At 31.7% G+C, this 72,089-nt stretch overlaps 3 protein-coding genes across 3 annotated transcripts; 1 reads left to right on the top strand and 2 right to left on the bottom strand.

Moving 5' to 3' along the window:
• The first annotated feature begins 9,681 nt into the window (after positions 1-9,681).
• LOC139487062 (uncharacterized) lies at positions 9,682-20,819 on the top strand. Its single transcript, XM_071272071.1, has 3 exons — positions 9,682-9,779; positions 10,367-10,873; positions 19,074-20,819. Exons 1-3 carry the CDS (start codon positions 9,737-9,739, stop codon positions 19,319-19,321), a joined length of 798 nt encoding a protein of 265 aa, XP_071128172.1. The 5' UTR covers positions 9,682-9,736; the 3' UTR covers positions 19,322-20,819.
• Positions 20,820-31,331: 10,512 nt separating this feature from the next.
• Positions 31,332-31,826, bottom strand: LOC139484237 (uncharacterized protein 5-like). The gene has a single exon (XM_071267971.1). It carries the CDS (start codon positions 31,824-31,826, stop codon positions 31,332-31,334), a length of 495 nt encoding a protein of 164 aa, XP_071124072.1.
• A 5,084-nt stretch (positions 31,827-36,910) lies between these two features.
• Positions 36,911-41,250, bottom strand: LOC139484238 (C3 and PZP-like alpha-2-macroglobulin domain-containing protein 8). The gene is made up of 3 exons (XM_071267973.1): positions 41,202-41,250; positions 40,240-40,740; positions 36,911-37,304 (listed from the first exon to the last, which is right to left on the bottom strand). The coding sequence occupies exons 1-3, from the start codon at positions 41,248-41,250 to the stop codon at positions 37,057-37,059; spliced, it is 798 nt and encodes a 265-aa protein (XP_071124074.1). The 3' UTR covers positions 36,911-37,056.
• Between the last annotated feature and the right edge of the window lie 30,839 nt (positions 41,251-72,089).

Consider the following 72,089-nt stretch of genomic DNA (forward strand, 5'->3'; position numbering starts at 1 on the left):
TGATATTAGGATTATCACCTCTCAATATGTGTATGTCCTTCAGTAATTTTCTTTTCTGAGCCAAATCCTTTTGAGTGTACTCTTATATAGTTCCAGAAACAACATAAGCACTGTGTTGCTTAATTGTTGTGGGAGGAACTGGTATTTTAGAGCCAAGAAATAATTTCTGTAGACCAGTCAGTTGTACTGATAGCTATGTGATTAAGTGCGACTTTTATGTATAGATTAACAACTGCTGTTTGACGAACGCGTTTCTTAGCGACCACATCCTTGTAAAGTTTGAACAAGGAAAGAACACTCATTGAAGCTTGCCATTTCCCCCCAGTCAGCTCCTCTTTGCTGCTCTGCACTTAAATCCCATTATATTAGGCTAATGCACATAGGAGATATTTGTCTGGGTTCTATGAAAAATATCAGTCCACATCTGTTCCATGTAGATGATCATAATGTTTGATACAACACAATATTTTTTCTAATAAAATGCAGCATATGCACCATTGTGATTAATGTAATTTGTGATATTATCATTTATAACAGGTTTTGTGGAAGCTTATATTGATTTAAACATGTTAAACTTACTTTTTTACTAAACTGGGAAAACGAAATTGAGTTACGTCACTGAACTCATGTATTATGTATTAAATCATGAATATTAAAAATAACATTAAGTTTGAAAATTTATGAATAGTTAATTAAAATTTTACATTCACACGAGTATATTTGAAAAGGATGCATATAGTAAATGAAAGCATTCTATAGACAAGATTTTAACTTTTTCAATAATGAAAGAATATATACATATTTGTTTTTCGTTCTTTTTTTTACATAAATTATGCTATTAGTTTTCTCGTTTGAACTGTTTTACATTTCTCAATTTGGGACTTTTTATAGCTTACTACATGTTTATGGTATGAGATTTGTTCATTGCGGAAGGCAGTATGGTGACCTTTAGTTGTTAATTTCTGTGTCATTTGGTCATTTGTGAAGCGGTGTCTCATTGGCAATCACACCACATCTCCTTTTTTATATATAATATGTTAATGTTAAATAATTGCTGTCAAACAGCTAAAACAACGTTCACAAAATGACTAAAGAATTCTAAAAACTCTATGAGTAACAAGAATGCAAAAACAAAAATATTGTAATTTTACATAATTTAACAAAGACTTCAACAAAACCTTTTTTTATTGATAGTGAATTGATAAAGACACTGATAAAGGTCATACCGTATATGAAATACACCTCTCGCTTAAGTACAAATCATGTAAAAGATAAATATAATGTAGGCAACTTAAGTACCATTGAATAGAAACTCATCCTATATTCAACCATTTAGCAGCAAATCATATCTATCGCACATAAACCGGTGGATTTTGGATCAATTTCTATAAAACTTTGTCATTATAATGTTGGTACTGATATGACACTGGTGGTCACATTCGATGTTAATGTGTAGAATTGAGGAATGCAAATAAGTAATTTGATTTAGGATATAACGCGTCTTCAGATTGGCCGACAGTTTTTCGTCTATCAGCTCATAGACAAAATTGTGTCAGGTGACCGTAATCGACGGTTGTCATGCTTAAAGAATTTATAATAAAATTAAAAACCAATTGTTCAGAGAACAATTGAAGGTCTTTCCATCAAAACAATGTATTTTGATATGAAAAGTTGTGAAACTAAGTTTAAAATGTCATTTCAATCGTCAAATGATAACTCCTAGTAAGCTGATTCCAAAAATATATTGTTTCCATACATTTTTTTAAATAAGGGAGATAATTTGTTACTTCCGGTTTGAAAAATGTTACTTCCGATTATATTTGAATATTTACTTGACACTGATTCCAAAAATATCTGGTTCTATATACTTTTATATTAATAAAGTACAAAAAAATAGCTATTTCCGGTTTACAAAAGGTCACTTCCGGTTGTTTTTTACAAGGTTAAATGGTTTGATACCTTTTTCATAGGTCTTTATTATATTTAGTTAATGAGTTATATCACCAAACGCGTATTTTTAAATACAAGAGGGGAGAAAACTCCCTTTTACATTCAACGTACGCTTGCAATCAAAATTTACATCTTACGACATGTCGCAACTAACAATTTAGTAAAAATAATTTGTTGATATCTTATACAGTCTTTGGATATATGTGAAAATAAGCCAAATTCAAATATTAGAATATGACCTTGACCTTTGACCTTGACCTAATTTTCATTTTTTGGGACCAAGGACCTCAAATCAAAAGATCCTAGGTCTCTATCACTTATGATTTATAAGATAGAAATTCATATCACTTATATCAGATGCATAAGGGGAAATAACTCTCATATGGAGCGGTCATATCGCTTCGGTCAAAATAGGACAAATTATGCGAAGGATATAACGAGCAATTTTGTAAAATAAATTTGTCATAATCTTTTACGGTTGCGAAGGAGATGCGCTAACAAGGAAAACAGTGTTTGGGGAGATAACTCCTACAAAGAAAAGTATTCGTTTACGCAGGGTAAATTTCAAAAGCGCATAAACTGTTCGATATCATATACCAAATATCTAAGCGACATATTGCGAAACAAATGTTTATCGCAAGAACAAAATTAGGCGGAAGAAAAAAAAAATAATCAGAAGAAAAACAATAGGTCTTTCCACAGAAAAGTGGAAAGACCTAATTATGAGAATTGTAAGATTTTTTTTTGTATTTTCGAAATAATAAAAAAAATGGTTCACATTTTAAAATAACCAGCTATTCGGATTATTTAATGTCCACCACATTTAAAGGAGAAACATAATAGAACAGTTATTTCTTAAGGTAACACGATACAAAGATTTCATACCTCTAATTCCACAATTTTAAAATGCTATAACTTTCTTTATATTTATTGCTTGAAGATTTGTAACAGTGTTTATTATTGATAGCTAACAGATTACTCTTTTCTAATAATTGCAATGTTAGTGATATACAACAATTATGTAATCAATTATAATGTTAACTGTGTCTATAAAATTTTACAAGAAATTTACACTTTCAATTAAAATTAACTTCTACATCGATACCCCGAGGGGGTTGATTTTATGATATGTTCTTCCTAGAGCCATTATCTACAAAGGGATTTCGTATAGAATGTAAAGATCAAATTTTACATCTAATCAACCAGTATCTACTTTTCTGCGTTAAGGATATTTACACTAATTACAGAGTAATGGGAGAATGGAATACGATAGCGATAATTTGAGACACCCTTTTGTACCTACTGCTGTGTTGATTAAGATTTCCTGTATATTCATATAGATGATAGAGCTAAAGTCATTCAAGTGACCAAGATTTTGCCATTAATTATATGATAATTGATTACATAATCATTGTTTAACAAACATATTGCATTCATTTAAAAAAAATGATATTTTATCTATCTATATATACCTCTTTTATGCAGTCTTAAGGAATTAACAGCATTTTAAAGGCTAGGGATCGGAAGTAACATATCGATGTATTGTGCTACCTTAACTTGTATCTGAAACCAAATTATCTATTTTTTTTATGTTCTTTTTTTTTAAAGAAGGCACTCCGACTTATATGAAAAATTGCCCATGGGCCCATGTTTACTCCCAAACAGATATGTTGACCACGAGAAACTCTAGCACACTCCTCGCGTATTCTTTGACATAGCATGTTTCACACACTCAAAAATAATAAGATATTCTGCACTTAATGGATGAATGCATTATAAACTATCTATTCAGCAACGGTTTTTATATTTTTCATGTAGTATGGAGGTTAAAGGGGGAAAGCGAATTTTGACGTCAGTTGAACCAAAATAGTAAATGACATGCATGCTAAAAAATGAATTAACGATTCAAATATAGTGCTTTTTTTCAGCTCTTGGGTACTTTTGTGTACACACTGAAACCCGGGGTACAATGAAACTAGCCAATACGACTTTCGCGACGGAATATACTTGTCTCGACTGATGTCATGGAATCCATAACTGCACGGGATTCAATTTTAATGTTCATTCAAGGGTCTGTGAATTGATCTGGACTGGAGAGAAAATGCTTACAACCACGGGCTTAGGTTGGACATTTGGTACAAAATGTTTTCAGTGGAAATGTTTTGCTTGTATATAGTACCAAACTAATGACGTATTTCGTTATTCAAAATTTACTATTGTAATTGAAAAATAACTTTTATGATGTAAAATTGTAATACATTCTTTTTCTTGGATAATGGATTTATCAGGTAAAAACAAATTTTTCTTCACACGTTTGCAAATTATAAATTTTCTAGTTTCTGATAAAGGTATTTAATGCAGCATACATGTCGTATTATTATATGCAATATTGATATCATACAGCATATTTCAAACTATAATTGTTAAAAACAACCATGACACGAAGAGACTATTTAATAAACTCAATGGTATTGCCATCAAAAAATAATCGCATAGCAGAAAATATATAAATAGCCCGCATAAATTTTATCATGCACTTTAAGCTATTAAAACAAATATTGAAAATTGTTAAAAAAAGAATTTAGAAAAAAAAATGATCTGAATAGTAGTAACATAATATGCCATCATTAATCTCTCTTATCACGAAGATGGAATACCTTTCTGAGACTATTAAAGAATTTCAGCACACAGAAAATGCTTTTTCAATCAAGACATTACTGTTGTTTCGTCCTGTGATCTGATTTAACTGGTTTTGTATAAACCGAATCATAAAAAATTACGAAGCTGTTATTTGAATGCATTAACATTAATTATATGTGATCTAAATCACAGTGCTTCGTAAGCCTTTGAAGGCTGGCTGATTGACTTTGTATCAATGTATGTAAAATAAATGTTATATCAGGTTGCACTATAAATAAAATTATATATAAATGGTATATGATAATTTTCCATAAAAACCAAAAGGCATATAAAAGCATATTGAGCAATGACAAATACCCATAAGAAATGTCGGGTATAAAAATCACTTGGTATAGCACAAGCTTAGTATTATTTATTATTAGTATTAATGTTATTTATTGATTAGTTTTGGTTGTTTCTGTCATAATTATGTCATATTGAAATATGTTCAGCAGGGTAAAATAAAATTGCTTAATATTTTGGCATACACTGACTTTTATTCCTTTGTATTTGGTATGTTTTGGTGGAGAGTCTACGGTGACATATTAGTTATTTTCATATTTCGTCGGTCGAATTGATGTACAATTGTCAACAGCTATCATACTGAGTCTCCCGATTTTTTTTATATCAACGACATAGAACGGTTAGTAATCACAATGAATAGTTATACCTCAAAGAAATGCTAACAAGAAAACAACATTGATAGTATTGTTAGTATGGTAAGCATGTAAGTGCATGAATAAATAAATGAATTTCAATTTTCGCTTTTGAACACGTTATGTTTCTATATTTTCTCCATTTAATGCTTGCTCATAATCGATTGCCATTGTATCAACACGTTTCAATTAAAAGATCAAAGCAGTTATCATTGTTGAATAGAACGTTCAATTATACAAATTCTCACACAATAAACTCTGCTATGAAAACAAAGCATAATTCTTTTATTCAACAAACAAATAGTCATCATGCTATTTATGCTTTGTTTTAACAGATTTGTTGTTTACAGTTAATAATATTTTGTCATTTATAAACCTAGAATCAATTTACGTTTATTATCTTTTTTGAATAATTTTTTTTAAACATTTTCAATATTTGTATTTGCTTATAGATGGTAAAATTTTATGAGGGATGTTGATGTTTGTAACTCCATGGTTCACCTTTTTACGACAATACCGCAGAATTTTTCATACTGATGATTTCACGATGTTTTTGTGTATTGTAAGTGAACAGATTATAGTTTAAATACTGTGATTTTGCAGCATGGAAGCAAATTGTCTTTTTGATACAAACTGCGTTAAATACAAAAATAAGTGACCAGAAAACAATGCTAGACTTTAGAATGGTAATTTTGCAACAGTTTGGGCGATAATAATTCTAATTGTAAAATCTGTCGATGTCTTTTATAGCCGACTATAAGTAATCTGTTTTTCTCATTATTGAAGACCACAAAAAGGACTTTAATTCGTACCTACCACTTCTTGTTTACTATGGTTGATTTTTGTCTCATTGATATTCATAACAAATCTTTATGCACATACATGTACACTATTTGAATTGATGATAAAACAAACACATGACTGACAAGTCTAAACAGACATACAAGGTTAAAATGTAGGAGACTACAGTTAACGTTGTGTGATAATCATTTATCAATAATACGATTTAAAATTTAAAATTGTGTCGTATGTATAATTTCAAATCATTTAATTTCCAAAGTGTTCATGACTATTGAACAAATGATACCAATGGGTTTGCTAAATTACATCAATTAATGTCATAGTCGAGATATAAGATACATTTTGAATGATTAAGTTTAATGAGAACATTAAAGAATATCGTTCGGTATTTTTGTTGTTTGACTTATTGTGTATGCCTCATTCGATGTATTAAGATATAGTTTGAAATGATAAAGTTGAAAAACATTTTTTTCATATAAATTTGAAACCATAACTTTTGATTGAGTCTTTATTGTTCATTAGTTGATTTGCGCTCGATATATAATGGTATATTAACAGAACTTGACAACACCTTTTGGACGTTGGGTTTCGATTGTTCTTCATCTTGTACTTCATTTGGTATTTTTGACTGTTTTGATTTGAGCGTCACTGATAAGCATTTTGTAGACGAAATGAACGTCTAGAATTAAAAAGTGAAGTTCTGGTTCTCATGATAAGTCTAGTTAGATCAAGAATGAATCTGTATGTTTATATTGGTAATGCTTCTGCGATTAATTAACTGTATAAGCTAGAGACGAATATGATTAAAATTCTGTCAACGTCAAATAACCTTTTTCTTGTGTCAATAATCATTTTCAATAATTGCATGCCTCAAATAATTCATGTGTCATTTGTAAATCTGGAATCTTTGATATTTCTTTCAGAGAATGAATACTGTACGGACAATATCGATCAACATTTGACTAGATGATATAGATGGTGTTTTCATTGTGTTGATTTTTGTAGTCAGTTTTTATTGGTAGAAGAAGCCGGAGAACCACCGTCGTGTGGTACAGAACTGATCATTCTAGATAACTTGAATTTAAACTCATAAACTATTGATGACAGGCTAGTGAAACAAAAAGTTAAACTACTCATACTGCTTTGCTATCACGGTCCCAGTAGGGTATACATTATTGGGACAAAATATAAGACACATGAACAACAAATATAATTCGGAAAACTCGTCCGGTCTTCAACAATTAGCATGTAACTTTACACTAATTTTAGCTCTAATTTGCCCCACTGTATGACAAAAACTGAGGCAAAAGATACAAACGATGCAATCAACGTGAGAAAAAGCAATGACATGTCAAAGTACGTAAGACGGAACACAAGTTAAAAAATCAATGCATAACAAACAACGAGCTAAGCACACTAACATAAAATAATATTGGAAACGATACCATGTGATCCGGAATAGTAAGTGGATCTCAGATATATTCTACCAAACTTTGTTTCATTTAACATACATGCTCACCTTATTATCTTCTCTTTTAGGATGGAGAACACAAACTAATTTGTGAAAATGTTAAAAAAAAAGACCAAACAAAACGATTTTTAAATTCATATGTTTTATGACCCTTTAAATGAAAATGTTTCTTCAAAAATAGTCGCATTCTGACGGGACGCAATAGCGTATATCATCTTTCTTACAGGTTTCATTATTCATATGAGTCCGATCTATTTAAGGAATAACAGTACTGTAGTTGAAGAGTTGCCACCGTGTAGTGTAGACAGTAAAACGGAGATTTGCGACCGTCAAATCAAAATTGACGGTGGCAACTCTTCAACTACAGTACTGTTATTCCGATTCTAATGCATTTCAAAAAGAAATAATACGATAAAACTTGGAAAAATGTCTAAATTTGACAAATAAAAAAAAAATCCGCGAAACTTAATGAATGATTTTGAGTAAACGTGACGTCATACAAATAAAACTTACAAACTGGAGGTTATTACGTTACCTGAACGCTTCAAATTCGGATAAAATAACTTTAAAACAGCGAATTCGAGGTAGGAGTTGTTTTATTTTGGATTGTATATTAGTAATCGAACATTTGTTGATTCAATCATTTCAAAATGGTTGTCCCTCCTTAGTTACGCCTGGTCAACTGTGGATTTGACGGCAACTTTAAGCCAATGAAAAAATTGTTACATACAAATTGCATTAGAATATTCATTCTTCAATCATATCATCAGATGCACCAAATATAATATTGTCATCTTATAATATATTTGATAAGATGATCCCAAAGAATACATTACCTACGCTATAGAAGGCAAATTTATGACCCTCGATGCTTTTCATTTACGTTCTTTATTTTCGTCTTTAAACTGTTTTAATTCGAGCAACACTACTAAGACGTGTGTTTACGAAACGCGCATTCTGCGTACATAAGTATAACCATTTTATCCTTGATTAGAAAAATATGCACATAGATATTATAAATCTTTGACATATATTTTTCTCCAAAATTGGCATGCTTTTTTGGTTATGCAAGCATATATATTAGGAGACAATCACCATGTCGATGCCAATTGGCAATCCTCGTGTGAACCCGCTACTTTCCTTCTTTCAGGTACGGTAGTAGTCGAGGTGTGACGAATGTGTCGATGAATTCGTGTTTTCTTTTGCTTAGGTGTAACACCACCATGGTACGTCACATCCGGTTGTATACAAAACTATCCTTTGAATTTGACAGTTGTAGTTAATAAATCCTACATTTTATTGCAGTTAAACATTTCTGTGCCACATTCATATGTCTTTGATATTTCAAAGCATCATTATTTTTGAATTAGTGTTTTTTATAGAATATTTTTCAAACTTGAGTTTACATGGTTATGAAAACTTGTACACAGGTTAAATAATCGGAGATATTTGATTGCTTAACTTCAAGTGATGGTTATTTTGTTATATGCAATGAAATGTGATTTTAATTTTTTTCTACAGGACTTGACAGGATAAAACTTTACTCATGCCAAGTTTTTCTCTTTTTGAAAGAGAAATAAAGTCTGCACAATTTTGAGAAAAATGCAAATTTAACAAAGACTTATAGGGGAAATCAATGGTGGTGTTACACTTTTAGTGCATTTATTCGTTAACTTGGTTTGTAACAAAAACACTCATATTGAAATACGAAAATCGGTTAACGATTGTTGCTTAGAAATACTTTAAAATTGTTGTGATGGTATTTGATAATGAGTGTCTGAATTATTTGTAACGCTCAATTCTTAAATGGAAAAGAAACACGTATATAAGAGGGGCGAAAGATACCAGAGAAACAGTCAAACTCATAAACAGGTGATCATAATGTTTGATACAACACACTATTTTCTTTTAATAAAATATAACATATGCACCACTGTGACAAATCTAGTTTAGTTACAGCAGATATTGATTTAAACTAATTTTTAAATAACCTGATACACGAAATTGATTTGTCTCGCTGATCTCATGTATAATGAACTTAACCATTATACTACAAAAACATTAAGTTTAAAATTTTATGGAAAGGTAACTAAAAATATTCATTTACACAAGTATATTTGAAAAGGAGGCATATAGTAATTGTATACATTCAAAAAACCAGATTTGGACTATCGCAATAATGAAAGAATATATCATATTGATAATTTTTCAGTACTTTGAAGGTAAGTTGCAATTGTTTTATTAAAATGTTACAAGACAACACTTATGATGGACACATTGTATACTTATGGTTTATAAATATCATATCTTCTAATCTGTGTCGCTTATTTGGATCGAATCAATATGTGTAGATACATATGTGTTATACCAAAAAAGATTTCGTATTAAACCGACACATACCTGGTGCAATAATATATGAATCGCATGGCGTTACAAAAAATATACGCACCAGGATATTCTATCAAATTTTGACGCCAAACAAAAGCTGTTTAGATATCATACAACATTATATTTATAATATCTATCCTGTATACATTGAGCATAGATGAATACAGTTTGAAAATTTGGAATGATAAGGGGGAATAACCATATTGACCAAAGGACCATTAAGGAATTTTTTTTTTATTTCAGTTAAAAAAATATTTACCACATATTGGCGTGTATTTCAATCTTTTAATATTATTTTTGATTTAGTTGAAAAAAATAATCTAATCTGATATTTTAACTATATATTCTTCAAAAAACGTTATAAACATAACATATCAGGTTAGAACTTTATGATCAATTGATTCTTTTATTTGTTATTTAGACATCTCTACATCTACAGTGAGTGAAATATGGGTTCATACGCCGAATACAGGGAATGGTGTATACTGGGATTCCAATGCTCCTGAGCTCAGTCACCCTTTGAATCAGTATGGATTTGATGCCTCGAAAAACTATTCAATACGCTTCGAGCTGAAAGTTTGCAGTAATGCATTTGTATACTTATCCGCCTCCTCAATAATGGATAAACAGGCAGCATTGTATGAAATATGTATAGGAGGAGGTGGAGGGAAAAAGATTTTTTTGCGCCGGCAAGACGCTACATTTGAAGATGTTACGAATAACGTTCTCGGAGATGGAAGCACACAGTGTGGATCATTTCAACCATATTGGCTTTCATGGCAAAATGGAAATATTAAGATAGGTAAAGGTTTGTCTGTAGACAACGAAGTAGTGATTGATTGGAGAGATCCTAATCCCTTTATTATTCATGGTGTAGGTGTGAGGACAGGTATTGGACAATCAGGACAATGGATTATTTATATGGAAGGTAAGCATACATATACAATTCACAATAAACTATTTTGGTTGAAATTTTATGTAACGTTTAGATATCCGTAATATATTTTTTATTTTTATAATATTATGATATAATTATTCATCAGGTGTATTCACACATTCTGTATTATATACAAGTGCAATGGTATTGGGTTGCGGTAATCTGTATTGATTCGAAGCGTATCAAGTTTAGAGAATGTTACATTTTGTTCATTATTCTGATAAGGAAACAAACAACAACAGTTGACAAAATCTTATGGTATCAACTATCAGAACGAGTGAAAAACATCTTTCCTATTCCTGACAAGGTTCATACATCTGTCATATTCCTGACTAGGTTCATACATCTGTCATATTCCTGACTAGGTTCATACATCTTTAATATTCCTGACTAGGTTCATACATCCGTCAAATTCCTGACTAGGTTCATACATCTGTCATACTCCTGAATAACTTCATACATCTGTTATATTCCTGACTAGGTTCATACATCTGTTATATTCCTGACTAGGTTCAAACATCTGTCATATTCCTGACTAGGTTCATACATCTTTCATATTCCTGACTAGGTTCAAACATGTGTCATATTCCTCACTAGGTTCATTCATCGGTCATATTCCTGACGACTAGGTCCATACATCTCTCTTATTCCTGACTAGGTTATACATCTGGCATATTCCTGACGACTAGGTTCATACATCTGGCATATTCCTGACTAGGTCCATACATCTGTCATATTCCTGACGACTAAGTTCAAACGTCTGTCATATTCCCGACTAGGTTAATACATCTGGCATATTCCTGAATAGGTTAATACATCTGTCATATTCCTGACTAGGTTCATACATCTGTCATATTCCTAACTATGTTCATACATCTGTCATATTCCTGACTAGGTTCATACATCTGTTATACTCCTGAATAGGTTCATATATCTGTCATATTCATGATTAGGTTCATACATCTGTCATATTCCTCCCTAGGTTAATACATTTGTCATATTCCTGATTAGGGTTATACATTTGTCATATTCCTCCCTAGGTTAATACATCTGTCATATTTCTGATTAGGTTAATACATCTGTCATATTTCTGATTAGGTTCAAACATCTGTCATATTTCTTCCTAGGTTAATACATCTATCATATTCCTGATTAGGTTAATACATCTGTCATATTCATGACTAGGTTCATACATCTGTGATATTCCTGACTAGGTTCAAACATCTGTCATATTCCTACCTAGGTTAATACATCTGTCATATTCCTCCCTAGGTTAATACATCTGTCATATTCCTCCCTAGGTTATAACATCTGTCATATTCCTCCCTAGGTTTATACATCTGTCCTATTCCTCCCTAGGTTAATACATCTGTCATATTCCTCTCTAGGTTAATACATCTGTCATATTTCTGACTAGGTTTATACATCTGTCATATTCCTGACTAGGTTCATACATCTGTCATATTCCTGAATAGGTTTATACATCTGTCATATTCCTGACTTGGTTCATACATCTGTCATATTCCTGAATAGGTTCAAACATCTGTTATATTCTTCCCTAGGTTAATACATCTGTCATATTCCTGACTAGGTTAATACATCTGTCATATTCCTGACTAAGTTAATACATCTGTCATATTCCTCCCTAGATTAATACATCTGTCATATTCCTCCCTAGGTTTATACATCTGTCATATTTCTCCCTAGGTTAATACATCTGTCATATTCCTTCCTAGGTTAATACATCTGTCATATTCCTCCCTAGGTTAATACATCTGTTATATTCCTCCCTAGGTTAATACATCTGTCATATTCCTGATTAGGTTCATACATCTGTCATATTCCTCCCTAAGTTAATACATCTGTCATATTCCTAATTAGGTTAATACATCTGTCATATTCCTGACTAGGTTCATAGATCTGTCATATTCCTGATTAGGTTCAAACATCTGTCATATTCCTCCCTAGGTTAATACATCTGTCATATTACTGATTAGGTTAATACATCTGTCATATTCCTCCCTAGGTTAATACATCTGTCATATTCCTCCCTAGGTTTATACATCTGTCATATTCCTCCCTATGTTAATACATCTGTCGTAATCCTCTGTAGGTTAACACATTTGTCATATTCCTGATTAGGGTTATACATTTGTCATATTCCTCCCTAGGTTAATACATCTGTCATATTTCTGATTAGGTTAATACATCTGTCATATTTCTGATTAGGTTCAAACATCTGTCATATTTCTTCCTAGGTTAATACATCTATCATATTCCTGATTAGGTTAATACATCTGTCATATTCATGACTAGGTTCATACATCTGTGATATTCCTGACTAGGTTCAAACATCTGTCATATTCCTACCTAGGTTAATACATCTGTCATATTCCTCCCTAGGTTAATACATCTGTCATATTCCTCCCTAGGTTATAACATCTGTCATATTCCTCCCTAGGTTTATACATCTGTCCTATTCCTCCCTAGGTTAATACATCTGTCATATTCCTCTCTAGGTTAATACATCTGTCATATTTCTGACTAGGTTTATACATCTGTCATATTCCTGACTAGGTTCATACATCTGTCATATTCCTGAATAGGTTTATACATCTGTCATATTCCTGACTTGGTTCATACATCTGTCATATTCCTGAATAGGTTCAAACATCTGTTATATTCTTCCCTAGGTTAATACATCTGTCATATTCCTGACTAGGTTAATACATCTGTCATATTCCTGACTAAGTTAATACATCTGTCATATTCCTCCCTAGATTAATACATCTGTCATATTCCTCCCTAGGTTTATACATCTGTCATATTTCTCCCTAGGTTAATACATCTGTCATATTCCTTCCTAGGTTAATACATCTGTCATATTCCTCCCTAGGTTAATACATCTGTTATATTCCTCCCTAGGTTAATACATCTGTCATATTCCTGATTAGGTTCATACATCTGTCATATTCCTCCCTAAGTTAATACATCTGTCATATTCCTAATTAGGTTAATACATCTGTCATATTCCTGACTAGGTTCATAGATCTGTCATATTCCTGATTAGGTTCAAACATCTGTCATATTCCTCCCTAGGTTAATACATCTGTCATATTACTGATTAGGTTAATACATCTGTCATATTCCTCCCTAGGTTAATACATCTGTCATATTCCTCCCTAGGTTTATACATCTGTCATATTCCTCCCTATGTTAATACATCTGTCGTAATCCTCTGTAGGTTAATACATCTGTCATATTCCTGATTACGTTTATACATCTGTCATATTCCTGGCTAGGTTTATATATCTGTCATATTCCTGATTAGGTTCATACATCTGTCATATTCCTCCCTAGGTTTATACATCTGTCATATTCCTCCCTATGTTAATACATCTGTCGTAATCCTCCCTAGGTTAATACATCTGTCATATTCCTGACTAGGTTAATACATCTGTCATATTCTTTACTAGGTTAATACATCTGTCATATTCCTCCCTAGGTTTATACATCTGTCATATTCCTCCCAAGGTTTATACATCTGTTATATTCCTTCCTAGATTAATACATCTGTCATATTCCTGACTAGGTTAATACATCTGTCATATTCCTGATTAGGTTAATACATCTGTCATATTCCTCCCTAAGTTAATACATCTGTCATATTCCTCCCTAGGTCTATACATCTGTCATATTCCTCCCTAGGTTTATATATTTGTTATATTCCTCCCTAGGTTAATACATCTGTCATATTCCTCCCTAGGTTTATACATCTGTCATATTCCTCCCTAGGTTTATACATCTGTTATATTCCTCCCTAGGTTAATACATCTGTCATATTCCTGACTAGGTTAATACATCTGTCATATTCCTGATTAGGTAAATACATCTGTCATATTCCTCCCTAGGTTAATACATCTGTCATATTCCTGACTAGGTTCATACATCTTTCATATTCCTGACTAGGTTCAAACATATGTCATATTCCTCACTAGGTTCATTCATCGGTCATATTCCTGACGACTAGGTCCATACATCTCTCATATTCCTGACTAGGTTAATACATCTGGCATATTCCTGACGACTAGGTTCATACATCTGTCATAAATATACGCACCAGGATATTCAATCAAATTTTGACGCCAAACAAAAGCTGGTCAGATATCATACAACATTATATTTATATGCATGATATAAATATTTCAAAAGTCATCTGGCGCCAACACAAATCATTTTTATGCCCTACCTACGATAGTAGAGGGACATTTTGTTTTCTGGTCTGTGCCTCCGTCCGTCCGTGCGCCCGTTCGTCCGTCCGTGCGTCCGTTCGTCTTTCCGTCCGTCCGTTCGCTTCAGGTTAAAGTTTTTGGTCAAGGTAGTTTTTGATGAAGTTGAAGTCCAATCAACTTGAAATAGTAGTAAACATGTTTCCCATGGTATGATCTTTCTAATTTTAATGCCAAATTATACTTTTAACTCCAATTTCATTGTCCACTGATCATAGAAAATGATAGTGCAAAGTTCAGATTAAAGTTTTTGGTCAAGGTAGTTTTTGATGAAGTTAAAGTTACATCAACTTGAAACTTAGTACACATGTTCCCCATGATATGATCTTTCGAATTTTAATGCCAAATTATAGTTTTGACTCCAATTTCATGGTCCACTGAACATAGAAAATAATAGTGCGAAGTTCGTGTTAAAGTTTTTAGTCAAGGTAGTTTTTGATGAAGTTAAAGTTCCATCAACTTGAAACTTAGTACACATGTTCCCTATGATATAATCTTTCTAATTTTAATTCCAAATTAAAGTTTTGACCCCAATTTCACGGTCCACTGAACATACAAAATGAAAGTGCGAGTTTCAGGTTAAAGTTTTTGGTCAAGGTAGGTTTTGATGAAATATAGAAGTCCAATCAACTTGAAACTTAGTAAACATGTTCCCTATGGTATGATCTTTCTAATTGTAATGCCAAATAAGATTTTTTACCCAATTTCACGGTTCATTGAACATGGAAAAGGAAAGTGCGAGTGGGGCATTTGTGTACTTTGGACACATTCTTGTTTTTTGGTGGATTATTGTACCCTATCATAAAGTAACAATTAAAAGACTTTACTGTAATAAATAAAATTTATGATGAAAAAAATGTTTAATTTTTTTTCTCTGAAATTTGTGTACCCTCGAGCCGCCATAAGCCTGGGTTTGAAGCTAGCTTCCTGTTTCTCCTGTAAGAATGTTGTGTGCAGTTCCTTTATTTTGACGAAATGGGATACGCAATACAAATAGACATGATATGTTTAACCCTACTTTATTCTGTAAATATGTGCCTGTTCAAAGCCAGATCGTACTATTCAGTGGCTAGCGTTTGTTGCTGTGTTACATATTTGTTTTACGTTCTTTTTCTTACATAAATTATGCTGTTAGTTTTCTCGTTTGAATTGTTTTACATTTCTCAATTTGGGACTTTTTATAGCTTACTACATGTTTATGGTATGAGATTTGTTCATTGCGGAAGGCAGTATGGTGACCTATAGTTGTTAATTTCTGTGTCATTTGGTCATTTGTGAAGCGGTGTCTCATTGGCAATCACACCCCATCTCCTTTTTTAAATATAATATGTTAATGTTAAATTTATTGCTGTCAAACAGCTAAAATTATGTAAACATACACCAACAACGTTCACAAAATGACTAAAGAATTCTAAAAACTCTATAAGTAACAAGAAAGCTTGAGTTTGATAAACAAGGTTGTACATGATATGTAAGAATTTGCGATATAAAGATAGTATCATTCTGACATTGCTTTTCGTTTAAAAAGTTAAATTTAGCCTTAAAATGCTTTTATTCCAAAATACCGAATAAAGCCATTTTCTTACACTTACCAATGCAAATGTCGACGGAAATGCATACATGGAATCTATATATCCTTACATATACAGACACTTTACAAAAACAATTGTTATTGCATTTAAAACGACATTTTGAGAGTAAATTCAGTGTTTTATGTCCAGGTTTTTTCGAGAGCAGTCCGGGCTTTTTCGAGTGTGTCCTTTTTATATCGAGTGATTATACACATTCTTTATAGCTAAAAATTTTATGTGTTTACGTTTAAAAACTATAAAATAAAGGATCAAATTAAGCACTTTCAAGGCACATGATGTATCAACACTTGCATTTTATCATGAAACACGTATTGTTCATTTGTATATATTCTTTTTCTCACATCTTATAAATTGCATGTACAGCATATATCCGTGATGTCAACAATCTAATGTGAGTGTTCCGGTAATATAAGTATTTGGACCTCATGGGATGACTATTACTGAACAGCAAAATGTCGACTTGGAAGATAACTTCCAAAAATGTCTTAATGAACTGTTAAACAAGTGTTCAATTGTTTTAACCCGGACAATAACAAACACTGATTTATTTATTAAATACAAGGAAATTGAGCTTCTTTGTTGATCAAAACGTATATAGTATTCAATATAAGATGATCAGTAATGTTTAAAACTGTTATAATTACGAAATATCCGTTGATTGAACTTATCCCATGTTTTATCACTCGAAAAAGCCCGAACCACACTCGAAAAAAATGGACCAAATCACTCGAAAAACCACGATCCTAGCCGGACACTATACCTACCGTGAACCGGTGGATTTTGGATCAATTTCTATAAAACTTTGTCATTATAATGTTGGTACTGAAATGAAACTGGTGGTCACATTCGATGTTAATGTGTAGAATTGAGGAATGCAAATAAGTAATTTGATTTAGGATGTAACGCGTCTTCAGATTGGCCGACAGTTTTTGTCTATCAGCCCATAGACAAAATTGTGTCAGGTGACCATAATCGACGGTTGTTATGATTAAAGAATTTATAATAAAATTATGAGGATTGTAAGATTTTTTCTGTATTTTCGAAATAATAAAAACAATGGTTCACATTTTAAAATAACCAGCTATTCGGATTATTCAGTGTGCACCACATTTTTAAGGAGAAACATAATAGAACAGTTATTTCTTAAGGTAACACGATACAAAGATTTTATACCTCTAATTCCCCAATTTTAAAATGCTGTAACTTTCTTTATATTGCTTGAAGATTTGTAACAGTGGTTATTATTGATAGCTAACAGATTACTCTTTCTAATAATTGCAATGTTAGTAATATACACTAATTATGTGATTAATTATAATGTTAACTGTGTCTACAAAATTTTACAAGAAATTTACACTTTCAATTAAAATGAACTTCTACGTCGATACCCCGAGGGGGTTGATTTTATGATATGTTCTTTCCTAGATCCATTATCTACAAAGGGATTTCGTATAGAATGTAAAGATCAAATTTTACATCTAATCAAACAGTATATACTTTTATGCGGTAAGGATATTTACACTTATAACAGAGTAATAAGAGAATGGAATACGATAGCGATAATTTGAGACACCCTTTTGTACATCCTGCTGTGTTAATTAAGATTTCCTGTATATTCATATAGATGATCAAGCTAAATTCATTCAAGTGACCAAGATTTTGCCATTAATTATATGATAATTGATTACATAATCATTGTTTAACAAACATATTGCATTCATTTAAAAAAATAATATTTTATCTATCTATATATACCTCTTTTATTAATTGATATGCAGTCTTAAGGAATTAACAGCATTTTAAAGGGTAGAGATCGGAAGTAAAATATCGATGTATTGTGTGCTACCTTAACCTATATTTGAAACCAAATTATCTATCTTTTTATGTTCTTTTTTTAAAGAAGGCACTCCGACTTATATGAAAAATCGCCCATGGGCCAATGTTAACTCCCAAAAAAAAAACCCCAGATCTGTTGACTATGAGAAACTCTAGCACACTCCTCACTTATTCTTCGACATAGCATGTTTCACACACTCAAAATTAATAGGATATTCTGCACTTTAATGGATGAATGCATTATGAAGTATCTATTCACGATCGATTTTTTTTCATGTGATATGGAGGTTTAAGGGGGAAAGCGAATTTTGTCGTCAGTTGAACCAAAATAGTAAATTACATGTTTGCTAACAAATGAATTAACGACATCAATATAGTGACATTTACGATATGTTTTAACAGTTTCCAATAAAGATTATCAATAAATGAAATGTTTCAACATTTTGTTTTAAATTATGTTTTTCTTTTTTTCAGCTCTTGGGTACTTTTGTTTACACACTGAAACCCGGGGTACAATGAAACTAGCCAATACCACTTTCGCGACGGAATATACTTGTCCTTACTTATGTCATGGAAGCCATAACTGCATGGGATTCAATTTTAATGTTCATTCAAGGGTCTGTGAATTGATCTCGACTGGAGAGAAAATGCTTACAACCACGGGCTCAGGTTGGACATTTGGTACAAAATGTTTTCAGTGGAAATGTTTTGCTTGTATATAGTACCAAACTTATGACGTATTTCGTTATTCATAATTTACTATAATTGTAATTTAAAAATAACTTTTATGATGTAAAATTGTAATACATTCTTTTTCTTGGATAATACATTTATCAAGTAAAAAACAAATTTTTCTTCACACGTTTGCAAATTATATATTGAATACCCAAAATAAAACTAGTGAAAAGGAAACAAAACACACCTTGCCACAGACAGGGTATAGTTACTAGAAGTACTATAAAAAAAATGAAAAAGCTACCATTGTAACTTAGTATTTTCAAGTACATGTAAGTATACTTAAATAAATAACAACAAGAATATAAGAAAATTCTAACCCTAAAAGGAGTTTGAAAGTACAGTATAGATTGCACTGTGTAAATCACGTGTGATTTAATAGTAACGCCTCTTTGCAAGTTCAATAAAATGTAATGGACAAATTCAGTGCAATCCTGCAATATTCATAAATGGAGGCCAGTATAACTTGAAAACAACTGTATCTGTTTATTGGTATTCATTCATATATCTTTTTAAATGTACCAAAATAGTCTTTGCCCAAGGTTGAGACTGTAGTCAATAAGTAATTATAAGAATAACTAAAGATTTTATAACGGTTATTCCTCCTATCATGGTTAGGTTTCTTATTTTCCAGTTTGATATAATTTTTACAGACTGTTCAAGCTGGTTTTTTTTAAATTGACCCTATTCTTTGCAATGCCGAAAATATACATTTTGTACCCCCAGACTTTAACTGTTGTATCTGTAAAGTTAATACTTTCATAAAACTGTTGCAATACCAAAGGCTACGTCTTATAAAGATGGGTTCGATATAATATCCAAAAATGTTTAAGCGACATCTTGCGAAACAACCGTATACCGATAGGTGTCTTGAGGAAAAAGATGATATAAAATGTCGATAGAGATACTGGAACAGTAGCATTGCTTCCTAGCTGCAATCGGTAACGGTTCTTATCGAGATTTGATATTATAACTGAGGTAGACAGTATTTGTCATCAGATAAAGGTTGGTAATCTTTCACTATTCGCACATTAATGTAAGGATTGAACAGTTATATTTCATTAAGACACTGTCCATTTCGAATTTTGTCATCCGATCATTAATATAACAATTATATATTTTTTTTTTCAATTTTAAAATGAAATATAATTTGAACAAAATATACAATTAATCACCATAGTAACCTTTAAACAATGACGTGAACAGTATATAATTGTATATGAACACAGAGGAAATATCTGGTCATGAAGTACAAACAAACCCTTATATATATTGTTTTAAATATTAGTTTTACATGTCTGTTTGGGAAAAAATTGTAATGTTTACATAAGCCTCAGTACCTATAATTAAAACAGTCAAAATCTTCTAATGAAGTACGACGATGACTAGCAGTGTTGAAAAAAAAATCCGAATTATTTTGTGAAACACAGTTTGGGTCATATAGACCTAGTGTTCACCATCATTAGTATTAAAAAAATAGTAAAATGAGCATCTTCTGACAAAATGTTGTTATGTCTTTCATATTGTCTTGCATTTAAGATTTTGTAGACAAAAATTACTTTGTCAAACCTTCATATATTAAGTTATTAAACATAAACATATGTTTTAATACCACACTACCCTTGTACAATGTGAAATTTCAAGATGGTTCTTTTATGTAAGATTAGGCAAGTAATATTATGAACACATATAACATGTATAATAAATGGAATAAAATAAAAGTCACTTTATAATTTGTCGATTTATTAGAAAACAGTGCGAAACATTGAAGCGTGTAACATGACATCAGATTTTTAGACAATACATGTTATAACATGACAAAAGAACAATTAAACATATAGAAGTCAATACACATACCGCATTAAAATCGAACAGTGTGAATATTTATACAAACATATATGTATTATATATTTCGAAACAATTCTATAAACAATATATTTTATACACGATTCAAAGAAGCGAAAGGTCCATGATTGATCTTTCTGTGTTTTAAGCACGTGTATCATAAAGAAAGTCAAAAATGATGTACAAGTAGATGATGTGAACATACAAAAACAGAATTAAGAAAAAAAATGAATGATAAGTTTCTTTTGAATTTGACTCAAATATTTTTCAATCAATTATGTCATTTAGAAAAAGAAATCTATAGACGATGAAACATTTTAAAAGGTAAAAAAATCATTTCCTGTAATATTTATTATTTACAAGGATAGTTATTCAGTTTGCAGGAATCGATTAGAATACGTATTACAAGTTACATTTCTGGTATATTACATGTCATACGATGTTGATTATTAGCAAATAATTTCATTGTTTATGGATTTAGGAAGATGTGGTATGAGTGCCAATGAGACAACTCTCCATCCAAATAACAATTTATAAAAGTAAACCATTATAGGTCCAGGTACGGCCTTCAACACAGAGCCTTGGCTCACACCGAACAACAAGCTATAAAGGGCCCCAAAATTACTAGTGTAAAACCATTCAAACGGGAAAACCAACGGTCTAATCTATATACAAAAACGAGAAACGAGAAACACGTATAAATTACATACTACAAACTAATGTACATTAGATTCCTGACTTAGGACAGGTATGTTGAACGAGGATCCATTGTTTAAAAGGCTATCAACAATCAATCGTTATTCGAAGAAAAATTATATTTCGCATCAAAATGAAAACTAATAACGACACGTGAATTTATAATTTATTTTTTTAAAATCAGTAAACCACAGGAAAAATTGACGAATGTTGGTCTTATATACTAAGAAATATAATAATAAGCTACATACCAAATGTGTTTCGGTCAACACTTTTACGTCTAACAAAACGACACAAAGAAACAGATCGTTCTCACATAAATTTCTATATACCACTCTTTATTGAAACGTTCATTTTGAAAGTATCTTCATGATACATCTCTTGTAGAATAATGAAAGTGTTTATAATAATCGCTGATTATCCGGTTCTAGATAACAGTACTGACATATATACACAAATACGAATGTACTTTAGAATGTATGATATTCGGTGTGATGCTCTGTTTAACAGTTTTTAACGACCCTATATTTGTTTGGCTACATATATATTAAATTATTTCTATAATGAATGCATTTGTAATGGATTACTGCATAACGCATTTTGTGTCAAATAACATTCGTCTCGTCGTTTTTCTTTTATTTTTTTTTTAAACAGAAAATTCAAAAGGGGAGGGAACAGGTTAAATTGTTAACAAAAAATTCCTTACATTTCAATCGAGTTTAATTTATTTCATCATGAATTATCAGTGTTTTATATATCAGGACCTAAGGCTTATGAAACGACGGATATGTTTGTCTGAAATTAATTCCGACACATTATACCACATAACAAATTATGGGATCCTGAGAAAAACTCCTGTTGTCCAAATGTCCCAAAAAAATCTAGCAGGAAATGCTTCAGCACATCAAACGATTGGAAAATATCAGTCAGATTCCTGACTTTTCACAAGCATTTTCTTATGAAGAAAAATGCTGGATTTATCTAAATTGCATAGCTTTATAAACCTCTCACGTGTATGACAGTTGCAGAAAATTCCGTTATATTGACAATGATATATGTGAACATAACAAACAGATATATTAGGTAAACATATAAACAAAAATGGGGTACAGCATCCAACATTTTTCCATAATCTTAATCACTATCAAAACAAACGAATATTAAAAAAAAAGAAAAAAGGCACATAGACAAAGCACATTAGCAAAACGAAAGACACAAATGCACAAATTTATCATAGCATAATAACACAATGACGGAATGTATAAGTACTGAGCCAGGTCAATCGGATATTACAATAAAAGACTAAACAATATAAGTATTAATTTACAAAGGCACACAAAGAATACTTTAACACGTGTATAACATGTTATTAAGATGGTAATCAACGTCATTATTTGGCATATATACCTCTAGACCATCGTGTATCATTTGTTAAGTTGATATTGATATTTATCAATAAAAAGATATAGGAAGATGTGGTGTGAGTGCCAATGAGACAACTCTCCATCCAAATAACAATTTATAAAAAAAATATTATAGGTCAATGAATAACTTTAGACCTACCACTGGTTCATGATATGGTAGCATTTTAAGAAAACAGAGTAGCTGCTGTACGCTCCTGAATAACGAATGAGTTGGTAAATGCATATCCAATACCCAAGTGAAGTTGGCATATTGCTACTAACATGACTAAGGTGGGTTCAAAATTAAAATCATCTCGTTTGACGTAGATTCTATTACTGAGATCTAATTTAATTTAATCTAATCTAATTACCTATCTTACCAGCAATCGATAACAGCGAACTTGAGAGCTATTGAGATAATTCATGCTATATGATCAGTTTCAAAAAGACATCATTCGATTTTACCATACGATATATTAGAGGGATTTATCAGAATTTCTATAGAAACCTGCTTTGCTCATTTTCCCCTTTTTTTATTTCTTTTCCAACGATTTCCGCGGTGAACAATATCAATATCAAAATGAAATTAAGAACAATGTCGTTTGTCAAACGATTGTTTTATCTCAATGAGAACGCATCTACTTTGAAAAACAAATACATTCTATTCATATAACTGTTAAAAGAGGGACGAAAGATACCAAAGGGACAGTCAAACTCATAAATCTAAAACAAACTGACAACGCCATGGCTAAAAATGAAAAAGACAAACAGAAAAACAATAGTACACACGACACAACATAGAAAACTAAAGAATAAACAACACGAACCCCACCAAAAACTAGGGGTGATCTCAGGTGCTCCGGAAGGGTAAGCAGATCCTGCTCCACATGTGGCAAAATTCTGATAAATTGATTTTGAGCCAATTACAATAGCTCTTGATGCAGAATCACAATGAAAAATGAATGAAACAAAACATTTCTACAAAAAAAGTTCTTGTTAGTCATATATATTGGTAGCTGTTTTTTGATAAACAAAATTTGTTAGTTACACTTTTATAAAAATCATGAAATCAACCCTTTTCTTATATGCAAGCAAGACATTTATCTTGAAAACATTTTGTTCCAAAGATCCAGTCAGAATCTGATATCGTTATCATATTTTTACCCCCTGATATCAATTCGCAGGTTTCCGTGAGCTTGTTAAAGTTGAATCCCATACAATTCAGGACTTTATGGCACATCAAAGGACAATCCTTCTCCCGTACTATATCAGTCGTCAGTAGGTCCATCGTTCCACGTGTACCTTGGGTCAAACAAAAATATCCAGAAGCTTAAAAAGAAAATGAAAAAAATTGTTTATTCTTTTTACCTTTTTAATGTTCTTCTTCCTCCTTCTAGATTTAAATAATATGCTTATAAAATTAAATATAGATTTATGGATCTACCTTCATCCTACATCTAAATTGAAACAATCCGCTAAAAAAAAATAGATTTTGAGATTTACATTCGTCAAAAAATTCCCACCATAACCTTTCGAGAGCCATGAATGAGCATAAATGGTACAAGATAAATGACATACCTATCATAAAAAAGAAGAGCGCAACTTTTCCATGGTCAATTTCGAGGGTACAGAACTTTGGTATTATTATGATCTGTAATTTTTTTCAAACGGTCCTGGAAACACGACATACGTTTTTAATATATCCCCTCAACACGGTAGGTATAGTGTCCGGCTAGGAACGTGGTTTTTCGAGTGATTTGATCGGGTTTTTTCCAGTGTGACCACTTTTTTTCGAGTGAACATGAACAAAAAATGTAAACAAACAGACTTCATCTCTAACAAGACGTGATATAAACGCCTGTGTTTAATACACAAAGTTATATTATGTATAATTGTATTTGATATAGAAAGATATTACTAACCCGACATTATTTTTCGTTAAAAAAAGTAAAAATAAGCCTTAAAATGCTTTAATTTCAAAGTACAGAATAAAGCCATTTTTATACAAATGACACTGATAATGTTGAAGAAAATGCATACATGGAATCTATATATCCTTAGAAATACAGACACTTTACAAAAGTTCTTGTTTTTGCATTGAAAACGACATTTTGAGACAAAATTCATTTGTTTATGTTCGGGTTTTTTCGAGAGCAGTCCGGACTTTTTCGAGTGTGTCTATTTTTTTCAAGTGATTGTACAGAAGTACAGTACACATTCGAGATGTCAACATTATAATGTACGCATAAATAATTTGAATTGAGACGTACATACATATATTTGTATTTCTGATGAGCTATTCATTTCATTGTTTATTATGCATAAAATTTAGTTCAATTGTTTTTGTCAATTGGAATAAAAATCGAGCGGATTAATTGTGTCTGTTTTGTTTTTTCATTTTTCATTCATGTTTTTTTGGGGGGGGGGGGGGGCGGGGATCAGGCCTCTATTAGTAGAAGTGTTTTATTACATAGCATTTTTCTGATTCTTCTTTGCTGTCCAGTACTGAGGTTTCTTATTCCGTTTTTTTTTTTTAATAAATAGCAATGGTCGCATGATACACATGTCCCGTTTTCAAAGTTTATTTCTTTTATGCATGGTTGTGTCTTATTATCTATTTCTTGCATGAATAAACATTTTTCGTATCATCACTTCACAGAGTGTGATATGAAAATACGAAAATCTGCGTTAATTTGATCTGCTGGTGTCACACCACCAATTACTCCCTCCACTGTAGAACGTATGTAAAAGTAGCCTTACTTGCTTTTGATGTCCTTGTTTACTTAAACAAGGACCAACAAATTTTCAAAAATCAAACTTTTGGTGAAATAGAAATATATTTAGACCATTTCGAGCCAAAATTTACTTGTCTATGAGTTAGAATTAAATTTGGGGATTATTGGTAGAACAGAAGTTGGTAGAACAGAAAGGGAATTTTAATTGGTGGTCTGACACCTTATGCATCATCATAAGACGATATTGCCGCATTTTCACTGGATATTCGTTAGGTCATTGATGACATTCAAATGTTACGACGATGTACATTTCGTGTGCAAAATTCTAGAACAATGATTCTCAGAATTTTTAGTCTAACGTAATGAGAGTGGTGACCGTATTAAGACAACTAGGTTTAATAACTTGTGAGAATGGGATATCGCTTGATATCAACTCTCGTCATTTAATTCAAATAGTAATAATAAACTCGCCTAAAGGCTCGTTTTTTATTATATTGAAATTGAATAACTCGAGTTGATTAAAAGCGATATCTATTCCCACTCGTTATGACACCTATAAATAATTTCTAAATGTCAAAAACTTAACTTTAACAAAAATCGTCTCGTCTGAAACTACTTGACCAAGTTCATTATAGATAGAGATAAGTGTAAACAGCAAGAATGTTCAGTAAAATAAGATCTACAAACAAGTCACCATCACCAAAAACAGATAATTTTGCCATTAATTATATGACTGTCTTTAATGTTGAAGAGTGCCCTTTGTTTGACATGCACTGCAGCAAAATAGACTAAGGTGAGTGACACAGGCCTTTAAGAAACTCTATAATGTTAAAAAAAATCCCATAACTCGGAAACGTAAAATCAATAATTTCTAAAAATTCGAAAGGGATGATAACTCAATAGACAATTCACCGAAGTTCTATGTAAATTGGTTACAGCGTTTTTGAGTTTTCGTCCGAAATGCTGACGATGGACGAATGGACAACGGGGTACCATAATATGTCCCGTATAAAAAAAAAACTCAATGGTTCATCACGAAATTGTTATTTACCTTGACGACAAAAGTACTAAAGTGGAAAGGGATTAATATAAGTTGCAATAACTTGTTTCCCAATCAGCTATTTATAAATATGTTTAATCTAACAAAAGTTCCATGAAATGAGGTTAAACAGATTATGATTCTCCTGCACTTTATTCTAAATACCTTTTATAAAGGATCTAATAATTTTTAATTTATTACTGGAAAGTTGTGGCAGAACAATTTTCGAACAGAAAACTTGCATTAAATTCAAAAAGGTTAGTTCTGATCAATGTAGTATTATGTTTTTATGATTTATTGAGAATAAGTAATATTTTTATTCATTAAATTACCGATATAAACTAGAAAAGTCATTTTTTAAAGTCTAGAATACCTTTTTCTTATTTATATTTTCTGTAAAAAAAAACACGGACCATTTGACAAAAAATCCGGACGATTTCACAGTTGCTCTCGAAAAAACCCGGACAATAATAAACACTGAATTTTTGATTTAAATACAAGGAAATTGTACTTCTTTGTTGGTCGAAATATGTAAATCATTCAATATAAGATGGGTAGTTATGTAAAAAAACTATTACAAAATAGCAGTTAATTGAAATTATCGCATGTGATATCACTCGAAAAAGCCCAAACTACACAATTGACTGAATCACTCGAAAAACCTCGATCCTAGCCGGACGCTATACATGTACCTACCGTGCTCAATGTTTTGATTTATACGTATGATCTAAGTATACTCATTCGAAGCAAACTAGCTGTCATGAGACCAACGAAACATTCCTGTGAATTTAGAGCAAGCTATTAATACATTTAGACAAGACAGAGAATACACCCAACACAAACAACAGTTATTCATAATTAAATCATTACAAACACATATTTAAGTGATCGGTCTTTCATTTAACTACATGTATGTAGCAATAATATATGGCAATTTTGGGCGTATAAAACCTTGAACGCTTTTATTTGAATTCACATCTGAAGATTTTTGTATTAGTTTAGTAAATATTTTAATACCAATACTAGTAAAAATTCAGGGACTTGTCTGCTGTAAATTCATAAATTATTGCGAAAATTTTTTTATTGGGGAAAACGTAACATAGTTGTAAACGCAATAATTTAAACCCACATTTTGAAAGATTTTGTACAAGATTAAACAAGATTTTTTCTCAAAGTCGTAAAAAATGAAAATCGCATTTACTTCTTAAATAACAAATCGCAATAACAAATGAACACAATAGTTTCTGAACTTGCATTAATATATATTATTCGGATAGCCATATAATTCGTCAAATGTAATTTATATATTTATATATCCATATTTCATTACGACCAAGCTGAACACGGATGGTCGAGAAAGGAGTCTTTTTCGACGTCCGGTTTTTCTGATGTTAATCTGTGGAGTTCGTTAAATTTTAATTAGATAAACAATCGTTCGGTCCAGGCATATGTTTAATTGATCGTTGACAGATTCCAGGGTAACTGTCAAATAAAATTTGTCGAATAAGTAACCTACCATTCACCGACCAAATTCGCATCACTGATTATTCACCGATCATTCAAAATTCACACCACACAGTCACGAAATAGGTTGCATGTCCTATTAACTGCTCTTGGATACGAGAAGAAAAAAGAACTTGCAACTCGTACCTTCCTTCAGCCATTTCAATACCAGAATCATTGACAAACCAGACAAATTTAATCATGACATTATAAATTAACCACACCTTGACAGAAGTTACAAACTTCTACTATGAAATTAGCATTTCTCTTCTCATATGATATTCAAGAGATTGCAGCTGCTACTCGATCTTTAATAAAGATCATCGGACCTAACTATTTATGAATCAGTATTTAGTCAAAGCAAGTTCAAGTTCCATCTTTTTTCTGACAAAGTTCATCGGAAAATACCAAGACCTATTAATAAGTCAACAGTGTATGTGGTATAGTTGAAAGTAAAACAACTATCCTGCAGAGTTTAGATAACGTTAAAGTCAGCAGTTTTCTTCTTGTTACTATCATAATAATTATCAACCAAACTTCCAGTATAAAGACAAAATCTAATGTCATAGCTTTAGATTTTGGTTTAGTTTATGCATTTAAAGCTGTAAACAGTTTGTATTCAAAAAGTTAGAACTATATTGATTTCATAGAGCTAAAGGACCGTATTGTACATAAAACCTGTTAAAAAAAATACACTGATACATAGGAAAATCCCCATTACGATAATTTTAGTAGTGTTTTAAAAGAAGTGAACCGTGGTGTAAAAACTTCAAATAAACTCATCATAGCTACTAGGATTGATATTTTGTATTTGCGCCCGACCATTTATTTTGTCTTCAAAAGACTCAATAGTGATGCTCGAATCAAAGAAACTTCAAAAAGCCAAACTGTAAAATATAGCTAAGGTAATCTATTCCTGAGCTAGAAAAGCCCTTTTTTTTTTTTTTTATAAAAATTCAGTTTTGTAAACAGTTGATTTAAAGTTATGAACAAATCAATGCTAATTAATGTCAACACAAAAGTGCTGACTACTGGGCTGGTGATTACCTCGAGGGGGGACTCCACCAGCAGTGGTATCGCCCTATTAGAAGTAAATTTTCGATGTTATGGCATTTCCGTTGACTCTTAAATTTATCATGTCATGCATGTCAACGGACTTGCCGTTGGGTGACTTCTCCAATAATATACACTAAAACATGAAAAACCTTACAACTGGAATTCCGCTTTTTATCAAATTTGATTACATGTTGAAGCTTACAAAAATGTCAGATGACGTACACGTATGCATATAAATTGATACGGTTTGATAGAGCTTGCAGCTGTTAATCAGATTTTGTAATACTTTATCGGTTTCTGATAAAATATTAATGAACCAAGGTTTGTCAAAGAACATTCCCTCCTTTTTTCTTAAATGGGTTATTTGGAACATACCGAGACCAAGTAGACAACATTTTGGTATCTACTCAATGCAAATGAAACAAATTCATACGGCGTTTTAAATAATAAGCGTTGAAGTTGTGTTTTTTTTTTATTCAATTTACAATTTTCCCGTTATGATCGTTTGTGTCTGGTCTTGTAACTTTTGATGTGACTCGGTATTCATGCAACCTGTTGTTCTTTGGCTGTTTACATAGTATTTTTATTTTATCAATTTGTCTTTTTATGTAAAGAAAGTGTTTATAATGTACAATGGGTACCATCAACAACACAAACCTGTTATTAAGGTATTTTTTCAATATATTATAATTTACAAAAAAGTTAGTGTTTGTATCTTTTTTGAATTTACGATAAACAACAGCAACGTTTTTGTTTGCGTCTTAAAATATTTATTCATTTGTTGTTGTTTTTATAAGAGTTTTAGGTAGCCGTGCTGTTTGTCCATAAATTTAGGTTTAGGTTGCTGGATCTCAATTATTGTGACTCTAATCTATTCTGTCTGTTAAGTTGCTTATTAAATTTCGTGAATATATTGGAACTATCAACAACTTTCATTCAAGAGGGAGGATTAGCTATAAATGCAACCAGATTAAACATATTTTGTTCTTTGGACAATGCCTGTATCATTTCAGGAATATATAACAGTTGTATTAGTACTCGTTCCGTTTGTTGACAACGACGTTTGATTCAGTCATTTTTTGTTGACATACACTTTTTGTAAATTTACCAATATTTCGGGTTTGTTATGGTTCAGAATTTGTGTGATAACAAATATTTTAATATTGACCTTTGCTTCGATATAGGTCCATTAATTAAGGAATGACTGTAATATTTTTTTCTGTCTGTGAAGGAATAACATTAGAATGTGGTGCAAACTAAATAACCCGCGTAGCGAGTTGTTTTAATGTGTTCACCACATTTTTTATGTTATTTCAATTGGACAGAAAAAATATTACAGTTCTCTTTGATAATTTAATTCTTAATTCCATTTTAAACCGGAGTAAATCATGAAAAAACTTTGATGACGTCACGGTCACATGAGAAAATTATGTTTATGAGCTGATAAATCGAACGACACCAGCGAATCAGAAGACGCGTAACATCCAAAATTAAATTATGATGATTTAACAATCACTTAATTTGGTACATGTATATACCTCCAACCAATACCCTAATCTCGACACAATACGAGTGTATTCGAACTTGGATATAATACAGGATTAATATGAAAAACTAATTTTTAATGACACTATAATGTAAACATTAAAATAGCAATGGCTGACTGATATCAAAACGTAACCATATATTTCAACCAAAGAACGTATTCTTGTGACGTTATTTATGTATGTTTACCTTCCATATAGATAATCCATAGACCTGATTGCCCAAGGCCTGTCCTCACACCTAAACCATGAATAATAAAGGGATTGGGATCTCTCCAATCAATTACTACTCCGCTGTCTACAGACAACCCTTTACCTATCTTGATATTTCCATTTTGCCATGAAATCCAAAATGGTTGAAATGATCCACATTGTGTGCTTCCGTCTCCGAGATCGTTTCTGGCAACATCTTGGAATGTAAGGTCGTTTCGGCGCAACAAAATCCTTTTCCCTTCATTTCCTCCTATACAAATTTCATACAATGCTGCCTGTTTATCCATTACGGGAGAGGCGGATAGATATACAAATGCATCTCTGCAAACTTTTAGGTCAAAGTTTATTGAATAGTTTCGTGAGGCATTGAATCCGTACTGGTTCAAAGGGTGACTTAGTTCGGGAGCATTTGGAACCAAGTTTACACTATCCCCTGTATTCAGTGTGTGTACCCACATTTCACTCATAAAATATGCAGAGATATCTATATAACAATTAAATAAAAGAATTATATTTTCTTTCTGCAAATTTATTCATATTCTGTCAATATCTACTGATAGATTGTCGTTTTAAAGGCTAAGTTACTAAAAATATAAAGGATAGATTTGATTCTTGGTTCGTTTCATGTACAAATTATGTACGTGTATCTGATATAGATATCGACTATCTCCTTAATTATATTAATTATCATGTTTGAAAATGTACAGTGATCAATAAAATTGAGAATGGAAATGGGGAATGTGTCAAAGGGTCACCAACAGGTCTTCAATGTAGCGAGAAATTCCCGCACCCGGAGGCGTACTTGAAAATGACAACACCATGTAATTAAATACATACGTAAACATTAACTGTCGCCTTACTCATTTGGGTCATTATAATGCATTGTAACCTTCATGATAGGGACATTTACTATTTAAATGGAAATTGGTTAAACAGTTTGATTTAAAACAGTTCTAAAACACTATATGGTTTAACATGTCTAATGCAACCAACAACATCTTGATTCCTTACTTGTTGTAAGGCACATTGTTATATATATATATAAATATATATATGTACGTCTGAGTCAGTGACAACTCTACAACAGATGTATCCATCGGATCGCCATCAATGATGGTGATACATGGCTGTGTACATAATGTATATACAACTCGTCTAAACATCAACCCAACAACGTTAGATCTGTAAATTTGCTTTCGCTGAAAGGTAACACACGGCCAGCGAAAGCTCTTTTTTTGAGAGCCCAGGTGGTTGTGTGGTCTAGCGGGACGGCTGCAGTGCAGGCGATTTGGTGTCACGATATCACAGTAGCATGGGTTCGAATCCCGGCGAGGGATGAACCAAAAATTTGCGAAAGCAAATTTACAGATCTAACATTGTTGGGTTGATGTTTAGACGAGTTGTATATAAATATATATATATAAGTACGTCTGAGTCAGTGCAGTCGGGACGGCTGTAGTGCAGGCGATTTGGTGTCACGATATCACAGTAGCATGGGTTCGAATCTCGGCGAGGGAAGAACCAAAAATTTACAGATCTAACATTGTTGGGTTGATGTTTAGACGAGTTGTATAAATATATATGTATATATGTAAAAAAAAAACGAAGACAGTTATGAAAATAAAATTAAAACAAGAATGTGTCCAAAGTACACGGATGCCCCACTCGCACTATCATTTTCCATGTTCAATGGACCGTTAAAATTGGTAAAAAATATAATTAGGCATTAAAATTAGAAAGATCTTATCATAGGGAACATTTGTACTCTGTTTCAAGTTGATTGGACTCCAACTTCATCAAAAACTACCTTGACCAAAAACTTTAACCTGAAGCGGGACAGACGGACGAACGAACAGAAGGACGAACGAACGAGCAGACAGACAGACGGACGAACGAACGGACGAACGGACGCACAGACCAGAAAACATAATGCCCCTCTACTATCGTAGGTGGGGCGGAAAGAAAAACATTAATTTGGTTTGTCCGTATGAAACGAAAATTGCTCATATTTTCGATGATTCATACGTATAACACTGTGCTCGAAGTTTCTTTTAAGTAAGGCAATCTTTATTGAAAGCAAACTGTTGTTACTTCAGATCTAGAGCTTATACATTTTATACACAGCAAAACCAGTAAACATTTATGAACTTATCAAGGTATATTCAGAATGTTCGCTACATAAATCGTATAAAATTTTCAGATCAATTAGACTTTCATAATAATTTAAATGGGAGATAACCCCATGTGTTTATCTTAAAGATAAATAGTTATGAAAAAAAATATTCATCACGAGAACTTGTAAAACATTTCCAAATAAAATGTATGGAAAGAAGAATGCACACTGCTTCTACTACTGGGAAAATCATGCTGTTCACTAATTAAGCTAAGTGACTTTTTAATTATTGAAAAGTTATCAAAAAAACATGAATCATATTTTAGGAGAAGACGATCGTATATTTACCTGAATTATTATAGACGGGGTTTAGCGTATGTTTGTATGGATAAAACATTTGCATTTTGTTGTATGGTATGCATACAGGTTTAGAGGAAATCTTGCATACAAACTGTTTTATACCTTTTTAGTTACAATCTAAAAAACAAATTTACATATGTGCTACATTTAGAGATAGATGGGGTCTAAATTATATACATTTTATTGAAAGTTTTTGACATATATCAGACGCTGACGTCTCTTGAACTGAATTTTAATGTGCGTATTGTTATGCGTTTACTTTTTTACATTGGCTAGAGGTATAGGGGGAGGGTTGAGATCTCATAAGCATGTTTAACCCCGCCGCATTTTTGCGTCTGTCCCAAGTTAGGAGCCTCTGGCCTTTGTTAGTCTTGTATAATTTTTAATTTTAGTTTCTTGTGTACAATTTTGAGTTGAGTATGGCGTTCATTATCATTGAACTAGTATATATATTTGTTTAGGGGCCAGCTGAAGGACGCCACCGAGTGCGGGAATTTCTGGCTGCATTGAAGACCTGTTGGTGACCTTCTGCTGTTGTCTGTTCTATGATCGGGTTGCTGTAAATGCTCCAATTTGACACATTCCTCATTTCCATTCTCAATTTTATTTTGAAAGTCATATCTAACTTTTTCATTTTTATTACATGATTTAAGTATGAATAAACAATATTTATTTCCGTACAATCATCGAAATACAAAAAAAAATCAATCGGTGATTTGTTTATAAAAAAAATGCATAAAATGTCATTTCAAAGAACGGCACATGAGCTTGATGTGTGCTTGTTAGGAATAAGGGAATATTTTGAAGTGACGCCTATGTATCTTAATATGACACAGATTAACACAGATGGTATATATAAACCATCAATGTAAATTATATTTATCAGATAAATGTTGTTTGAATACGTCTCCTTATTAAACAAACAATGTAACTTACCTTCAAAGTATTGAAAATTATCAATATAGTATATACTTTCATATCTGCTCAGTACAGTGTATGCAGTAACTTAACTGCTATTTTTCAAATTTTTTCTTTTAAGCGACACATTTCTAATGGATTTTGTACTAGCTTTAAACTAAAGGTTGTTGTATTCTTAATGAATCGGCACATCTTAAACATGATAAATGACTTTGTAGATATAAATAAACATCGATTTTCCAATTAATTAAATTCACATTACCTTTCAATCAATAGAAGCATGCACTAAAACCTGTTATACCTTATGATATACCGTCCGACGAATATCGATTGCCACAGTGGTGCATTTGTTGTTGTTTTTTTTATTTATGAAAAAGTTAAGATTGTTTTACCCCAAACAAAATAGTCAATTATAAATGTTACAATTCTTCTTCTTATTTGAGCATTACACCAGTTTTTTATATAAATAAACACAAAATTATTTGCGAGAGTTTAATTCTATAGTGCCTAACAAGATTTTGTGAGGTAGACGAAGTTGACTTTAAAACGATCGTATTGACTTTTGATGTCCAAAAATAGGCAGATCGGACTTAACTTGACTTCAATTACTAAACTACTTAACTTTGGGATTAATTGTAATTAACATATTCCAATGAGGCTGAAAAATGCTTTTTTTGTTATGATAAATAATAATTCTACCTGCCGTAGCCGTGCGTAAAATGTATTTCAGCATTTCTCTTAAGAATATGACTTGTTTAATGGAACAAAACGTCTTACTGGTAAACTTTCTCTTTTATCTCAACAATGTGCTTTTAAAAAATAATCTATCAACTGTGTATTCGGTAAATTTTGTGAAAAAAGAAGAAGTGGCAATTCTTACCTTTCATACCTTAACTTTCATTGATAAATAATAAGATTGACTCGTCCAGTGTCCAGTTTGAAGGTCAATTTACTTACCGTACACATGCATGCACGTTCTTATTATCAATAGTCATGTATGAAAAGCATAAACAAGTTTGAAGGTAAACTAATAATAAGTTAATCCAATCAAATTGCCTACGAATTGATAACAATGACCAGTCCACATCATAAAAAATAATAGGGGTAAACTGGGTAGGGAGAAAATGTCAGATATTTAAAGTTCGTTATTTTGCAATAACGAATAAAAATGTGTAAACCAAAAGATTTGCCATAATTCCATAAATATGTCGTTCTGTACGGGTATAGTTTTTGGATCTTTTATTTGCGTATTTAAGGCTGTAGAAAGTTTGGACTTCAAAAGTCAACATAATTATTGTCTTTATACAGAAAATTCACCTTTTTAAAACATTAAATGTTTCACAAATAATACGCGACAACAAAGTAAAATCATTTTTTAAACCACTGCAAAAAAAATCATACAGATTGATGCAGTGGTATTGTCATAAACTGCGTTGGAGTGAACAGTGGTACAGCAAACGTCGAATTCCCTCACACAATGTTATCACACACTATAACCAATCATTCGATTCTTATGAAATGAGGATTTTGTGACAATTCAAGACGTTTGACACACAGTAACAGATTTCTTTGCATTGCATTTGATTCTATTTTTGAGGAATCACATAATTTGTTAGTTAGTTTAGACAGTACTTATTAATGAAAAATTACATGATAAATATTACAATGTTTCATAAAGTTCAAATATGGGATTCGGAAACAAGTTTGGAAAAACTTTTATAAATCCATCTCCCTAAAAAAAATTAACACCTATTTAAAAAACAATATTACGTACAAACAGTATATTCAGTTTATGGTAGCTTATGATAAATTGAATAAATACACACACACAAAAGTACAACAAATAAAATAAATGAAAAAAAAAGAAAAATTTGGAAAAAAGAAAAAAAAGCGCGAAACATGAAACAGTCAACTCTTATTTACTTTTCTGATAGACAGTCACTGGAACAAACACACACGTCTGACTATAGTCAATTACGCCGAGCAATCCAATCGATTTTACATCATATTAAAAAAAGTCTATACATATAATATATATACATATACTAGATTAACTTTCAAAACGTTTTGTTTTAATTATGTATTCAGAAACTTTATGAATTATTTGCATATTGTCCTCGTCAGCTTTTAAACTGTCCCCATATTAGATAATCTTAAGATTAGAACAAGAGATCGTCCCGACAGTATCTCTTCGAATTTCATTATATTTTGTTGGTTGGTCATGTTTGTATCTGTCTTTGTTTAATAGACCAACGTTATTGTCGCAATTTATTAACATTTGAAAACCACTTTTCTTCTTAAAAGCAAGCTAAACATTTATTTTGAAAACATTTCGTTCCAAAAGTCCAGTCTGAATTGGATACTGTTGTCATCGCTTCTCCACCCGATATTAATTCGCAGGTTTCACTGAGTTTGTTAAAGTTGAATCCCATGCAATTCTGGACCCGAAGACACATCAAAGGGCAATCATACTCCCGCACTATATCAGTTGTCAGTAGGTTCATTGTTCCACGTGTACCTCCAGTCACACAAAATTCTCCAGATGCTTAAAAAATTATAAACATAGGGTTATATTGTCATGTTTGTTATTATTTTGTATACAGAGCAAAGTTAAAAAAAAACGGACTGGAGTCGACCGTTGCAGTTCAATTTATCTGCATGAGTATACAGATCAATGTCCGATAAATATATATGATTACAAGTACTACATTTAAAAACCTATACGGCTGGCTGTTTTTTTCATTACTTTTGTTTTGTATCTGACTTGTTCGAATTTTTTTATAACATAAAAAGAAAGCATTTAACGAGTGGTTACATACATCGGCCCATATTGGTGTGTGTACAACCGTATTTGGTAATATCAAGTTTTATATATAAATTTGGGTTTTAGAGTATACACCCGTGCTTCATAATTCTTTGAGGTATGTGGGAGAAGAATTGTTACTGGTCCTTTGTTATATTTCAAGGACGTATGGGTATACCTAAAAAGCAACTTTCGTAAAGGAACAAGCAAAAACAAAACATATATATAGCTTTCTAAATGAATACGAAATTATTTTTTTCTTTAAATAAACGACGTATATCACTTGGATAAGAGAGATAAATCAGACAATTATGAAAATCTTTGTGTTAATATGACATCAAACGAGTAAATTTATGAATCTAAAAAAACAGATTATTTTGGCTTTCTTAATGGGGAAAAATTAAATGTAAAGAAAATTAATAGATTTGTTTCGCTTTTTACAATGTTTTATTTCGGATTCACATACATTTTATTTTGGAAATCAATTGCTTTTTTTAATTTTTTTGATAAAAAAGAGAGAATCAATTCCGAAGGGATATTCTAACTTCAAAAACAAAACTGACAATGCAATGGCAAAAATCAAAAAACGACGAGATAACAAACAACAATACATAATACAATACAGAAAACAATTAAGACTGAGCACATTAAAACGAACCAGTCTAACTATCAAAGGTGATCTCAGAGAAAATTGATATTCGGGTAGACCCAAGGACACAATATATTTACATTTACCATCTCAATGTCCAAAATTTGTTTATTTGACGTTGAAACTGTAAATGCGTTATATCAATTAGACTTCGACAAATTGATTTATGAGAGAAGTAGTATAAGAGGCAAACTTTCGTGTTGTTGAATTAAGAGGATTTCAAAGATTACATAATAAGCAAACCGAAAGTAAGTTTGCACATTTTATGGTTACAATTACTCTTGCAGTCAGTAAATTCGTAACCACTTTGAAATTCGGCGTTCAAGACATTGTACGCCATATGCATTCATCATTTCATTTGTTATGAATACTCTTCATATAAATTTACGAAAACGAGTTTTGGGGTCACATTTACTCATTGGATGACCGAATGGCTCTTTGCATCAAAAGTGACCGCTTATCATTTTAAAAAGAGTCCACGTAAAACCTGTTAATGCACCTTTTTGTTTATAATTCTACTGCGGACAAAGTCATAAATCTACTTTTAATGGTTTCTTCTATTTTCGAAATAAAATAATAAAGTGTTAAATCGTCCGTCGTAATCGATTTCTGGATTAACGAAGCCTAGACATTGACAGGGATGTATGAATACGTGGAAACGTTAGAATATATGCAAAATGTTTCCTAGAAAGAAAAGACAAATGCATCTGAGGAAAAATTTGATTGAATGTATGGAACCGTTGATTTTGAATCATTTGATCCTCTCTTTAATTGGTTATTAAAAGTACCAGGATTATAATTTCATACGCCAGACGCGCGTTTCGTCTTTATAAGACTCATCAGTGACGATCAGATTAAAATAGTTATAAAACTAAACAAGTACAAAGTTAAAAGGTATTTAGGATCCAAAATTTCTAAAAAGTTGTGTCTAATACGGCTAGGGTTATCTACTCCTGGGATAAGAAAATCCTTAGTTTATTCCTCGAAAAATTTCGTTGTTTTGAAACAGGTAATTTATAAAAATGACCATATAATTGATATTCATGTCAAAACTGAAATTCTGACTAATGGGCTGGTGATACCCTGGGGGACGAAACGTTCACCAGCAGTAGCATCGACCCACTGGTGTAAATAGTTTTCCCCTAAAGCTCTTGGTTCATTCATTTTTTGTATGTTCATTTATGTGTAGTATACTTAACTTTAAAATAAAAAAAAAGCATATGTTCAAAGCTTCATCACAAAGGTAAAACAATTTTAACATATAATTATACATTTTGATGTAACCTTAAACACATCTATCAATGGAAAAGGCATGCAATATCCGTCGATATATTTTTGTCGCTTAAATGTTCATTTCGAAATCAAAGATTTGGCAGTCACGATGAAACCAAAGAACTTCTCCACTCGCAGCAAGAAACATTCCGAGAGATACTTGTCACATCATTCAAATTATACAAAAGATTATGCAAAACTGACAGTTCCCTCGATCGGGAAAATGTCTTTATGTAAAAAAAAAATAAACAATACAAATACAAATACACGTGTATTATACATTAGTTGTATGTTTACTATTGGCGAATTGAAAAACGCTTATATTACCACGATGTATAGTAATAAGCTTAAATAAGAATCATCTAAAATGTAAAATTATTATTTGATATAATAAACCTCATTTAATTAAATGATGTAAGTAAAATAATTACAATGTATTACGTTACTAGTTTTAAGTATATGTTATTCATGTTATTTAAAAGTATAACAACACATATCTTCCGAACTCTAAGGAAAATTCGAAACGCAAAGTCATTACATGCACCGTGTTCAGCACCGAACACCACTCTGAGATTCGTTTATAAACAGATGTATAAAAATATCGCCCGTTTTATTTAGTTCAACAATAACAAACATGTACAAACCTGGATTATAACGATTTTCAAGATTCGTTTCGTGTCAATATTTTTTAATGAAAGTTAGACCTAATTGTAATTTTTTACCATATTTGATTTTTATAAGGACCTTTTTATTTACCTTCTACATGAAAAATCCACTGACCAGATGAACCATAACCTGACCTTACACCTATACCAGCTATTATGAAAGGATCAGAGTCGGTCCAATCAATGACTACGTCTTGGTTTATAATCAACCCTTTACCAATCTTTACGTTTCCATTTTCCCATGAAATCCAGAATGGTACAAACTGATCACAGTCTGTGTTACTAGTTCCAAGTAAGCCCTGAGCCACATCTACACCATTCTTGCTGCGTAAAAACACCTTTGTACCAGATCCGCCTCCCATGACTATTTCATACACATCAGCTGTTGAATCCATTACTAAAGAAGCTGATAAATATATAAAGGCATCATGACAAACTTTCAACTCAAAGTCTATCGATGATTTTTCTGACGCGATAAACCCGTACTGATTCAAAGGATGACTTAGTTCTGGTGCATTTGGATCTATTTGGATACTTTCATCTGTGTTAGGTGTATGCACATGTACTTCTCGAAGAATATCCTGTAATGCACCTGTAAAAATAGAATAAAGAAGAAAAAAAAGTCGTATCATATTGTTTAAGCCGTATTCGTAAAATACATGTCTGTCTGGAACAAATATATATTGACATACATACTTACAGACATCCGTTACCTGTTATCATAAAATTGTCTGTCTGGAACAAATATACATTGACTTACATACTTACAGACATCCGTTACCTGTTATCATGTAATTGTCTGTCTGGAACAAGTATATACTGACATACATACTTACAGACATCCGTTACCTTTTATCATATAAATGTCTGTCTGGAACAAATATACATTGCCATACATACTTACAGACATCCGTTACCTGTTATCATATAATTGTCTGTCTGGAACAAATATACATTGACATACATACTTACAGACATCCGTTACCTGTTATCATATAATTGTCTGTCTGGAACAAATATACATTGACATACATACTTACAGACATCCGTTACCTGTTATCATATAATTGTCTGTCTGGAACAAATATACATTGACATACATACTTACAGACATCCGTTACCTGTTATCATATAATTGTCTGTCTGGAACAAATATACATTGACATACATACTTACAGACATCCGTTACCTGTTATCATATAATTGTCTGTCTGGAACAAATATACATTGACATACATACTTACAGACATCCGTTACCTGTTATCATATAATTGTCTGTCTGGAACAAATATACATTGACATACATACTTACAGACATCCGTTACCTGTTATCATATAATTGTCTGTCTGGAACATACATGTATATACATTGACATACATACTTACAGACATCCGTTACCTGTTAGCATATGATGATATATTGTTAGGATTTAAAAATGTGAACTGTTAAGTTTGTATTTTAATTCAAATAATGGCAGTGTAAAAAATGAAAAAATGTTTGAAATTGTGTGACATACTAAACTGTTGTGATTAATATCTAACAGGTGTATACACTTAAATAACTGATAAATGGACTATAAATCAGACATACTATGATTCTACACGAGAAGATACATTTATGTTGAATAAGTTTTTAAGATAATAGAAGCAAACTGTAAAGAGTTTGCCTTCGAACTTGGACGTGTGGTTATTTCTAAATTTATAACGTTAGATTTTTAAATTTATAATGTAAAGACAAAAAATAACTTTACACATGCAGATATAAGGGTAATAAGAATGTTTGCCCTCAAATTTTAATAAAATCAAAAATCAACAAAAACAAAAACAAAAACATTATTAGAAATAAAAAAAGTTGAAGTATTTGAAATATATGACATCTTGTACACAAAACGGTTTGACATATTTAAATATGAAGATTTTAAATTAATTAAGAGCATGGATCGGCTAAATATATTGTGTGTATTGCAACAACAAAAAAGTAAAATAACAAAATATCGAGCTCCGAGAAAATCCAAAACGAAAAAGTCGTAATCCGAAACAAATTGTCTTTTAACATGTTTAAATAGTTGACGAAGGGTTGAACTATTTGATGTTTTTGTCTTACCTGAAACAGAATATAATAGAATGCATATTTGAAAAACATCCATTGATGCACAGTAGAAAAAAAACGCTAGTCTAAGTAAATAGGAATATTCAAAAGTTTTCCGTCCTTAATAATACTTGTATCTGTCTGAATAAAAATCTATACCATGTATATATTATTCGGACTTTGTCCTAGTAAAAATCAAAACTGATACAGACACAAAGCTTCCATTGTTGTATAGGAGACATCAATATTAAACTTGTGTGAACTGAAAACAAAGTGATGTGTTGATTATTCAACACGGAAAATAGGATGTTTTGTCAATTGAAATAAAGAATGGGGTAATTACAATTTGTTTGTACATCAATGAGTTTTAATATAACAACTACTGGTATTTTGAAATACAAAAAAGGCATAAGTTCTTATTTTAAATTCAACAAACATGATAAAGTAGGCAATTATGATGATGAACAATTATTTGCTATCACTTTTCTATTAATGGTTTTCCTTAATATCCAAGTCAACCTAAAAATTGGTGTATATGTTGATCTTCAGATATCTATCGTGAAATTTCAAAAGAAAAATTGGTTTATTTAGAAAAAACGATAAAGAGACAGTAAAAGAATGACACAAACAAAAAATATATAAAATAATGAAATAATGAACAACAACAATAAATAGCTGTGGATGCTATCTTTATCATTATTAAGATTTAAACTTAAACCATATACTTAATGTATATATTTTCGCCGGAATTAAGGACCGCCATGTCTCAGTTTCGCGACACCAGTCACAGCCCCAACAACAACAAAAACATAGGTATTAAATGAAAAGAACAGTATGGTAATTGTCTTTTCACTGTTTTTCTTTTCACTCAAAAACGATTGAAATAGAATAATTCTTAAACTGGTGTAGAATTGTCTTGCACACTGCTTTGATTCCTAAATGGGTTTTTTGAAAGAACTTTCACTTTTGATAGGTGTGTGTTGTTTTTTGTATTTTTTTTTTTTTTTTGTGTATTTTTTTTTTTTTTTTTTATTTTGTGTTACAGAAGAACTTGTATTACTGCTTTGTTTATGATTTTGATGTTTGACATTTTTTGCGGTATATTACATTAAATGAATAAACTTTATTCTACATGTCCCATGTATGACGTAAAGGTAATTATTCAATTTATTGGCTTAAAATACTTGTTCTTATATCTGCCGTTTTTGTTGTTTGATTTCATACGGCTCATATCATATCAAGTTCAGTTATGGAACCTGGTAAATATTTGTCTCTTATTCATTAATTCGGATAATGCAAATGTGCCTAACATTCTAACATTCAATACTTTTATTTTAACTCAAGCCATAATGTATCTAAAAAGATATATGAAACCGTATATCTTGGGTTTTTTTCGCGTGTGTTTAATTTTCGCTTTTTTCACGGTAGCAAAAGAAACGCGAAAATTTGACAATGCGTAAATCTCCCTTTATATTTCAAGATCTATCAAAAAGATGTTGTACATTATACTGCTAATTGTGGAGTCGTATGTGTTGTTAAACTGATTAAATGAATGAACATACTTAATTAAAATCTCTGATTTCATAACAATTAAATTGACTTCACATAGGTGTCGCACCTTTTGACAATGCAGCAATCAGATGTTAATAAGTGACGAGCTATTGTATTGATATGTGTCATAATCCAAACATAAGCCATTTAATGAAAAAATAACAAAATAAAATCACGTTAACACGGACACTTATAAATCTGTATTAATCAAAGCATGCTCCAATGTTCATGATTTACGTTCGTTTTAAGTTCTCTAAATTGTGTACTTTCGTTTATATTATTATATTACTCGTATCTATTTGTGATCGATAACCTGTCGGTCAAACAATTTTGAGTTACTTACATCTTTAACAATGCTTAACTATTAACTATTATATTTTTGTGTGTTTTTTCGATTCAGCGAAAATGTGACACAGTGAAAATTTAACCTGCCTATTTTGTATTGAAATCGCAAAAAAAAAGCAGACGCGAAAAAAACACACGATATACGGTATTTTTTTATTACAATGTATTTGTCCTCTGAAAGTGCAATCCTTTCAAAATTATGTTAACTTCATTAATGCATGTTAATATAGATTAGACCGTTGATTTTCCTGTTTGAATTGTTTTACACAAGTCATTTTGGGACCCTTTATATCTTGTTGTTCGGTTTGATCCAAGGCTCCGTAATTTGACCTATACTGATTTACTTTTTACAAATTTTGTATTGAATAGAGTTATTTCATTGGCACTCATATCACATCTTCCTATATCTATGAAAATATCAATATACTGTGGACATGTCAGTATAAAAAAGTATAACAGCTTAAAGCTTAATCGAATTTTAATTAACACCCATTGAGATCTGTTTTTAAAAACAAAAAGCAAAATATCGTTTTGGATATACACTGCACCAATGATTCTACCATTTGTCTCAAAAATCAGACTTTTATCGCGGTTAATACAGTTTTGTTCTTAATTCAAGAAGTTTAATTCGTAATGAAACAATGGAAAACGATATTAAAAGAATACTAGTAATGATTTCTGGCAGACTAATGTGTATAATCAAACTCATCATAGATACCAGGATTGCAATTTTGTATGTACACCAGACGCACGTTTCATCTACAAAAGACTCATTAGTGACGCTCGAGTCAAAAGAGTTAAAAAGATTACCAAACATACAACCATCTTTGTTCAGAAAACTGACTTCATGGTGAAAACTCAAATGATCATGCTTTAATCAGGTAATTACTAGGACTATTTTAAGATATAAAAAAAACCTTTGTGTCTTTTTGAGGAAAACAAAACTATAGGGAAGAGTTTACCCTATTTTTTTTCCTAAAAAAAGACGAAAGAGAAGTACAATTAATAACAAATCAATAAGTAAAGAGAAACTAAAGATAAAACACTAGAAACCTATCAAAAAATCGTAATGACCTGAAGAATCACTGGAAGGAGTAATTTAAAATATAATATCGGTTGAATTGACCGAGAAGGCTCAACATGTATTCATTTTTCCTAAAACCTTCTCATCCAAAAATCAACACAAGAAATGAATCGATCAAGGAACCATGGAAATAAATAATTTGACCATTTAATTTTAAATTTGACTTAACAATAACTTCCATTAATGAGAATGTTTTGTTTATTTTACATTTGTAGTTTTTTGCTCTACCATTTCAATATATACGCAATCATCACTTGTTTGCATACAGAAGGAAATCTATTATATGTTATAGCATGAGATTCAGTAGATGTGTTAACACATGAAAAGAAACGAAGTGATCCTTACTAGTGCCTTAAATCTAAATTTCATAGAGCTTAATAACAATGTTAACAGAAATAAATGATTATAAACACTATATTAAAACGAAAGAGAATAGATACTTTTACAATAAGCAATTATGAATTATTTTCATATATGTAAGAAAACACAGAAACATAATCACACTAAATAAACTCATTATAGATACCAGGATTAAATTTGTATTTACGCCAGACGCACTTTTCGTATACAAAAGACTCATCAGTGACGCTCGAATCCCCAAAAAGTTTAAAAGGCCAAAGAATGTACTACGTGAAATCGAAGATGTGTTGGATCACGGTGCTCCAACATGTACAACGTTGTTCACAGGATAATATGACTGTATGGAAAGGCAGTATATGAAGGTTTTTCATAATTGATTATGAAGCCAGCCACAGCCCTTCCTATATAGACATCTACGTTTGTTTAACCTCATTTTACACATGACTAAATCTGACTAAAGTAATTTCAATACTTATAAATTGTAAAATAAACAAATTTACTGAAATTAATGTAAAATCACAATTAAAACTTATAAAGTGGATTCAGTTACGTTTTTTAAATTTTAAAATGATCAAAATCAATTACACCAATTGGGAGGAATATTTTCACATACCCAGTTTAAAAGTACAAAAATGCAACTTCTTTTTGGATTGGTCTTATACAAAGTTGTTATGAGTTTATAGGTGAATAAATCTATAGAGTTATATTCATATACATGAAAAGTTAATCTAAAAATCGTAATCAATTTTACGTGACCAACTTTTTTTTTCTCATAATTTTGGACATTAAATTTTTTAAACCCAAACTTGAAATGCATAAATTGTATCAGACATAAACACGTAACGTGTTATCATATTTCCGATTTCAATTAGAGGTAGAAAATCAAAATAACACTTTATTAAGTTCATGCATTCAAAAGAAGCATACGAAATTAAGGGACATAATAATTTGTATCAAAAAAAAAATCGAATTGCTGTTATTGGAAAAAATCCAAACATCAAAGAAGACAATAGTTGTAAGACCAAAACACGTGCGAGTTATATGACAATTGTATCTTACGGGGATATATGTCTCCTTTAGAACACATTTTGGAAAACAAAAAAAACCAGTAAATATCAGAATATAGAATGAATGAAATCTGATAAATAGTATGTATCCTGTCAATATTGGCTGTCAAAGTATTAAACATACGATTGCCACATACAGCTTAACAAAATTTAAGTTATAACCGTCCGATTTTTAATAGTTTACCTTTAATTTGTTCATGTTTTAATGATAATTAGAAAATGGTACATTAGATAAATTTATTAATATTTAGAAGAGACGTTGTGAAAAGGCTAGATTACATATACTGTCGCTGTTGAAGGTTGCATTCCTCTAAATATCGACAATGCAATTTCCAATGGGAACTCTTTTTAAGGGTAAAACTTTACCATTTTCTACAATGAAGTTTGGAAAAAACATATATCTTAGAATGGAAAGTTCATATGCACTACTTTTTTTTCAAAGGTCAAAATATACATTGTCTCATGTTGTTACAGATAATCCTTTGTAAAAAATTGAAAACAACTCGTTTTATAATTTCTTGCGTCCGAAGCGCTTTTCTGGACTTACCTTCATTAGGAACTCTCAAAGCCAAACATTGGAATCCGAAGATAGATAAGTACTGAAAATCGTTGAAGAGCTATATGTCAAAAATACCTAAAATAAAAAAAAAGAGATGTGATAAGTTTGCCAATGAGACATCCTTCCGCCAAACTTAAAATAAAGTTGATGTTAGCAAATAAAGGCAAATGTACAACCTTCATCAATGCAAAATAAAACTATACTGTATAGGCGGCTATTTTTACAGCCCTTGGACATTTATAGGAAGCTATTAAATCAAGAGTTCCAAATGGTGAAGTTGAAATCATCCCTTCGTAAATTTTACGGACGCCATCACGAGTTGGTTGACCGTTATGGAATAACCATTTCACAAATGATATCGGATATGTTCCTCACGTCGTAACTACAATCCCCTTCCCTTTCATGAATTTGACCTACCGAATTAGACTATTTACCGGATTTGTAATCACATAAGCAACACGACGGGTGCCGCATGTGGAGCAGGATCTGCTTACCCTTCCGGAGCACCTGAGATCACCCCTAGTTTTTGATGGGGTTCGTGTTGTTTATTCTTTAGTTTTCTATGTTGTGTCATGTGTACTATTGTTTTTCTGTTTGTCTTTTTCATTTTTAGCCATGGCGTTGTCAGTTTGTTTTAGATTTATGAGTTTGACTGTCCCTTTGGTATCTTTCGTCCCTCTTTTATTACCACTGGGTCGATGTCTCTGCTGGTGGACATTTTGTCCCCGAGGACATCATCCGCCCAGTAGCAAAACTACAATTGCATGAACTTACGAAGAACTAACAGGAAACTGGCTCGGACGTCGCCCAGTATAAAAAGGTCCGAAACAGACGTCACCATGGACACGGTGTCGTCTGATACGGCAGGTGTCCCCTCATCACCAGACATGACAAATATCCCAAACACGACTCATTCAGATCATCGTCCTAGTGAAAACAGCAACATTACACATATACAGCCATGTTCAGTTCTCCTTAAAGACATTTTGGTTTTTGATGACACAGTACAACACTGTCGCATTTCAAAATGTGAGACCAAAGGCTGCAAAACTTGTGCTATTTTAATTACAGATGCTGAATTCACTAGCAATTTGACCAAGAAGTCATATTTTACCAGAAGTTACGATGATCTGAATTGTAAATCGATAAATGTCGTCTACGGATTAGAGTGCAACCTTTGCGGATTGGTATACGTCGGTGAAACGAAAGGAAGGCTAAACAAACGGATGTGCGGTCATAGATCAGACATTAACCTCAATGCTAACGACATTCTATACCAGCATTTCAATCAGCCCGATCATTCCATCGTTTCTATGACAGTTCGCATTATCGAAAAGATATACCATAGCTCTAACAATCCTTATCTTTCAACGACTCTCCGTAGACAAAAAGAAGACTACTGGATTAGACAATTGGGAACTGCAACACCGTATGGCTGCAATGACAAAATTGATGGTATAGGTATTCTATCTAGTCCTTCGTGTAACTCGGTGAATGTGATGAATATTTTCAACTCGACTCCTCGACGTAGACGCAGTCATGGTCATCGTCATTATACATCACCCTCTCTGCATGATGTCTCTATTAATGACTTGCTGCCATTCATACAAAAACCGTTAGGTATTCATCACATTCGCACGAAACTTTATTCATTACCCCTTTCAAAACTTCATTCTCTGTTCAATTTATGTTTGGAATCCACTGTTACAAACCCTCATTCAAACCAATACAAACTTCAAGCTATAATTTCGGATATTGCAAGTCACAGACTTTTCAAGCCAGTTCGCATTGGAAAAGATGAAAAAGAGAAAAGATATTTTCTAAATCTTTCCTTTGCCAACAAAGGTCTCGATGGCGTCAACCTTGGCAATATCCTTCATCATAAATTAGTTCAATCGAAAATACCTCCTTATTTTAAAGACCAGTCTGTACCAATCATTTCTTATACCTATACCAAACCTATTGCAACTAAAATTTTCAATTACAAACGCGTTTTGCAGGATCTCGATATTGACGACTTCAAGTCTAAACCTCCTGATTGCACTTGTGCTAGTTCCCAATTCACATATAATCCCGCTGGCCACGTTATTACCGGTGACCTTAACATTGTTAATAACACTTCTCTACGAAACGTGTTATCGAAAGGTCCGAAATATCGTGAGCCTAAATCCATCAATTGGAAATACAACTTTAAAATTTTGATGGATTCAGTCGAGGATTATGCCAGGCAATGGGCTAAGCGCGAGAAGGAAGACGTAGACACTCTATCCGAATGGATAAAGGCAGTGAGGTCCTTAATACAAATCAGAATTAAGAAACTGAATGGGTCCATCAATGCCCATGCTACGTCAATTTTTAAAGACCCAAATGTTGCTAAACACCTATCCGACCTCCATGATAAATATGTTGTTGTCCCCGCAGACAAAGCCCCAAATAACATCGTTTTTGTCTGTAAAAGTCATTACATTAATTGCTTGATAAACGAATTAGGTATAGACAATTCACTTGGAAACTCAACATATACCCTCACGACACTTACCAAAGAGGAAATCCTGGATAATCATAGGTCTGTTCTTTGTTCCTTTGGTATTTCAACCAAAGATGAAGAACTGGATCTTCCATCACTATATTGGATACCTAAACTACATAAGTGTCCTTACAAACAGCGGTATATTGCTGGGTCTTCCAAGTGCTCCACAAAACCTCTTTCTAAATTATTAACATCCATTTTATCAGCAATCAAAGACGGGCTTCAAAGTTATTGTGAAACTGCCTATTCTAGAGGTGGCGTGAATCAGATGTGGATACTTAAAAATTCCAAAGATCTTTTAGAGTACATACAATCTAACTCTCTTTCATCTTGTAACAGTATTAAAACATTTGACTTCTCTACTCTTTACACAAGTATTCCACATTCCAAACTTAAAGACAAATTAAAAGAGTTGGTATTACTTTGCTTCATAAAAAAGAATGGCCAACGTAGATACAAGTATCTTGTCTTAGGGAGGGATAAATCCTACTTTGTAAAGAATCACTCTGATTCAAACAAAAAATTCTCTGAAACCGATATTATCAAGATGCTTGATTTCTTGATTGACAACATATTTATTACGTTCGGAGGACGTGTTTTTCAACAGACTGTCGGCATACCAATGGGAACAAACTGTGCCCCTCTACTTGCTGACTTGTTTCTTTATTATTATGAGGCTGACTTCATGCAGGAACTTCTTAGGAAGAAAGATAAGAAGTTAGCAATATCCTTTAACTCTACTTTCCGCTATATAGATGACGTTCTTTCACTAAACAATTCAAAATTTGGTGACTATGTGGAACGCATCTATCCCATCGAATTGGAGATAAAGGATACTACAGATACAGTTAAGTCAGCTTCATATCTTGACTTACATCTAGAAATTGACAATGAGGGTCGGTTGAAGACAAAACTTTACGACAAAAGAGATGATTTCAGCTTTCCAATTGTGAACTTTCCATTTCTAAGTAGCAACATTCCAGCAGCACCTGCATACGGGGTATATATCTCTCAATTGATACGATATTCCCGTGCTTGCATTTCCTATCATGATTTTCTTGATAGAGGGTTACTGCTCACAAGGAAGCTATTAAATCAAGAGTTCCAAATGGTGAAGTTGAAATCATCCCTTCGTAAATTTTACGGACGCCATCACGAGTTGGTTGACCGTTATGGAATAACCATTTCACAAATGATATCGGATATGTTCCTCACGTCGTAACTACAATCCCCTTCCCTTTCATGAATTTGACCTACCGAATTAGACTATTTACCGGATTTGTAATCACATAAGCAACACGACGGGTGCCGCATGTGGAGCAGGATCTGCTTACCCTTCCGGAGCACCTGAGATCACCCCTAGTTTTTGGTGGGGTTCGTGTTGTTTATTCTTTAGTTTTCTATGTTGTGTCATGTGTACTATTGTTTTTCTGTTTGTCTTTTTCATTTTTAGCCATGGCGTTGTCAGTTTGTTTTAGATTTATGAGTTTGACTGTCCCTTTGGTATCTTTCGTCCCTCTTTTATATGATATAGGCAATTTTGAAATTACCTTTTAAGTTATTCTGAAGTAAACATTGCATTAATCCGAGTTTACTGCACATGTTTATTAAGATTACTGGTATGTATTTGTTCTGTTTTAGGAACAAATATGACTATTCAAACGATTGATGGAACCTTACAAAATTTGAAACTCTCAGACTATTGAGCGTTTCAAAAGGAAAGATATTTTCTCAAATTTCGAGTCAAGGGATGCCATGATGCTTTTATCAAATTGCTTTCAAGTACTACTTTACAAGAACCATATTATTACATCGGACTAGGTGAAGCATCCAATACTCGTTCAACAATATGGAGACAGTTAAACACTGGGAAATATGTGGACCATCATTTACACAATGGAATAATGAACTGTAGTAGCTTTCGGCCATTTTGGATTAGCTGGGGTGAAGGCAATATGAGAGTAGGTAGTGGTAATCTGGTTGGAGATAATGCTGTTTTGTTCCATGACGACATGTGCATGTTTTCTATTCGGGAAATTGTAATCAACTCTTTATGGGGAGCAACAGTGGACTGGACATTTTATCCTGAAGGTAATTTATGTAACATTTCAATATTAACCTGATTTTATAACTATCTTAACCTCTCTCTTGTATAACAGCCATATATAATTCTTTATTGACAACCATGTGTGAGTAAAAAAAATGTCATAGTTGGTAAAAATGTCAACAATAAAGGTACAGCAGTCAAATGTTAGGATATTGTTTGTTTCATTTATCTTTTGATTCGGTCATGGACAAAAAAGACAAATAAGTTGCATAGAAGTTATTATGTAGAATACCATATCTATAAAAACGAAAAATTTTACAGTTTTTTCGGGAAGATATTTCTCTGCATGGACATTGTCATTTTCATTTATTTCTGCATTGTAATCTTGTGCATTTTTCATAGTATGCTATCAATATATTTTCCGTACTTCATTTTATCATGATATATTAAATACGAGAATATGAGGAAAAATCATTTTCAATGATTTGTTTTGTAGATATAACAACACAAGTAGCAAGCAGTTCTGGTGACATTATTGATGCGTTCTACATAGATATCTCCGATTGCCTAACGTTTGAAGTTATATCAACTTTTAAAGAGCATGCCCTCACAAGTTTTGCTGTTCAATGTTGGTTAATGAAGAACTGTAAAGGTTTCAAATACAACAAAGGGTCTGAAGTGTGTATATTGTCATCGGAGACTGCCATCAATGGGACATTAACATCCATATACCGATTAGTCGAGTAAAACTGCCGTCGACTTTTTTTTCTTTTTTCTTTTTGTTGCCACATATATTTACATAGTTTGTGTGATTCTTTTGTGTATTGCACATATATTTCATGTTGTTTACTTTATTTTGTTAGCAGACAAGATTTTAATTGTAGGAGTAACTCATGAAGAATTCGAATCTTAGAACTCAAATACGGAAAACTATTTCTGACCGAACAACACCCATAGTACGGCTGCTTCGTGAAAAATTGTGCACTGTACACATCCTGCTACAAGCATAAAACTTTGCAAAAAGCTTCATTTAGTATGACACCTTGATTTCAGATAGGGGGCAATCTAAACAAATGCACCACTTCCAGTAGAATTTAATGTGGCGGACATTATACTTAAATCCGCCCAATATCGTAGGCTGATATTTAAAAAGGTGTTATAATCATGCTACAAACATTATATTCCGTACAAACATTTGTTATGTGCTACTTTTGGATATATTTTTGTATATTATATGACTGCTTCCGGCAAAATCAAACATGGCTGACATTGTACTAAAACAAGCGTATTTTTTAGTGAGGGTAATTGAAGTGTTTTAACATTTTGCTACTATCATTATATTGTGCAGGAACCTTTCTTTGATGCTACTCATGGAAACAACACATAGGACATATGTCTTTAAAATTCCTACTTCCGGTAATATCCAATATGACGGATATATAATTATCAACTTTTTAATGTAATATTCAACTTATTGCCGGTAACTAAACATTTGGTTTGAATTTATCTTCAAACAACTAATTCACTATCATGTTTAAAAAGTTTAAATACAAAGTTCACACTCCCGGTAAAAAAACAACATACGACGTAAATTTCAGCGATGAGTCCTCAATCTGTATCCTAGATGAAGAGATTTGGATAGATTGATTAAAATTTGTTGTTTCTTGTAGAAACCTTCAAACAATTTTCTATGTACGCATCCGAGACTAAATCTGCTATAATTACAGTTTCAAGGTGTTTGCTAACGAGTATGCTTATTTGGTACTATATCTCTACATTAAAGAACACTTGGACACTGTTACAAGAGTCATTGATTTCTATGATGCATATGGTAGTTGTAGCAGAAAATGCCTAGGATGTTGTAACTAATCTACCACATGATGACGTTTCAAGTTTAAAACCATGTTCACATCTCGAGGCTGACATTATAATTATTGTGCATGTGTCTGATGCAGTGAAACACGGACTTGAACGAGTCATGATTCTAACAATTCGTTACTGATGATGCTATCATTACTGTATCGCTATTCCGTGACAAAGGGAAAGACAAAATAAGGCTTTTAATTGGGAGGGGGAAAAGCTTTGCATGAATACAAGTATCGATCCAGGACCTGTCAAATGCACTAGGCAGTGAGTGATCACACACACCTCCTGTGAGCCATGCCTTTACCGTTTGCGATACGGTTCTGTTTGCGTGGGAGACATTGATTGATGGCCTTTGAAGATGTGACTTTAACATTAAAAATGATGATTGATCAGCTTAAATCACTGGGGTTTTACTGTAAGATCGGACAAACTTATCAAATAGGGTTAAAGAAGCAAGAAAATAACTATTTTCGCAAAATGGAAGGCTAATTGAGGCTATTCCCTCAATTTGGTCTAAGTGTTTTCCATCATGTAAAACGTGCAATATACTTAGGCGGGTGTTTAACGGGACGAGCATGGAATTTGCTATTGTGCTTCCAAGTCCAGGCGCTAATGGATGGCAAAGGGTCAAACAGGATCCAAGGGAACCCTCTTTAATAGCTCTTTTTGAGGTCTCATCCTCTTGTCAGAAGCTTGGCTTCTATATTTTGGATGTAAAAAAGGATGTCGCAGTCGTTGTAAATGTGGAAAATCGTGTACTGCTTGTGCTTATGTGCTTGCGGTTGTGTTTGTGATTATTAGATATAGGAAGATGTGGTATGAGAGCCGATGAGACAACTCTCCATCCAAGTAACAATTTATAAAAGTAAACCATTGTAGGTCAAGGTACGGCCTTCAACACGGAGCCTTGGCTCACACCGAACAGCAAGTTATAGAGGGCCTCAAAAATTACTAGAGTAAAACCATTCAAACGGGAAAACCAACGGTCTTATCAAAAACGAGAAACAAGAAACACTTATGAACCATATAAATAGACGACAACCAGGTACTTGTGGCTAAGCAGTAGTAATTTTTTTTAGTACTTAGTGATTTTATATTGTTTTAATCAACCATTCCAAAACTCTACATCGAGGATATGGATTCTTTAAAATTTACGCAATATCGTTTTTTACCAGAAGAGTTAACTTTGTATTAAAAAATTTAAAATATAAAAGAGAATAAGTGGTTTTAAGGATAACTTTGAGCCAAAAGTTTAATAAACAGCAAAAAATCATTTTTTTACATTTCGAAAACTTTAATATTTAAAAAAAAAGATATTTCTGTGTCCACCATATTGGATATTACCGGAAGTAGGGGTTTTAAAGACATATGTCCTATATATTGTCAATTTCCGGCACAGAGTTCATATCCGTTCCATACATGCTCCGCAATACTGCACTTAATATTGAGTGTAGTGTTACAAAGTATTGAACGAAAGGGATATGCTCTCTGCGCCGGATATTGATATATTGTATCCATCAGAAGCACCAAAGAAAGGTTCCTGTACAATATAATGATAGTAGCAATACGTGTAAACACATTTCAATTACCCTACCTAGAAAATACGCTTATTTTAGTACAATGTGCGCCATATTAAATTTTACCGGAAGTAGAGTTTTTGAAGATATATAATATATATAATATATATCCAAAAGTAGTACATAACAAAGGTATGTACCAAATATTCTGATAGTAGCATCACTAGCATGATAATAACACCTTTTTATATATTAGCCTTCGATTTTGGACTGATTTAAATATGATGTCCGCCATATTTGATTTTACCGGAAGTGAGACATTTTTTTCAAACCCGTCCCTATCTGAATTAAAAGAGTAATAGTTGAGAAAGGTCTATACCAAATTTCATGCTTGTAGCAGGATATGCACAATTCGTCTGAAATATGCTGCTGCACCATCATGTGCATTCGTGAATAAATGAGTTGTTTTGCAATCGTTGAATATTTCAATAAGTACTCCTATAGATCTCTGATAAATACATAGGCCACGACTGCAACGATTCAAATAATTAGGGATATTTTGTATTAAAACATATAGTTTGAACCACAGCAGAACAAAAACAACTTCTTTTCTCATTAAAATTGTAAACATTAAATGATCTTTTTCCATGATAGATCATGCTTACAAAGTTAGTATTTCCACTCTACTTAGAGCGGAATTCTGAATTTGAACTTTCCGTATTGTGTAATTGCTATCAAGCGATATCAAAAGTTTAACTCGATAACAACTTTTATATATCATAAAAGTATATTTTGTCAATATATTTGTGTTTAAATATTAACCTTATTTTTTTTAGAAATTAAACAAAGCTACAGGAAATGAAATAATGGTGATCATGTGTGTGTTTGTCTATTTATAGAAACATTTAGTCTTAATGTTGGGTTGTCGTTGGTTGATGTCTAGTTTTTGTTTTGAGTTGTTTTCAAGTAAATCAGGCCTTTTAGTTTTATTGTTTTAAACGTTTCACATTTGTCATATTGCAATTAAATAAGAAAAGAGGCAACGGATACAAAAGGCACATTCAAATGTATTACTTAATAGTTATCAAAGGTACCAGGATTATAATTTAGTACGCGAGACGCGCGTTTCGTCTACATATGACTCATCAGTGACGCTCATTTCAAAATATTTATTAAGCCAAACAAGTACAAAGTTGTAGAGCATTGAGGATCTAAAATTCCAAAAAGTTGTGCCAAATACGGCTAAGGTAATATATACCTGGGATAAGAAAATCCTTAGTTTTTCGAAAAATTCAAACTTTTGTAAACAGGAAATTAATAAAGGAATTGATAATGCCATGGCTAAAAAAGAAAAAAGACAACAGAAAAACAGGAAAAATATCTTACAAAAAAAAAATTATAACAGTTAGGTTTTTTTTTAAATTTAATTTATTCATATTAAAAAGTTGAGGTTATGATTGACATTCACCTCATTTGAACTTTGGTATATAGATGTCTTATTTCCAAACTAACCGCATTTCCTTGTTTTTTAATATGTGTCTTCTTTCAGAGAAAAACCTCCCTTAAATTGTAAATTCATTTTTGAACTCAAACTTTTAATGAAGTGATTTCGAGTATACTTCGGAATCGTGGGACTATAACTTGAAAAGTCAACCGGATGTTTTATCATTCATTTAGACAGCACGTTTTTCGTGCTCAAAACAATGGAATGATTTATGCCTCACCAGGCCTTGCGGTCATAAAACTTTCGAGCACGATTTTTGTACTCAGACTCAAGAATAAACCAATCAAAATACTGGATTTTGTGTTTCAAGCATGATTTTTGTGCTCCGAGCATAAAGTTTTATGACTTCAACCCCAGGGCTCTCGGTCATAAAACTTAACTCAGTACTCCGAGTACAAAAATCATGTATTGATTAGCATTATTTAACAGTCTTAGTTAAAGTATGATATACTCATTCAACATGTTCAACGATTACGAATTTTTTTCGGCAATACATAAACACTTTCCAAAATTATTAAGTTCTTTTATATTACGAACAGATAACAATTGTATAAGTTTAAATACTCATGGATTTCTCCAATAATAAGGTTTGATATACTTCATACGAATATCTTTGTGTCCAATACCTTCCAAAATAAAATGATATTCATCTTCAACATAATCACAGTTGTACACATTACATATTCTATCGTTTCTGTTTATATTTAAAAACCTTCCAGTTTCAATGTTCAAATTATGTGCATGAATACGATACTTGCTTATTAATGCTTTATATTTAAAATTAACAGGTCTACTAAGATAAAACTGCAAACCATGACTGTCATATATGTATTTGTAAGACAGACATTTATAAGACTCCTAAAAAATGACATTGCTTCAGATATAAACCTATCAGTACATATGTAACACGCTGTTTAAAATCAGCTATAAAAACATCTACATCTAAAACATTTTGTGTCAACAAGACATGATTTAAGCCATCATTACATAATAAATCTCGTATTTTACATGAACAATTCAATTTATTTTTACTTTTTACATTGCTAGCCTCCAGCATTTCTGCATAAAGATTTTTCAGAATACAATTGTCAGTTTTTAACAATTTACACCAATATTTCACAAATGTTTCATCATTTTACAGTATCTATGTACATACATAGGGACTCTACCTAGTTCAAAATACACTATGTAATTTGTAGAACTCTTCTTAACTTCAAAATCCTCTTTAAAAAATATTACTGAAGAGTTTCAATGTCAATTGCTTTATGATATCCCCAAACTTCGCTACCATAATTCACTATGCTTGACACATATGTATCAAATAAAGACAGTAGTGTTTCTGTATCAAAGAAAGTCTTCTTAAATTTTACTGAATAAACTAAAAACAGCTTTTTTACCTTGATTTGACAACATTTTCTGAGTATTCGTAAAAATACCATTATGATTTAACAGCATTTATCACATAACTCAATATTCTCTCCATTAATGAATCCTTTTTCATCTGGTGTGATAACACCTCTGTTTCTAAATACAACAATCTTAGTTTTTAACATATTTATATGTAAATTATACCCTTTAGAACATATTTGTACAACATCTATCATTTTTGAAGATCGTTTATGTTTTCGCTGAAAATAACAGTATCGTCAGAATACATTAACAAGTAAAGATTGAGCATTCTCATGTCATATGATTGACAACCCTGCTTTATTAATTCTATTTCAATATCATTGACATACATAGCATATAAAAAAGGTGACAAGGATTCCGCTTGCATTAGACCAATGTCACAGTTAAAGAACTCAGAAAAATTTCCTTCGTGTTTAACACATGATTTCAAGTTAGAATACATTGATTTTATTAAATGTAACAATTTTCCGATTATACCACATTAAGCTAATTTCATCCATAGTTTAAAATCCTCAACACTGTCAAAAGCTTTGTTATAATCAATAAAACAACTATATTACCTTTTTCCGTTTCTCAAAGATTTTGATATGATGGAATTAAGAGCAAATATGGCATCATGAGTTCCGTGGCCAGGTCTGAATCCGAACTGTGCGTCTGTGATGATACTGTGTTCCTCGCTCCATTTCCACAGTCTCGTATTGATAGTGGCTGTTGTAAAAAGTTTTCCTATATGAGACACTAATGATATACCTCGGTAATTTCCAGGGTCATTAACCGGACCTTTTTTGAATAACGGCACTATTATACTTTTCACCCAAAGTTCTGGGAAGAATCCAGTACATAAATAAAGGTAATAAAACTGGCTTGCTTTCAATTATATATTCGTTCACAATATTGTCCACTCCTGGAGATTTATTCTTTTCTTGTTAATTTTCTTACATTGTCTTCAAGTTCCTTTTCTGTGAAATTTCTGACTAAATCTTCGAAAATAGACACATCATCTCCTTATATCTGATCCTCAGTACTTGCATCATTGTCATCCTTAGACATCAGATTTTAAAAGTGATCAAAAAACTGTTCTATTGAAATGTTACTTGAAAAAGTTTTTTTTTTGGTTTTTATATTTTCGGTAAAAACGTTTCGGATTCGATTTTATCATTGCGTTAAACATGATTTCGGTTAAACTGCATAAGTGCATGTTTATAGTTCTTATATAGTAATTTACAATCGTCTGTTATCCACGGTTTGTCTTGCTTAAAGTTCGAATTTGTATTCGGTTTACGACCAGTGCAATTATCACAGCGTATTGTTCGTTCTTCTTCTTTATGTGTATATTTTTCAAAAATATTTGTCAAAATAGCATTCATTTCATTCACAGCATTATTAATCGCATCAGCATTTTCTGTAATACTTTGGTGCAGTTCTTCGTATTTCTGTGCATTATGTATTAGATCTTCTCTGACTTCATCCCTAAACTCTTCATTCCATCGATTCGTATTATACTTTATTTTTTTACATGTACATACAGTTTTCTTGCTTAAACCTTTTAATTTTATATCTACAAATAATGGAGCATGACATAAAATTTCCTACAATAAAACTATTAACAATTAAAAATGAGTTACAAGATAACAACATGTAATCTATAACACTTCAACCATTCTTATTTTGAAATGTAAACTGTTTACTTGAGTCACCGAAACGTCCATTGCATATCCCAAGGCCAGCAGATTTACACAAATCTAATATGCGTTTACCAAAAGAGTTCGGTGTTTTTAAATCTTCAGTCAATCTATTAACTAACGGTACATCCGCAATATAGTCAATTAAATTGTCAACGTTGTCCAGTAATTCTTTGTTTAACCCGTCTTGTAAAAGAAAGTTTTGTTCATTACTCACTCGGCCGTTTAAATCAGCAATAACGGCAATGTTTCCTAATTTTGAATACATTTCAATTTATTGTTGTATACATCAAAAACGTCAATATCATACTTTCTACAATAAACCTTTTTATCGGGTGGTATGTGTATAGCACAAATAAAGAAATATTCATTATCGAACATTATATTTTTATCAATTTTTATCCATATCATACAATCAATACAACAATCGATAATTTCTAAATATTACATCCCAGCTCCTTTGTTAAAATAGGGGTGATCTGAGCCGGATCACCCCTACCAGATCACCCCAGTTTGAGTTTCTTTGTTATGGATGCTTTCTTTTGTTCTGTTACATTTTGGCGGGAATGCCGTCAAATCCACTATAAAACTTAAAATTAATTACACGGAAAAGACTTTATATCAAAATTCACGTACCGTAGAAAAAATCTAGTGTATATGCTGGGATTCGAAGTCAAGACCTTTATCATATCAAGCCACGACACATACCACTACACCAGGACGACTTGATACGAACTACATGTAACAGTAATTTAACATACTTAAAGGAAGCAATATCTTTTTATAAGTAGGCCGAGTTGGCAGACCTTTTTTCAGTGGGGTTTAAACCTTTTTCGTTAATAAGTGAGTTGTCAGACTTATTGTTCAATTTGATTTTATACTTTTTTTAAAAAGTGGGGCGAGTCGGTAAACAAGAGTGGGGCGAATACTTCTTTTCATATCCAATTAAGTCGAATTACTTAGGGCATTTGACCCAACACTCATTAAAACATATAACATCGTATTCACACAACATATTTACAAATTCATCGACTGCTAATTTACGTAGTAAGCCCTTTGAAATATTCCACGAGCATATTTTTAAATTTTTCGAAACTGAGTTTTTCACTAATATCATCCTCCTCGGATTCCTATTTCTCCCATAATTTACCATCGACATACAATTTATCGTCAACTAAGTAAGCTGATAATTTTTCTTGTCTTTCCTGAAACATCACAGGTAGCAGTTATTTTCTTTTCTCCAAAATTTCAGGTGGAAATTGCGGACTTAACACCAGATAGTCTATCTTTCACGTCATTATTTACCGATTAGGTTGTTTCAATGTTTTTTGTTAGCTTGTCAAGTCTACTTTTTAATACTTTGTGTTCATCGTGCACATTTGACAAAAACTGAGCACTTTGTTGTAGTGCACCAATTCTTTCTTTACAAGATGCGACTTCTACATCAACAGTTTTAAATTTCGTATCAAAGATGCTGTTTCGTTCTTCTATTGAGTCTAGTTTTTGTCAATTTTGTTTCTACACCTATAAGTCTCTTGTTTATTCCGTGCAACATAGATTCAAATCCAGGCGAGACTGGTGGGAGAGGCAGTAGGGTTGGAAGGTAGGTGACTGCGGGATAAGTGGGGTTTCTTTTCTAGACTTTATCGAATACTTACACAACAGTATATTTGATATGAATTTGCCAACAATTTGTTTTGTAAGAATGTATATATTGTATCCAAACAACTAAAACAAAGGAATAAAGGGTAGCTGAATCACGATTTGATTTATAAAATTATTTATGTTTGTTTAGTTTTATATTGAAAAGAATTAAAGTTTACAATTAATAATGACACTATAACAGTTGACACATTCTTTCATTTAGTAATATAAAGGTTTTAAGTTAAGCTTTTAGGGATATTCCAAATACTTTCAATTAGTATATTTACTTTTGTTTAAGTTCATACTATCATATTTTGAGCCTTATAGCAACAAAACGTTGCTTTGATTATTTTTAATGAGAGAATAAACATATAAAGTAGAATTTGGAATGATTTGTCAATTATTTAGTTCAAAAGAATTGTATGATGAGGTTTTAAAATTCTCACAAAGGGTTTAGTTTTCAAGGATCCTATAAAGTATTAACACACTATAAAAGAACGATGTGTCTTTATCAGTACGATTAAGGTGCTACTGAGAATCAACTGCCAAAATGCAAAATACTTTTCAACTTATTTTTCTGGTCTTATACCACATAAGCATGGATTTCATAGGTAAGTACCTGATATTTATTACGAATTTACAAAAAAAGTTGAAAATGCAGTGATCTTTATATATACAGAGTTTTAAACGCATATGTAGTGTTGTCGTTTTTTTTTTTATTAAAGCGTAAATTTCGTATAACGATGTCTTCAAATACATAACTCAAAACGAAATTAGCATGACAAAAGAGTTTAAGGACGAACAAAAAACAGATGTATATATTAATAAAAAAACTTGAACTATTTTATTTTTAAGTTTGATCATTAATTACTATATAAAAAACTGTAACTTATAATTTGATAACATCAAACAAATACGTTCTAAAAAGTGAAATCACAAAAATACTGAACTCCGTGGAAAGTAAAAAAAGAACAGTCCCTAATCAAATGTCAAAATCAAAAGCTCAAACACATCAACGAAATGGATAACAACTGTCATATTTCTGACTTGATAAAGGCATTTTCTTATGTCGAAAATGGTGCGTTAAACCTGGTTTGATTAGTCGCATCAAATTACATTATATTAACAACGATGTGTGAACAAAACAAACAGGCATAAAAATATTCAAAACGTTAACAATAAAAATAACTTTAATATCAATAATTGCATTATGACATGTGCAATGTTCAATTGTCATTACATTTTGAAATGTACTTGTTTAATGCATCACAGATGACAAATTTAATGAACCGGTTGTATTTTCTGTTAATATTCGATTATATACATGTATATATATACTGTAAATAGTAAATTATATATGTTCTTCAACGTTGTACTTGTTTGGCTTTATAACTATTTTGATCTGCGCGTCACTGATGATTCTCATGAAACAACGTTTGTAACGTTCATTTTGATTGGATAACGTCACTTTCTTACATGGCATCAATTGACAATTGATGCTATGGGACGTAGCAGACGGCATATGACAGATTTTAAATACATGTTTTAACGTTGTTTTCTGTCAGTTTCATTAGAATGGAGATAACAATATTGTATTTTTAAGCTCCGACGGCATCAATTTGGGATTTGATGGTTATTACGCGATAGTTTTTTCATAACTACGTGATAATTATCTCGTAACTACGCGTTAGTTTTCTCGTTACAAGATAAATTTTTAAAAAAATGTGACCCTAATAGGCTTTCGAAGTTTTAATAACAAATTGCATATTTTCATCTTCTTTGTCATAAATGATTAAAAAAATACATATCTCAGAAATTTGAAAAGAAAAAAACGACATAGGATGTACATATTTCTGGTAAATTCATTTCTTGTATCCCACACCCATTTTCTCAAAATTTTGGCTAAAAAGGCTGACTTGATTGGTAATGAAATTAGAAAAATTGATTACTCAAAAACGACTCATTGTAAATACACATTGTTTTCATAGAGTTAAGGTTGATTACAACATTTTTAAAATTTGTTGATATTTTCCACTTGTATAACATATTTTGGAAATAGTTTCAGAACGAGATTTCAACGAGACTAAAACGTCAGAATAATACATCCTTAAATGAATTCATGTATATAGCAAAATAAAGAATAAAGAGCAATTCACAAAAACTAAATTACATGGTATATATATATATGTTGCACTTTTGTAAAATATAGACATTGCAATTTGCAATAGGAACTCATTTTACGGCCACTATTATTTTGACTTTTGAAAAATTGATATTCAATTCGACCGTTGGTCTAAGTGAATATCAATTTTTCAAAAGTCATTTTACCACATATTAACCTCACCAAAAGACAGTATAATTGTATTATATTCTATATCTCATCGAGAAGTTGTTTGTGACACAGCTGTATTTACAAAGTGCAATCTATAAATTGAGATTGTATTACATTGCATGCTTTAGATATCTATTTTGTTAAGATGTTCAGATAATGACATGGTTAATTTTCAGTCGCAAGCATAGCAATCCGAACGATTGATGGAAGCCTAAATGATTTGAAGTTATCAGATTATGGAGCGTTTTCAAAGATGGAGACCTCTATACAATTTGAAGTTCAAGGCTGTGATAACGCTCTAATCACATTGCATGCAAAGTCAAGTTTGTCAGGTCCACATTATTACATAATAATAGGTGGATGGGGCAATACACGATCACAAATATCGAAAGCGGTGACACATGAACAATTGGTTTACCTTTATTACAAGACTGATCTTTTGGATTGTTATACTTATAAGAACTTTTGGATCAGCTGGGAGAAGGGCCGGATAAGAGTAGGCAGTGGTAATACACTCAATGATAATGTATTTTTTGCTGTACGACGACATGTGTCCATTTGCCATTCAAGAAGTTATGATCAGCACAGCATGGTGGAGAACAGTGGATTGGATATTTCATCCACAAGGTTTGTAATGTTACAATTGTCCTTAAAACAGGTTGTAGATAGTTTTTTGATATTGTTATATGAAACAATGTTTTTCATAATTATTAATGTAATTTTATGCAACTGCCATACAGATAGAAGGTTGAGCTTCAAAATGTATTTATAAAACCAGGTTATATTATACATGTCTACATAGAAAAATGCCTGATTCAAGTCAGAAATATGACAGTTGTTATCCACATGGTTGATGTGTTTGATCTTTTGATTCTGCCATTTGATATTTGATTTGAATTTTTCTAGGAGTTCGATATTTTTGCTAGTTTATCATTTAAAAAAAAAAATTTATTCGTGAACATTTACTTCCAAGGTAATTTCGGTTTGTTTTTACTTATGCATTGTGACAAAGTGCATTATTCATAATCTGCAATAAATGATCAGCTGCAAACTCAGATTGTTCAGAAAATCTTTAAAAGAAAACAATAGATAATTAAATTGAGAACGGAAATGGGAAATATGTCAAAGAGCCAACAACCCGACCAAAGAGCGACAACAACCGAAAGCCACTAGTGAGTATAAACGCAGCGAGAAAATCACGCACCCGAAGATGGTCCTCAGCTGGCCCCTAAATAAAAATGATGTAATCTCAAGAGAATATTTAAATAATGAAAACAATTGTATTGTTTTATTTTGTTGCTATACCAACACAAGCAGCCAGCAGTACGAGTACCATTATTGAAGCGTTCTATGTAAAAGTATCCGATTGTCCAACGTTTGAAATCATATCGACTTTTGAAATACCTTTGTCAGCAAAATGTGCTGTTAAATGTGGGTTGATAGATAACTGTAAGGGGTATCAATACAACAAAGAGTCTGAAGTGTGTATATTGGTATCGGAAACAGCCATTAATGTGACATTAACAACTATTTACAGATTGATCGAGTGAACCCATTGTTGTTTCGGGTTAGATTTTTTTCTTTTTTCTTTTTCAATTCTCTTATAAATTTGTTTTTAAATTGTATTTCTATTGATTACACAGTTACATATTGTTACAAAGTTTTTACGAGTCAGTTTGTGGATTGAATGCAATTGTTGACTTTGTTGTAGTAGACTATGATTGCGTCTTTAGAAACACCAAACATATGCCAATATTAGTATTTAAGTGTCCTACATGTGGTGCGTTGCGTCGACTCATCCTGAAACCTTCTGTAAGTTCTTTCTGCCAATTTGAAATCATAACTGTGAGTGCTAAATCTTACAGAAGAGCTTTTATAGATGAATTGAAATATACGAAAATATTCAACAGTTGATCAAATAACACAGATAAATAAATTATGCGCCCTGCGATTTCTCGAATTAGTATTGTTTCGTCAACCGTTGAAAAAATGTGTACATTTTAAGTTTTGGATTAGTTATTCCATGATTATCTGAATAATAAAATTAGAATTTGAAATTAACAGTGAGGCCTTCAATATGAACAAATGAACAAAAACATCTTTCTCATGATCACTGATAGTTCAAGAAGGATAACTTTTCATACAATTAACTTTAAACTGGTATAAAAATAGTATTTAAGGCGTTGTTCGTCGAGTGCTTTTGGTGCTTTGAATCACGGGTCCCAAATCGTACAGTTTGATACTTCATTACTGATACGTCGCCTCTTCTTTTTTGGGGGGATTTTGTGGTGAAAACCCCTAATCTCTCAGACTTAACCTTACTGTTGTTCCACCTTTTTTCTATTCACAAATTTTCATTCGTTAATATAGGTGTGTTGTCATTATAATTTGCTTGACCTTAAAAAAGTTATTCATTATAAGATTTACTTATTTCATTGAAAATGACGTACTAGTACTCAGAGGTCAGCACGGTACTGACATAATTTATAACGCACATTTCTTAAATTTTCTGTTTATAGATTTTGAAATTATTAAGACTTGGGGTTTCAACTCTCTTAGACAAAGTTGACCTTTACTGAATTTGTGTATGTTTTGGTACTTGTTGGTGATACGGCTTTTCCACTGTTTCGGCTCTTATACATCATAAGCTTTGAATTTTTTGACTTTTAGCATTAATGACGAATGTAATTAATTCCTGAAAAGCTTTCAAGTGGACGCATTAAATTGATAACGTGTTGTTTTCATTTTTTGTCAATATAAACAAATGTAAATGTTTATATTCTTCCATGGCTTCAGCTGATCCCCTTTTAACATGTAGGCGCAACATTAAAAGTAAAATCACAAAAATACTGAACTTAGAGGAAAATCAATTCGGGAAGTCCATAATCAGATGGCAAAATCAAATAACAAAACGCATAAAAAACGAATGGACAAGAACTGACATATTCCTGACTTGGTACAGGCATTTTCAAATGTAGAAAATGGTGGATTAAACCTGGTTTTATAGCGCTAACCCTCTCACTTTACTGACAGTCTCATCAATTTCCGTTATATTTACATTGATGAGTTAACTAAACAGACACAATAAATAAATAAAAAAGAAGTTTTCTACAATTATAGACAATTTTAAGCTTTAATTGTCCGGAGTTATAAATGATATCAATACAACAAAAATACGCCAAAGCTATATAAAGGCAATATATTCAAAAAATTATAAATAAAAAAATCATCAAAAGTATGACAAAAGAGGATTATTTAGAGAAGAACATGAAATGTGAGGGAGTGCGACTTTTTTTTTAATTGTTCCTCTTAAAGTCTACACCAATGATTTTAACAATAGATATTCAAAATAATGCAGAATGCAAATCAACAAAAGAAAAATAATTAAAACTTATTTTTTAATAACTGTATAACTGATAACAGAAATATAAACACAACCAATAAGATACTGAACAATGTTGTTCGGGATCAATGAATGTATGTCGCTAACAAACCCAAGTCAAACTTCTTAAGGGAGTTCGCTTCTCAGTTTCACTAGTTTATATTGATAGGAAATTAATAAGGGAATCAAAAGAGCAAAAAAAATATACAGGCCAATGGGCTTGTTTTCCATTGAAATTTTGGCGGGAAATTTTTTTTTCTTAACTTTCATAGCTTTTTCATTGTTCAACATGGACAAGTTTAAGTTCTCAAAAACTATTAAAAAATATTTAAAATTTTTACTTTTACAGATAGCTTTTCGTTATACATGTAAAAAAAAATTTAGAAAGAAAAATGGGGGTCAATGGGTAAATTTTTTTAAAGCATTCAAATGGATAAAACCATAGGATTCCAAAAATCTGACAAAAAACCCAAAAACATGACAAGCTAACTTCCTCAATAAGCTGTTGGTCAATGAACTAAACATAACACGTATATAAAAAGTTTGAGACTGTACTGTCAATTATCGATTAAGTCGGAATATGAACTTTTCAATCGTGTTAAACATATAAAAGCAAACACATGTATTAAAACTGGTTCCTGTTGTTTTTAGCATCTGAAAGGAAAATAACTAGATTTATATATAACTAGTGTGATTGCCAATGATCAGCGACCAGTGACCAGACGACAAAGAAGTAACTATAGATCACCGTATGACCTTCGACACTCATAATTTACAACACAAGCTGATTTAATCACTGGTCATTAGTCCAAACTTGAAAAATATGGACAAACAGGATCTGTACTTTAAATATATCAATATAATGAAAATGTAATAAAAACAATCGAGTAATCGGATTGTATCTATGTTATTATCATAACAGGAAAAAAATGTTTCACTACTAAACCGAAAGCATTCATTAATTCGGGTGAAAGTTATTACTGACAGGTCAGCGTATGTTACGTCACAAAGGCGTGATATTCAACAAAGTGATACGCCTATAAAGCAAACAATGAAATATGATGTCATACAAAAATAATAAAATGTGGTACGATTACCAAGGAGACACCTCTCAACCAGAGACCAATGAAAAACCCATACAGCATAGTCCTTTCGTTAGATATTCGGAATACTCTGAATGATTCATGTAGTACACCTAAAACAATTGCCAGTTAAACTCTATTTTTCTTTCAATAATTTCTAGCATATTGTTTAAACATTTATTTTCCACATCTATCTAAAAGCGGGTTATGTCTTCACACCTGCAAATCGTGACTTTCCTTTAAAATGTTTACTAGCATTTATGCAATAGGTATCATACAACAACGAACTACACATATTTTAATGAAACATGGTGAATAAAACAAACCCTATAGGAACTATGGAGTTGTTCTGTAAAAGGTTCAAACATACAAATAAACTCATCATAGATACCAGGATTGATTATATATAAATTGTGTATTTACGCAAGAAGCGCGTTTCGACTACAAAAGACTCATCAGTGACGCTCGAATCAAAAAAGTTAAATTTACATAAACATCGACGGTATTGACTCTTCCTTAAAAAATAAACAATTTTAATTGTTATGAGAAAACCAGATTAGTGGACTTTTTCTTTTCTAGACTTTGTCGAATACTTACACAACAGTATATTTGGTATGTATTTGCCAACAATTTGTTTTCAAGTATGTATATAAATTGTCCTAACAACTAAAACAAAGGGATAAAGGATAGCTGAATCACGATTTGATTTATACAAATATTTGTGTTTTGTATAGTGTCACCTTGTGAAAAATTAAAATTTGCAATTAATAATGCAACTAGTAGTTGACATATTCTTTCATGAAGTAATATAAAAGTTTTAAGTTAAGCTTTTAGGGATATCCCACATACTTTCATTGAGTATATTTACCTTTGTTCAAGTTCATACTATCATATTTCAAACCTTATATCAAAAAACGTTTTTTTGTCGATTATTTTATTCAAAACAACTGTATGACTTTTTTTTTTAAATTAACACAAAGGATTTAGTTTTCAAGGATCACATAAAGTATCAACACATTATAAAAGAACGATGTGTCTTTATCAGTACGATTAAGGTGCTATTGAGAATCAACTGCCAAAATGCAAAACACTTTTCAACTTATTTTTCAACTGGTTTTATACCACATTTGCATGGAATTCATAGGAAAGAACCTTTTCTTATTTAGAATTTACAAAAGTTAAAAAAAAGCAGTGTTCTAAATATATTCCAATGCGCAAAATACAAGTATATAGAGAGTGTAAATTTCGAATAACTATGTCTTCAAATACATAACTAAAAACAAAATTAGCATGACAAAAGATTTAAGGACAAACTTGAACAAAACAGATATATATGTTAATAAAAAAAAAATGATGATCAGGTTTTGAACTTTATTATTTCAAATTTTGATTTAAAAATTACAAATGTGAATAACTTCAATATCAAAAGTCGCAATATGACATGGTCATGATGTTTACTGCCAGACATTATCGTTATGTCTGATTGTCATTACATTTTGATCTGTACTTGTTTAATGCATTGCAGACGACAAATTTAATGAACCGGTTGTTATTTACTGTCAATATTCGATTATATACATGTATACTGTCAAAGGCAAATTATATTATGCTCTTCAACGTTGTACTTGTTTGGCCTTATAACTATTTTGATCTGAGCTTCACTGTTGAGTCTTATATACACGAAATGCGCGTCTTGGGTATAAAATTATAAGCCGTGAACCTTTGATAACTATTAAGATACCAACATATAATATTTCTGAAGTGTTTTCTTATTCAATCTTATAAATGATTCCGTTGTGACCATGATAAAAATAATTTTTTTATAAGGGTAAAAAACATTATGTGCAGTATTCACTATCGTGTTGATAAAGGATGTTCACCTTGGAGGGGCCAAATATTTCTGGAATTAAACTTTTTTTCTTCACTTGATTTTTTTGGTTTATATGACTTTGAAAAAAGTTATTGGTGAAGAAAAAATCATACGTTGGTGCATTCCTTTTCTTTCTACGACCCTTTGAAAGTACCCAATATTGATGTTGTTCCCTTTTTTCGTCCATTTTTATCCATTTTTGGTTATTATTGTGAAAAAAATCCCAGTTCCCAATTGGACTTTTTTTCATACCTTCAATAAAGATGATGTGGACTAATCTAAATGAATTTAAATAGAAAAAAAACTATAGGTAGGGGTTAATATAAGAAAAATTTATAATATTTTGATGCTTTTTTATGTCAAATGTACCTTACTGTCAATTTTGTAATTTGTGATTTTTCTCTGTTTTTAGAACAAATTGCATATTTTGTCAATTTCTTTATATAAATGGGATATGGGATGTACATGTTTCTGATAAATTCATTTCTGGTATCCCTCACCCAATTTTTCAAAATTTTGGCTAAAAAGACTGACTTGCTTGGTAATAAAATTTTTAAAATATTCATTGTATATACACAATTTTTTCACAGAGTTATGGTTGATTAAAACATTTTTAAAATTCGTTGATTTTTTCCACTTGTATAACATATTTTGAAAATAGTTCCAGAACAAGATTCCAACGAGACTAAAACGTCAGAAGGATACATCCTCAAATGAAATCATGTATGTAGCAAAACAAAGAATAAAGTACAATTCACAAAAACTAAATTACATGGTTGAAATTACTCCGTATATAAATATAGGTTGCACTCTTGTAAATATAGACATTGCAATTTCCAATAAGAAATCATTTCACGGCTGAAAGTATGCCACTATTACTTTGACTTTTAAAAAATTGATATCCAATTTGCCGTTGGCCTCAGTGAATATCAGTTTTTCAAAAATCAAAAAAAAATCACATATTAACCTCACCAAAAGACAGTAATTGTATAATATTCTATATCTCAAGGGGGAGTTGTTTGTGACACAGCTGTATTTTTAAAGTGCAGCTTATAAATTGAGATTGTATTACATTGCATGCTTAAGATATCTATTTTTCTAGATGTTCTGATAATGACATGGATAATTTGGAGGCGCAAGCATAACTATCCAAACAATTGATGGAAGCCTAAATGATTTGAAGTTATTAGATTATGGAGCGTTTGCAAAGACAGATTCCTCTATACAATTTGAAGTTCAAGGCTGTGATAATGCTCTTATCACATTGCATGCAAGTTCATGTTTGCCAGACCCAAATTATTACATAATAGTAGGTGGATGGGGCAATGCACGATCACAGATATCGAAAACGGTGACCAATCTACAATCGGTTCACAATTCTTACAAGACTGATCTTTTGGATTGTCTTAGTTTTAAAAACTTTTGGATCAGCTGGGAAAAGGGTAGGATAAGACTAGGCAGTGGTAATACACTCAACGATAATGTCTTTTTGCATTACGACGACATGTGTTCATTTTCCATTCAAGAAATTGTGATCAGCACATGGATGAGAACACTGGTGACTGGACTGGATATTTCATCCACAAGGTTTGTATGTTACAATTGTCCGTAAAACAGGTTCTTGATAGTTGCATTTATTATTTATATTGTTATATGAAACTGTTACAATGATTTTCAAAATAATTAATGGAATTCTATGCAGCTGTCATACAAATAGGAGGTTTACCTACAAAATGTATCTATAAAACCAAGTTTAATCCGCCATTGTCTCCATAGAAAAATAACTGATCAAAGTCAGAAATATGACAGTTTTATCCATTTGGTTAAGGTGTTGAAGCTTTTGATTTTAATATTTGATTTGAGTTTTCCTTGAATTCGATATTTGTGCTTTTTTTACTTTTTGTTTTAATCAGAGAACAGACAGAAATTAACTTATCATTTAAAAAAAATGTATTCGTAACTATCTACTTACAAGGTTATTTTCCTTTTGTCTTTTAAACTATGCATTGCAACAATGTGC

The sequence above is a fragment of the Mytilus edulis genome, chromosome 8 (genome assembly GCF_963676685.1).
Source record: "Mytilus edulis chromosome 8, xbMytEdul2.2, whole genome shotgun sequence".
In the NCBI taxonomy this organism is placed as follows: Eukaryota; Metazoa; Mollusca; class Bivalvia; order Mytilida; family Mytilidae; genus Mytilus; species Mytilus edulis.

Coding starts and splice junctions, on each gene's coding strand:
- LOC139487062 (XM_071272071.1), top strand. CDS start 9,737: ATGAAAGAATATATCATATTGATAATTTTTCAGTACTTTGAAG. Junction 9,780..10,366: donor AATTTTTCAGTACTTTGAAG/GTAAGTTGCAAT, acceptor TTTGTTATTTAG/ACATCTCTACATCTACAGTG. Junction 10,874..19,073: donor ATGGATTATTTATATGGAAG/GTAAGCATACAT, acceptor TCTTTTTTTCAG/CTCTTGGGTACTTTTGTTTA.
- LOC139484237 (XM_071267971.1), bottom strand. CDS start 31,826: ATGTGGGTACACACACTGAATACAGGGGATAGTGTAAACTTGGTTCCA.
- LOC139484238 (XM_071267973.1), bottom strand. CDS start 41,250: ATGTATGTCAATGTATATTTGTTCCAGACAGACAATTATATGATAACA. Junction 40,741..41,201: donor AGACAATTATATGATAACAG/GTAACGGATGTC, acceptor CTATTTTTACAG/GTGCATTACAGGATATTCTT. Junction 37,305..40,239: donor GTGGATTTTTCATGTAGAAG/GTAAATAAAAAG, acceptor TAATTTTTTAAG/CATCTGGAGAATTTTGTGTG.